The 60948-nt window shown below is 41.0% G+C and overlaps 3 protein-coding genes across 12 annotated transcripts; 1 reads left to right on the top strand and 2 right to left on the bottom strand.

Annotated features, from left to right (window-relative positions):
* Positions 1 to 9497: 9497 nt before the first annotated feature.
* LOC137255383 (repetitive organellar protein-like) lies at positions 9498 to 10124 on the top strand. Its single transcript, XM_067792826.1, has one exon. It carries the CDS (start codon positions 9498 to 9500, stop codon positions 10122 to 10124), a length of 627 nt encoding a protein of 208 aa, XP_067648927.1.
* Positions 10125 to 17024: 6900 nt separating this feature from the next.
* LOC137256223 (calpain-A-like) lies at positions 17025 to 38597 on the bottom strand. 8 transcript variants are annotated; one of them, XR_010954554.1, is made up of 13 exons: positions 38380 to 38597; positions 34173 to 34448; positions 33082 to 33213; positions 30558 to 30754; positions 29470 to 29653; positions 28743 to 28808; positions 28128 to 28216; positions 24450 to 24613; positions 23459 to 23572; positions 22783 to 22868; positions 19319 to 19530; positions 17564 to 18342; positions 17025 to 17518 (listed from the first exon to the last, which is right to left on the bottom strand). XR_010954554.1 is itself a non-coding variant. In XM_067793946.1 (12 exons), exons 2-12 carry the CDS (start codon positions 34428 to 34430, stop codon positions 18291 to 18293), a joined length of 1554 nt encoding a protein of 517 aa, XP_067650047.1. In that variant the 5' UTR covers positions 34431 to 34448; positions 38380 to 38507; the 3' UTR covers positions 17025 to 18290. The 8 variants fall into 8 exon arrangements, 4 of the variants coding, with proteins under 4 accessions (XP_067650047.1, XP_067650046.1, XP_067650049.1 ...); XR_010954553.1 differs by lacking the exon at positions 38380 to 38597 and adding an exon at positions 36325 to 36461; XR_010954556.1 differs by lacking the exon at positions 38380 to 38597 and adding an exon at positions 34666 to 34723.
* Positions 38598 to 40898: 2301 nt separating this feature from the next.
* On the bottom strand, positions 40899 to 54556 carry LOC137256542 (calpain-A-like). 3 transcript variants are annotated; one of them, XM_067794399.1, is made up of 12 exons: positions 54489 to 54556; positions 51079 to 51369; positions 49159 to 49290; positions 48345 to 48541; positions 47150 to 47333; positions 46387 to 46452; positions 45728 to 45816; positions 44391 to 44554; positions 43981 to 44094; positions 43110 to 43204; positions 41688 to 41899; positions 40899 to 41410 (listed from the first exon to the last, which is right to left on the bottom strand). In XM_067794399.1, the coding sequence occupies exons 2-12, from the start codon at positions 51349 to 51351 to the stop codon at positions 41362 to 41364; spliced, it is 1575 nt and encodes a 524-aa protein (XP_067650500.1). In that variant the 5' UTR covers positions 51352 to 51369; positions 54489 to 54556; the 3' UTR covers positions 40899 to 41361. The 3 variants fall into 3 exon arrangements, with proteins under 3 accessions (XP_067650500.1, XP_067650499.1, XP_067650501.1); XM_067794398.1 differs by lacking the exon at positions 54489 to 54556 and adding an exon at positions 52965 to 53074; XM_067794400.1 differs by lacking the exons at positions 40899 to 41410; positions 41688 to 41899; positions 54489 to 54556 and adding exons at positions 41907 to 42119; positions 52965 to 53074.
* Between the last annotated feature and the right edge of the window lie 6392 nt (positions 54557 to 60948).

The following is a 60948-nucleotide window of genomic DNA, read 5'->3' as shown; positions in this document are numbered from 1 at the left end:
TGAGGTACCACAGCCCTGTCAAGAACCTCCTGTTGGTAACGAACACCGTTAAGGTTGCCACGGATGGTAATGATATCCAACTTGCAGTTCATGGAAATGCACCCCCATACCATAACGGAACCTCCCCCAAAGGCCACAGTCTCCTGGATGTTCCGTGGAGCCATTGCTGTGTTCCTCTGCCTCCAGACCCGAGTACGACCGTCCACCATGTGCAGCAAGAACCGGCTCTCATCTGAGAAATGGACCTTCCTCCAAGAGGCAATGTTCCAGTGCAAACGGTCATTACACCAGGCCAGTCGGGCTGCCTTATGGGCTGGAGACAGTCTGGGTCGCTTGATTGGCCTCCTTGCCCGGTATCCTGCAGCTTTCAGACGATTCCGAACAGTCCTGTTCGAGATGGGTCTCCCTGGAAGCCACTCCTGTCTCAACCGAGAGCTCGAGTCGAAGGACCTGCGCCGTACAAGTCTCAGTAAAGCTCTGTCCTCCCGGACTGTGGTCTTCCTGGGTCTTCCTGGTCTAGGCAGGTCTTTAACTTCATTAGTGGCCCGGTATTTTTTCAAAAGTTTTGAAATTATGGAATGATGTCGTCCGATTTGAGTCCCGATTTGTCTTAGAGACATACCAGCATTCCTCATGCCGATTATTTGCCAACGAGTGGCCTCTGATAATTTCCTACGTGCCATGACATTGAAATGAATGAAAAACCGAATGCAATCGACAACCTGCGCTTGTAAACACCCCAGGGAAAAAGTGCATTTTTCGAAAGTTGAGGCTAAAGCAATGCACGTGCGCTGTGCAAGCTTCACGCGCGTCATATCAACCCATGAAAAGCTCATGCTGTATGTCAATACATCAAAATTGAATAATCAATCATCAAAATTACTTCGTTAAACTTTGTTAAGTTTTTATGTGTCTTTGAATTTGGTGTTGCTTAATTAATTTCCATATGTATATATTGTTATTATCAGTATATCAAGTCACTTGATCGACGACATTCTGAACAATCAAGCACATCATTTCTTGACCTATTCCCTTATGTCTATACCTAGATATGAATGTGTTCATAGTTGCAATTATTTCTTTATTCCTGAATAGACCAAAGGCCAGTTTTAGTCAAATAGTAGATAGAATACACAAGTACAAATCTACCTGCAGTTTAGATTTAGACGAACGATGTTTAATGGCTGTTTTCCCTGGTCACAGTAAATGTCCCATTATATGGGCGGATCCACAGGAGGAGAAGTGGGAATGTTGAAGAGCACCTTAGAGTTTATTAAATGACAACTGTACATGGATGGAAATGAAGTGTGCACTCCCTCTTTCTCAAGTGTGTTCACCACAGAGCTGGATCCAGCTCTGCAATATTCCTTTGACAATTTGTTATTCATGTGTATTTGATCTGGTCACTCTCACACGATATTGTAAGAATCTAAAATATAATCTGATAAAGAACAACGTCATGGACATGCGATATGTTAATGAGGCATGTAAACCAACACCACAGATCACCACCCATTTATGTAATCCCTTAAGACATGTAGATTTGCCAACACGCAGTTTTACCGACAATAAGCGTTTACCAAAGACACAGCTGCAAGAGGTTGATTCCATTCTTAGATATCCGGAAAATAACGCTGCAATTTAAAAAATCAAGGTCAACTCCACCGCTCAGACACATTCAAACTCATTACTCAGTAAATTGAAGTTGTATATTCACAGATGCACCATGCCTCTGGATTCAAGCCCGAATATGTGAATCTTGTTCGTGTTGCTGAGACAGGAGAATGCTTCTTTGGGTATGCAGAAAGCATCTTGAAGGAAATGTCAGTGAATATTTGGCAATGGGTAGGGTTGCGGGCAAAGGGAAGAAGGTAAGTTTATATTACCTGCTCATAGAAGGGTCACTGTTATAGCTTCAGCAAACTCGAGTGGAGTGATGGCGAATCCCATGAGAGTGTTTCTCGACCCCTTTTCTAGTGTTACGATCCACAGACTAAACACATTTGTGAGTTATCTCCCTTCTTGAGTGACGATCCATGTATATCATACAAGTTGTTTATTCTTTTGTGGTGCTGAATTCAGAATGCACACGTTTGTGTTCTGTTCGTTCGCGGCGTTGAATTCCTTATCCATACAAATGCTTGCTGTTTGTCCTCTTGTGGTGTTAAATTCCGTATGCGTACAACTGTGGGTTGTTTACAATTTCCTTTTGTGGTGCTGAATTCCGTATCTATACATATGTGTGATTCTTAAAATATGTGTGTTTTGTCCGTTAGTGGGGCTGAAGTTCTTATGCATAAACGTTTGCGTTGTTTCCTTTTGTGGTGCTGAATTCCGTATGTATACATGTTTGTGTTGTGTGTTTTTTGCGATGTTGAAATCCGTATGCATACATATGTGTGTTTGTTGTCCTTCTGTGGTCTTGAATTCCATATCGATACATATGTGTGTTGTGTGAATTCAACATACCATACAAGTCTGTGTTGCTTGACATTGTCCTTTGTTGTTTTGAGTGCCTGCAAAAAATACATGTATGCAGCGTGTGGTCTTCTTTTTGTGTTATTTCCTGTAAATGTTAAACATATATTACATTTTGTGTTTACACTACACAGGCGAACATTTACCAAATAGTACATCATGAAGGCTACATAAAATACATCATTTATTGTATATCACCATATATATTTCAGTCACCCTTTGTCTGTCTTAAGTGCACATTAAAGCAAAGGTCACAACGTTAGGAAGAAGCATTCAAACCTAATAGACTTAGATTTTATACCACAGATTCACCGATTTTACGTGCTGCTAGATTCAATTCTGAATGGGAGGATGTAGCTCCTGAGGCTGGGGCCGGAGCTATTTTGACTCTACAGAAAGTGTCAGGATGCCATTGTTGCTTCAGGTTGGGTTTCAGGCATGGTTCTGCTCTGTCACTCCTGATCTGATTGATGATTGCAAACCAATAACAGTAAAACCTCGCGTAGAGTGAACGCCCTTCACGTCGAAATTGTAATATATTCCCTATTTAATGACACCAGTTAATGATTTCTCGCCACTTCTCGCCACTTTTTACTCGCTTGACTAAACACATTTTCTAGAAGTGTCAATCTGGCAAATGCTGACGTTGATAAGATCTTTGCTGATATAGCTGTGTGCGACGTTTAACTGCAACACACAAACAATATGAAACTATGAGGTTTTTTGCAAAGGAGATTTGGCTCTTCAACTCAGACAGAAAGGGATCTCATCCCCCACATCAAACTGCAATGTACTGAGAAACGTCCTTCAAACCTGTAGAAACTCCTTGCCCTTAATCCTGCCCACTAGCAGCATCTGTGTGAACAATCATCGGCACGAAAGAATGCAGTCATTGGAAAATCTATAGGAATCAGTTTGCAATAAATCCAAATTTGGAAGTTGGAAGATTCAGTTTCATTGGCTATTCTTTCGTTATAAATCTCACAGCACTTCTTTTCAAATGTCATTATATGGATCGATAATGGGGAGATAATGGGTAACATGCCATGGCACAGGCTCGCTCCTTGTTCCACTCGGTGCCAAATTCTTCAATAATGGACGAACACACTTTAGAGAGGAACAAATAATAGCCCAATAACAAAGCTAGGGTATTCATTTTCCCCAAAATGTGATAAGTATAAAGGAAACAGAAATTGGATCAATTTCGTCTAATCAGGAATTCAATCACAGGAATTATTCCCTGCTATCGGAACCCAAGATAATGGCAGGTCGATGGGATGGTACTTGTTGGGGAGTGCTAGATTATCCAAAGATCTAGGAAAATGGGGAGAATTCCATTTGTGTTGAGATGGAATAACAAACTTGCGTGACACTCTTGCCAAGTTTGGGTCTGTGATTACCGTTCCTGTCAAATCTACAACAGGTCTTATTCCAAAGATATAACGATGGGCGATATCGGTGGTCGACTTATATTTTCACAGGCATGCATGGGTGTGCATCTATCACATTTTAGACGTTTGTTTAATAGATATGTCAGATGAGACGAGTATTAATACGCAGTTCAACCCTTGTGTAAGTGTGTATGTAAGATTCATTGTAATTTCTTTGTCGGTTTTGTTGAAGTCAAATTCTTATCTGGATTCAGCTAAAAGTCATAGGCTTAAACGCTTATGCCAAAGAGTTCGAGATTCATTGTTATTTCATATCTCGCCAGCAACTGTGGAAGATGTTTCTTGGAAGTTTTTTGTATCTTTATGACAAGCCAAGTGTAGGATCCAGCGTGGAACGCGTTGTTTTCTTTTGTCAATGCACAAAGGGAATACGTTTATTTTCCACATATTAGATTTTACACAAAGTAATCAGTAATGCTACTGTGTGTTATTCTGGAAGACAAAAAAAAAAAATGAAAATTCAGCATAACAATAATAGCATCCTCCTACCAGATAAAAAAACAAACAAAACATTATCAAGGCTTTCTAGTGAGAACTTGTCCCTGAAATTTCATTGTAGAAAAATAAAATACTAGGAAGAAGAGCCCGGAGACCTTCTTCATTTTCATTTTCATTTTTCTGAAGCTGTGGAAATCACATGTCACATTTTCTAGACGTGCGAGGGCATTATTGGATACATTAATTTTGCTTCAGGGACTGTATGACAGATTAGGATCAGGGACTGTATGACAGACTAGGATCAGGGACTGTATGACAGACTAGGATCAGGGACTGTATGACAGACTATGTTCTGTATGACAGACTAGGCTCAGGGACTGTATGACAGACTAGGATCAGGGACTGTATGACAGACTAGGATCAGGGACTGTATGACAGACTAGGTTCTGCATGACAGGCTAGGTTCAGGGTCTGTATGACAGACTAGGATCAGGGACTGTATGACAGACTAGGTTCTGTATGACAGACTAGGCTCAGGGCTTGTATGACAGACTGGGCTCAGGGTCTGTACGACAGACTAGGTTCAGGGTCTGTATGACAGACTAGGTTCTGTATGACACTCTAGGCTCAGGGCCTGTATGACAGACTTGGTTCAGGGACTGTGAGACAGACTATGAACTGAGTTGCCCCACCCTTGATATCATAATGGAGATCCGCATCCTGCATACCGAAAGGGGGTTAATACCCTCATTATTGACAGTCAATCTTTCAGCGACTTGATTCAATTTATATGATACCCACCTAGCACCCAGTTAATCACCGTGTGACTGCAACGATGAAAAAACGTTTTGGGGTTCTTTTCAGAATTAAGTGGTCTCTCCGTGATATATGAACCACCATGTTGATGGTGCGCTGTATCTTCACCATCTGCGTCCCATGGCCGCCCTCGACCCTGTGTCGTGGTACACAACACCCTACCTATCACTCAGCGTCCTTGGTTTATTTTTTCAAGACAATATGTTTCTTTTAAGATGTACCCATCGACCCAAGTTAAAATAACTTTTTCGGAATTGTGATAAGCTGGTGCCTTTCTGGACAACTGAAGTCTGTTCAGCTGTGGTGTAATGTTACTGAATTTGGAGTTAAGACACATGACACGTTTTTGTAACACTTCATTTGGCAATCCCCAGGTGTTTCTTGTTATGGTTTTTCATATTAATTCTGTTAAAAGAAGATAAGGCGAAATTCACTCTTAAATCACAGCCACACCCATTGAAGTTTCAGAAAAAATGCATGCTTGGTGTTTCGTTCCTAAATAGGATGCATGGGCCCAATTTTCATTCCCGTGGGCACCCAATATTTAGTCGTCTTGTGCAGCTGGGAATGCGGTTGCATTGAAAATGCATTCACAGCTTCTCAGTGCGTGAGCTGACTTTGATTCACTTTTTTAAAAAAGACACATTTCACACATCAAGTTAGGAACCCTGAAGAATGTATTCATTATAATTATCCAAGCGTTTGTATACCATAATTATATTGGTTAAATATGAGTGAGTGAGTGAGTTTAGTTTTACACTGCACTCAGCAATATTCCAGCTATATGGCGGCGGTCTGTAAATAATCGACACTCCAGTGATCAACATCATGAGCATCGATCTACCTAGCAAGGGTATGATGACCTGTGTCAGCCAAGTCAGCGAGTCTGACCACTCGATCCCGCTAGCCGCCTCTTACGAAAAGCATGGATTCCTGAAGATCAGTTCTAACACAGATCTTCACGGGTTGTATTGGGCCCGGAATATCGTATCATGTGAGTGACAGTGAGTCCATGTCTTGTCTTCTTGGGGATAATGTTTCGATCCATGTTTTGTCTGGTAAATGACAGTGAGTCCATGTTTTTATCATACCAGCTGTAATATAAACGAATGGATGCCTCCTCTTGTTAGTGACAAGCATGCAGTGTAGTGTTTTTCTGTTGAAGTGACATGACGCTTTGTGTTTCATGAAACAATATATGCGTGGTTTAACGGATTAGTAATGATACGTAAATGTTGCGAGTGACAAAGTTTGTACGCATTATCAAAATAATGAAAGTAAGGAAACAAGTTTCAGCATGGGACTAACAGGCTGTATGAGAGATACCTATCTCCACCGTTCCACATGCAAACCTTCCCCACGTTATGATCATAACAGAAGCGACTCCAAAAGGTACTGAGGTCTGAGGTACGAAAACAACCAAGGGCCCTACGCCACGTTCTACATAGTTGTTTGATGGCAGTTACAACATACAGACCTACGTAAAACTTCGCAAAGTTCACAGTTACATGGGCCAGAGACAGACATCATCTATGTTGCAACTTAAATATCTTACCGTGATTTCTTCAGAAGAGCAAGGCGGCGGTCGGGTAGCCTTGTGGTTAAAGCGTTCGCTCGGGCATGGGGCAAAGTCTGAAACCCATTTCTGGTGTCCCCGCCGTGATATTAAAGAAATCTTGCTAAAAGCGGCGTAAACTCATGCTCACTCTGTCAGATGGGCACCGTCGGCCCTTACATGTATCTGTGACGGATGCAATTTGTGGAACGGAATCACAATGCCGCAAACGCCAGCCATTTGATCGTAGTTCATAAAAAATAAAAGAATGAAGTTCAGTTAATTTTAGTAATTAATCTGCTTACGAAAAGAGTTTTGACGTTTATTTTTTGTGAAGTGAGTGACAGTGAGCGAGTGTGTAATACAATGAGTGACAATCAGGACGTGTTCATGTAATTCGTGCGTGTTACAAAATCAGGTTAAAATCTCATCGCATTTGTACAGTTGACAGTTTTAACAAACACGTAGAAAATAAAAAACAAAACCTTCAGCATAGGAATGATATTAAGTCATTCATTGTCAGAACTGAAAAAATTAACCAGTCCAATTCAAACTAAAAACAACCCCTCGTGTTGTATGATTGATGCAGGAGAGAGAAAAAACAAACAAGCAAACTGAAATCACATTTTGTTTCACTCATACAAACTGAGTTACAGGAAACTGTCTCATGTGCGGGGCAGCGTCCTTTCAGCGTCCAAGTTACAGGTAACTAACTCTTAGGCCGTGTGGCTAAGTGCGGGGTTGAGCTCTTTCGGAGTCCATGTTACAGGTAACTGACTCTTAGGCGGAGAGGCTCATGTGTAGGAATGCGTCCTTTCGGAGTACAAGAATCCTATATCCGTGGTTCGAATCCCGTGTTGACATTGCTCCGCCCAGGCGAGATGGGAGGAAATCTAGGCTTGCTTCTTGTAGGGGTTACGTATTGCAAGCAGGGATACGCAGAAGAAATAATGTGGTACTTGAACTGTGAGTGAGTGAGCCTTTTGCAATATTCCAGCAATATCACGGCGGTGGACACCAGAAATGGACTTCACACATTGCACCCATGTGGGGAATCGAAAAGTGGTTTATCTAGACACAAGGCCGTCCGCCCACCGCCCCCATGGATTGTGAGACAGACTTCACCATGACCCGCTTAATCGAAGGGTTAAGCCTCTAAGATCTACATCTCTCGTTGCTTTCATCCTACAGCAGGGTAACAGACAATGAAATGACTCTGTACAAGGCGGCGTTAAACCAACATTACTTACTCTTCGATCCCTATGCTGGCAGTTTACACGAGGTGCGTGCGCGTCTCTTACAGCGTACTCTGGACTGAGCGACATCAACAACAACATGTCATGTGAGTGAGTGGGTGAGTGGGTGAGTGGGTGAGTGGGTGAGTGAGTGGGTGAGTGGGTGATTGGGTGAGTGGGTGAGTGGGTGAGTGAGTGATTGAGTGAGTGGGTGAGTGGGTGAGTGGGTGAGTGGGTGAGTGAGTGAATAAGTGAGTGGGTGAGTGAGTGAGTGGGTGAGTGAGTGAGTGAGTGAGTAGACACTATTAAAATACAAGTCAGGCTGTCATTCAGATAATGATCAGTCTTGCTTCAGAGCTGTAACAGCTAATGTATCCACGTACATATGGTATTTGTGGCCTAATAAAAAGAATCTAGAAAAAATGGATAGGATAAGGACGCCGGTCGATCCTTTATATTGACAACTGTTATTCTTATCAGTGTCATCTGCAAACTGTAACTGATTTGAACGGCATTTTAGAAGTACTGAAGAACAACACTGAACACGCTTTATGGATAATAACTTCTTTTCAGATGACAATTTCATCAGTGCGACGTTCAGAGTACAGATTCTTTTGCTGTTGTCAGATTTGTCATTCCTGCTTGACAATATTCCTGAATTCTCGTTGTTGTTTGACAACGTTGCATGAATCTGTATCGAAACGTTGCCCTCACAAAATAAAAGAAGTTGTTATCCAGTGTGATCAATCCTCAAATTATGACTGAAAAACATTAAATATTGCCACAGTAATTTGTTCAAGTCTACTGCTTGACATGAAGTGAAAGTAACACTATTCAATCATTCAGACGTGGCTTGGCAGGATGATCTTTGCTAGCAACAGCTGAAAGTATCGCTGTATATTGTTGGGTCTGGCAGTATTAACCTCGTACAGCATCCAGCATATGGCCTCCCTGTTGTGTATCTTCCTCAATAGACGGTTTCGCTACGAAATTATTGTATTCGTTAAAGAGTGACGTGTAACGACCTAAAAAACTGCAGGTATGTCATGATGTTTTGATAGATATCACAGACGCTTCAGTCAGTTGGTTCTTTTACTCACTAGGCGGAGTGTCTCGGATGTGTTCACAAGGTGATATTCCCCACATTACAGGCTATATTTACATCACAGCGTACATCAGAGAAGTAACACGCAACACCATGACGTAGATCACAGAATTAACATAGAACGCCATGACGTACATCATAGAACTAAAATGGACCACCACGATGAACATCACAGAATTTAACCTTAACACAACGAAACAGATTATAAAATTAACATAAATCACCACAGTGTGGAACATAGAATTAAAATGGGACACCGTGCAGTAGATCGTAAACTCAACACAGACAACAATGATGCAAATCCTAGAATTAACACAGAGCACAATGGAAAAGTACTAAGACAGAATTCACATAGAGCTTCACAGAACAGATCGCAGAATAAACATAGACTAGAGGGATGTAGGTCAGAGAAGTAACACATGCACCACGATACAGATAAGAGAATTAACACAGAACAGCACGGTATAGACAAGAGAATTAACACAGATCAGCACGGTATAGACAAGAGAATTAACACAGAACAGCACGGTATAGACAAGAGAATTAACACAGAACAGCACGGTATAGACAAGAGAATTAACACAGAACAGCACGGTATAGACAAGAGAATTAACACAGAACAGCACGGTATAGACAAGAGAATTAACACAGAACAGCACGGTATAGACAAGAGAATTAACACAGAACAGCACGGTATAGACAAGAGAATTAACACAGAACAGCACGGTATAGACAAGAGAATTAACACAGAACAGCACGGTATAGACAAGAGAATTAACACAGAACAGCACGGTATAGACAAGAGAATTAACACAGAACAGCACGGTATAGACAAGAGAATTAACACAGAACAGCACGGTATAGACAAGAGAATTAACACAGAACAGCACGGTATAGACAAGAGAATTAACACAGAACAGCACGGTATAGACAAGAGAATTAACACAGAACAGCACGGTATAGACAAGAGAATTAACACAGAAAACAGTTATGAAGGTCATAGAATTACCCAAGACTCCAAGAAACAGATCACAGAATTAACATAGATCACAGTGAACATAGAACACCATGAAATAGATCACAGAATCAACTTAGAACCATAACTTTGATTTCGGAAGTCATGCAGAAATACCAAGGTGACACAGAACTCCATAGTGTAGAATACAGAATTTTCTCAGAAAACCTTGATTTATGTAGATGGCAGAGTTGCCATAGGCGTGGCACTAAAGGGTTCATAGTTAACATAGAACACAATGTCGAACGTTACATAACTAAACTTATCATTGAACACGTGGATGAAGGTTACACATTCAACACTAAATAACACAATGAAGTTTACCAAGTTAAAATAGCATTCTGTCATCAAAGTTCTTGTAAAACTTCATGTCAAATCTCGTGAATGGTTTCGTACGGTCATATTCAAATGAGATGCCAATTAATTTGAAATGCAAAAAGTTTATTTCATTTGAACCCTTGCTTCAAGATACGGATCGCGATAGCACGGTCCTCTTACGTTTCGTCAGGTAAATGAACATTGAAAAAAGAAACGTGTTTAAATTCACACAGGTGTTTGATACATCAGTTCAAGGAACGTTCCTTTCTTATCACACCACTCACACAGTTTTTAATACAAATGTTTGTGTTGCATGTTACTTTATCAAAATGGCACCGTTTTGTTATGAATACGAAAGATTGAACGAACTCTTAACAGATACAACGATAAATTATCAGCTGTGTTCTCTTGTTAGGAAAAAACCACACACCTAATTATGATAGAACGGACGTGCATAATCCTCCGTGTGAATTCCCCAGACATGTGAAGGTTAAAAGGTTGTGAGAGAATGACGAGAGCTGACAACATCCCCTGGTATCGCTTACCCACCCTACCTCGATGTTTGTGGTAGACCGTTTGTAGATGCAAAAAGTTCCAATAAAAATACTGTTTTCAAATCATGGTGTCAAGAGATTGATGCTGTTCTGGCAGAGAATTCCAAATTCTTTGCAAACGATGTGCAAATGCGCACAGAAGAAAGTAAAAAGTATGGCGTACATAGATTTATGTGTCAGGTACTCTATAACTCAGAGTTAGCGTCAGAGTTAGTGCCAATCCGCTAGTGTCGAGGATAGTGAATGTATTTGTATTTTAAAACAGATCTGTAGTTCTGGAATACGATTTAATCACTTGTAACTCGTTGTCAGGAAAAACGAAATGCTGTTGTTAGATTTTACACTGAGTTGTGGAAAGGTACAACGAGTTCTTGTAACGTACGAACAACGTCATGGGCAGAGCTGTCACCTTTCTGTCTCTGACCATGAGCTGGTACCGGTTTTATCCACGATGGCTTTAATGGTCAACCAATATCTAATGTCCGTGGTCAGTTGTAAGCCCCATCCTACTTTACCCGCCTGGGGCACCTTTCACGAAGCAACCTTTACGGTTAACCTTAACTTCCATTCTTTCACATGGCACCAAGGTTACCTTAGTGACTTACGATCACCTTAGTGTTTTGTCAAACGAGGTACTGATACATGAACCATGACGCAACCAACTCATTGAATGTGTGATACTAAGAGTATTTGTAAGTCATATTGGTACATCAATGAATGTTGTTCATCGGCGCATCTTCATATATACTTACAATATCAATATCGAGCCAGCAAACACGTATCTGAAAGCATGAGCACCTATCCACGCCTTCAGGGCATGAAGGCAGGCAAATCACGCCAGTCATCACGGTCACAAAGTACGACCACTGATCAATTTTAGTTGACTGTTAGGACAAGCTGGCTGGGAGCAAATGCTAGTCTACCTTTCTGCCTTTTAGGAAGCGCTGATACATTAAAATAGGTATTGTAGATGAAGTCAATCACTGAATGTCAATAACGGATAAAACAGTCTCTTATATTCGTGGATAGCTGAAAATCAAAGATGACACAGGGTATCTACATCTACGGGAAACACCTAGGACTTACACAATTTGGATAAATTATTTTGTTTACTGGTTACTATACGCCACATACAGCAATACTCCATCTATATAGCGACAGCCTGAAAATAATACAGTCGATCAAATGAGCAACATTATGAGCATCGGTCTACACAGTGGGAATATGAATAAAATTGACGTGTTTGTTGCACGACGTGATAAATGAAGTCATGTCTAAATAAATTTCGGTTTACCAATTTTTATTGTGGTCGTTGTAATTTTAGGGGATTGGATGGGGTGGGGTGGGGGTGGGGGTGGTACGGGGGATGGGGTCAATTTCTCCGGAACGACAGTGTGTGCACGATGTTGCAGCAGCTGCTATGTATGACGACATTGTTATATATAAAGCCACGAGAAGAACATGCGTTAGACATGCTTCTGACGGAATGTGCTAAGTTTAGCTCGTGGGAAGGTTTCATTTTTGTCGCCAATAAACATACTCTTTGCCAATATACACAGTTTCTAGTACCTTATCGCAAGCGAACCCAGTCATGACGCGATGTACGTGGGGAGCTATCACCAACTCACAGTAAAACATTCCCAACAGGTGGGAAAGGTATCAATCTGACGGTTTACTGCACTCTCACGAGATAAGGTGTAAGATGTTGGGTAGTGATTCACAAAGGTGTCTGGGGTTAATGTACGAACAAACTCCTAACAGAGGGTGTGTGTACGTCAGCGGGTATAAGGTAACCAAATTTTCTGCTGGATTACATATTAATTAAGCTATTTGTTGACAGAGCACATGCCTTACTTGTGAACCAAAATAGCATAAAATTGTCAACATAATGTAAGTTGGGTTTGTTATCTCAGCCAGATTTGGACTATCTCTGAAACATATCACCAAATACCTTAGATCACGAAGATCTGGTTGTTATTGGATACGGATAAGGTGAACTTGAATGTAATGATGTTTCTTGTTTCTTCGTTGTTTAACGTCACACTATTCAAATATTCCAACCCTGTGGTGGCGGTCTGCAAATAATTGAATCTGGATCAAACTATCTAGTGATCAAAAGCATGAGCGTCGATCATTTGCGATAGGCTGACGTGTCTCATCTAAACTGACAGGCAAAAGAAAGTATACCAAGATTTAGCATGTCTCTAGTTTTAAACTAGAAATAATTTTAGGTGAATTATGCACTGAAACATGTCGCCCCAACGTATTAATTTGACACCTTCAGTGAAAATCACGTGCACGTCGTGAATATAACGTCGGAGTGGTCAGTTGTATCAACCATGATTTTCAGTTTCACATGCATTTAGGGTGTAAAAGGTAGTGTGCGGACAGGTTACACATGCAGATTGAAAAAGTTCGCCACAGTTATACCACGACTATCATCAGTTGAACGTGAGAGGGCCACAGGTGTGCTCAATATGGGGTCGACACACGCCAACGTTGCAAGAACCGTCAACTCTACTCATGTAGTCGACACTAGACTGCTGCAACGTTACAGGCAGACGGAACAGTCACAGGAAAGACCAAGAAGTGTGAGACCGCGAGTAACAACACCAGTTGAAGACCGACATTTGAGGACGATATTCATAAGAAACCTTTTCCTGACGGTAGCGTCATTAGCGGCAAATTCCCTTCAACGTCGCGTCAGTTGATACACAGTGGCTAGATGTCTTCGGGCAGCAGAGTTGTTCGTCGTTGGCAGCGAAGAGAGGAACATCGTGGCCAGTACGTCCTCCAGACATAACCCCGATTGAGCTCATATGGAATACACTAGACAGACGCGTGTGGAAATGCCCGAATCCACCACAGAATAGACAGCAACTTACGCAAGCCCTCCAGGACGAATGGCGTCACATACCACGTGACCTTGTCCGACGTCTGACGTCTTCGGTGAGAAAGAGGCTACGTGCCTGTATTGATATAGGGGGTGGACATACAGGATACTAAAGTAATGGTAGTCAACATTAATTGTGTGTACCTCCGTTCCTGTTCATCTTTTGTATGGCAGAAAGCTGGTTTTCAGTGCCCCTAGTGAATTTACGCAGGTCTAGATCTGACGCAACGTGTGTCTGTAGTATGCGTGTGATGTTTAGCTGAGGTTGAGTAAAGGTGAGTAATGAGTAACACCACTGCATTATGTTTGCATGTCTGGGTTGTCTGACTCAATGATAATGACCTCTTGAAATCCTTGTATACTTTCTTTTGCCGGTCAGTTTATTTTCAGCCAGGCTAACCTAGTCTGCCTGAAAGCAAATAAATCAAAGACAGTCCACACATGTGTAAAATGTGGCAAGTCTAGATGAACGAACTTTATATAGATTCTGCTTGCATAGATACCCTGGACCAGTTCGGTTTGAAAGTGACGCCCCGTTTTCTTCATCGCACTGTTCAGGCGCATTTGTGCCGCAAGCTGAAAGTAACAACACACTTTTTACGTGTGTCATATCAAACTGATTATCTTGAGTATTGTTGTCCGGAGGTATCGTAGAATAATATTAGACTATGTCTTATCTTGTGTAGATTCCAAGTGTAATATACTAGTTGATACACTTCATTAGTTGTGTCATATACATAAACGGAAGCATCAAAACGCTAGCAGTATCGTGTTCCTATATGAGAGTATCATACGTTGTCATGATCAACATATTTGTTATGCTGGTTCTAATACGCCTCCATATATACATGATAGAGTTACCGTTTTCGTAACAGTAATGTTCTATAGTTTGGCATGAAATGCATGTGGACCCGCTTTTTTTGTAAATAACTTTTCATCCAGTGATCCAATCGATCTTATACTTTGCAAGTGGATGTTTGTCAACGTAGGTCGGGTTTACAGGTTTGCAGAGATGTCACAGGTTCATTTCAAGCGAATGGCATCTCTGATGATCCCTGATGTCAAAAGAATCTAACTTTGGATGCCTACATTTGTGTACAAGTGTTTGTTTATTAGTTGTTTGGTTTATTTCCCACAATTTTAGCACGATGTTCTTTTTCATGTCAAGAGCAAAAGTGTTACGTTTCATGTAATCCGACAGCTTATAAATCGGTTTGCTACGTTGGTTCCATTTTCTTTTCTTTGAAAAAAAATAAATAAATAAACACCTTTCTAATTAAACGTTTAGCATCATCTGAGTAAGCTTTCATGATGACAGCTAGAAGTAGTCAGTGTGAATGATAAAAACGGTCTATCACTGTGCAGTGAACAAGTAACCATCATGAACCGCACATGCATTTACCTGACCGCTGTTACAGGTCACTGGTTCCCTCCCTCTGCAAGCTGTCAGGGTTCTGCTGTTTGTTTTGTTGACAGTTACATAGATAGATTCTTTCATTCAAATGCATAAAATGTGTGATTTACAGTGTGGTTAGGTCGTCTGACAAAACATCCACTTACAACGTTTGAGATCGATTGGATCACTGGATGAAGAGTTATTTACAAAAACCCGGGTCCACATACATTTCATGCCAAACTATAGAATAATATGTATTGTCGTGCTTTTCGAATGCGGCTAAACCATGCGCTGGGTTAGCGAATAGATCCATGTTTAATTCACTATCGAAATAAGTGATGCTAGATCACTGAAGGAACGAGTAAGTGAGTATGGTTTTACGCCGTTTTTAGAAATGCTCCTCCTGAGAACGGGTCTCGCACAATGTTCTCATGAGGGGAATCGAACCGGTCCTTCAACTGCGAACGCTTTAGCAACTAGGCTACCCCACCGCCCGAGATATCAAAACATCGATAAGGAGAATATGTGCAAATGTATGTGTGTACACAGCAACTATTTTTCTCCCCAAAGAGATAGTATGACCAGAAATATATAAATATACATACACTGTAAGGGAGACCTAAGACTTTCTGGAATGACTAGCGAAAGAGTTTGTTAGACACTGGTGTAAGCGTCATAACTTGCGCAGAACTCACGTGGTGGTTTGTCTTGAATGTAATACAGACGGTTAATGCACAAATCACTGAGTGAAAATATCTGTGCACGGGTTGACGACAACCCATTCAGTTGAAACCCAATGTTTTCGAAGCTGCAGTATGTCAGATGAGCGGTATTTTACAGCCGCTTCACGCGCTGTCTGTCACGGACAAGGCATTTGGGACACTGTATTTTCATTACAACTTACGACTGCAATTGGTCACTCCCTTCCCTTCACCAATATAAAGCTCGAGTCCTGCTCACAGAACCCTTGCCAACATTTGTTTTGTTCAACACAGAACATAGCAAACTTTGACTTACTGGTTTTACTCAGCCGATTCTCCATCTGAATGCTGGATGGTCTTTAAATATTCAAACATTTAACCCTGACGTTTTTAGAAGAAAAGATTGGGACTTAATTAAGGATCGCCTGAAGGGATGTAGAATCTGATATAAAAATGGACTATGAATAATACATAAGATTCGAACCCACGATCAAAGGCTGCTGCAAGTCTTAAACGCCGGTTTTTGCATTGTGAATTGCGGCGAATTTGACGACTGGTTTGCACCCTTTCTGACGGAAAAGAGTTTCATCGTCTTAACTTTATACATTCGAAAAAGGAATGGAGATGATAAACCAAATAATCGTCATTAATGTCCAGTCCAACACATGTGGAAATGTTTCATCCTTAGAAAACATCCCCAAAACGACTTTGAGTGAGGTCCGAAAGACTAAAACTCCAAGAAAAATAGAATTCCTTTGTGAAATGTACCACGATTGCACAATGACACGTGTATGTTGTTTTATGCCGCATTTGCACTATTTCACTACAATACGCTCACCTGTCTAAATCCACTCTCACAACCCGACCCCATTCATGTTTAGAAATTATCCTAAGAAACCTATCCTGGTCGTGTTTTAGCAGTTGCTTATTGATATAATCATAGCTTTGTCACACTTTGGCTCCTATATTTACAGACGTTTGTCATATAAGTGGAATATTTCTGCATTCTGCATTAAAAAGAAAACAGGTTTACATGTTCTCCTGTGAAATAGAATAATCATGTCTGTACTAGGTGAACCAGTGGTTTAATGCCAAATGGTTAGTTTGTGATGGTTAAACATCTACAAATCTCGAGGAACATTGTAGCCACATACTCTTAACGTGGAACTGTAAAAATGCACAGCCCATATATGTTTTTATAGTGTACGCTAATCATTGCACGCGAGCACCTGCGGGACATTCAGCAGTTGATATCCGTCGGTCTCGTGAGATCTCGTATGTGGCCATGATGAAGTAAAGTCAGTAGGCATCAGAACAGCTTCTTTGGCGGCTGAGTATATTTACTCGGAAATGGCAGTCTCTATTACAAATAAAATACCATCCTCGTACACGATGTATTCTTGCTGTTCTTTCTCGGAGTCCGTTTTTCTCTTTGTCAGTATAATCTCATTCTCCTACATGAAGTTGTAATTTTTGTGTTTCTTTCGCTGCGTTTTTCTTTTAGCCAACACAATCTCATAATCACCCAAGAAGTTGTTTTCGTGAATCTGTTTTTCTGTGTCTCTTTGCCGCTCAACATCCTTGACCTTTAATGGACTCCTGCCTTACTTTAGTTAGCTTCAGAACACAGTTACTCCCCTCATGTTGACCATGACCCGGATGAAAAATAGAATACAGTGCCCCGTTAAACTACAGTGAAACATGTCTAAACCGGCACCCCGTGGGACCGAAATAAAATGCTGATTTAAACAGGGTGACGAATTAGTCAGCGACGATCATTTTCCAGCCCCAACAAAATAGCGGCCAGTGACTAATACTAGACATGCTGGACTTGAATGTTACTGCAGATGACAAAGAAGGAAAACAATGTCTTTCTCTGCTATACCAGGTAAACATGAAAAGACAACTTCAAGTACACATCTTCACATTTGACATTTTCCTCCCTTGATATATTCCGTCAACACGACAATTTGATATTCACCCCCAGGTAACTGAAACCACATAAACCTCACTGAAACCTCACCAACTGCCTCTCCTGTTATACTCAACCTACAGAAGTCTTCTAGTTTGACAGTTTTCTTCCTTGGTATGCTGAATCCAGCATGCCTTCTTCACTAATTACCTCCTTTGTCATACTCAACCAACAGACGTTTTCTAGTTTTACAGTTATCTCCCCAGGAATGCTGAATGGACATAAACAAGTGTCTTCTTCTTCATAAGTTACCTCCCTGTCGACCAAAAGAAGTCTTCTAATTTGGCAGTTATCTGCCTTGGTAGGCTGAATCCACAATAACTCTGTCTTTTTCGTCACAGTTACTTCCCCTACCATACCCGCTCAACACATACACATGCCTTCTTGTTTGACCGTCACCTCCCCAGGTATCGTCCTGTAACGTAAAGAAAATGTACAGAAAGCGCAATAACAATTCCTACTGTTCTAAATTTTAGATAAGAGACGACTGGTTGCGAACCAATTAGATGTTTTCAGATCAAGTGTTAATGGGGTTTGAGGAAATCAGCTATGATAAATATTTAATATGAGTGGAACTAGCAACCAGGCGGGTATTATTAGATAACGCCGAGCTAGACCATCAATGGTATTAGTTATTGTGTTTAGTCCATGATAACTGTCAAATACATACGTCATCAGTAAACGGACAACAATTCCATGACACCCGGATAACTGTCAAGTACATTTCACTTGTTTCATGAATGGAATAGTTCAGGCGAATACAACGCACACACCAAAGCACTGGAAACCTCTAATTTCAAATTCCTGCCACACTTTACCGAAATTTAATACAAGTATATAACTTGAAATTACACCGACCATGGACATATATTTTCCATTTGAGTGTAAAAAACACTGAAAGTTCTCGTCAGAAGAAAAGTTTGGACAGTTAACTTTTACGGTTTGTATACGACATCAACGTTTTGAACTGGCCACTAAACAACATATCGTTCAGTTTCATATCCGTGTCTGCCATTGTTTTATTTTGAGGGTGAATTTGATTGAGTAGAACTCCACTGATAAATTCTGTATAAGATATTAGACATGGAGATGCTACCTTCTGTTTCTAGATAACATTGTTTCTTCCATTACGCTGCACTCAGCAATATTCCACCTATATTGCAGCGGTCTGTTAATAATCGAGCGTGGATCAGAAAAGCAGTGATCAATATCATGAGCATTGGAATCACGATGTGTCAAACAAGTCAACGACCCTGACAAGGCTTTTCCTTTGGTCGCTTTTTAAGTCAAGTCTGGCGCTGAATACCAATTCCATACCGGAATTTTCCATAATATAAATAGTACATTCAATAATCTTGGATGTGTTCATCATCCTAAAAATGTGTCATTACCCGCAGTTGTACAAAGGACACGGAGTATACACCCGAATGAGGAACTCTCTCTCCACGCCGCTGTGGTAGGTGGACGGAATGACGATGTAGCGACCAGGACTTAGCTTGTAGCGGGATGACCACTGCAGACTGCTCTCGTAGAGTCTGAAGGGATTTGCGCCTGGGAGGTCATCGACGTATATTGTTCCGGACTTTTCGTCCCCTCTGACTACCTGCAACACCAGTAAGTGAGTGAATAGTATTTTACACCACAGTAACAATACTCAAACTACACGAGACATTATACGAGGGGATGTCAATACGTTTTGAGCTTTGCATAGAAAAACACAAAATATTGGTATGAACCACATTTATTTTTCAACATAGTCCCCTTGTGAGTCAAGACACTTGTTCCATCTTATCTCCCAGTCGCTGATGCCATCTCTGTAGAAGGCGCCATTTTGGTCCTCAAACCAAGCCTCAGTAGCAGCAATAAGATCTTTATAAGCCTGAAATCTACGACCACGCAAGTGTTTCCTAAGATTTGGGAACAGATGGTAATCAGGTCTGGAGAGTACGGGGGATGCGGCAAGATTTCGTACCCGCATTCCTGGACAGCAGCGGCTGCAACGCGAGAGGTGTGTACTGGAGCATTGTCTTGATGTAGAAGAATACCACGTCTGATCTTGCCCCGGCGCTTCTCCTTGATTGACTGTCGCACTTGCCTCAAAAAGTTAGCGTAATATTCCCCATTCATTGTTCTTCCTTTTAGTAAGTAATCTATGTGGATGACGCCTTTGCTGTACCAGAAGACTGTCGCAATTACCTTCTGCACTGATCTGGAGGCTTTGAACTTTTTGGTCCTGGGAGAAGCGACATGTTTCCATTCCATGGATTCTTGTTTGCTCTCAGGATCACAGTGGTGGATCCAGGTTTCATCACAGTTTACTAGTCTAAAGTGAAAATCTTCTGGATTCTTGTTGTATCTGGTTAACATGGAGTTGCTTATGGTGACCCTTGTTTGCTTCATTTCATCTGTAAGCATTCTTGGCACCCATCTTGCGCACACCTTAGACATGACGAGATGTTCATGAAGAATTGTCTCGATGGATCCGTGTGAAATGCCTGTGGTCTCCTCTAACTCGTGGAGTGTGATTCGACGATTTTCCAGCACAAGTCTATGCACTCTGTCAATGTTTTCCTGAGTAGTGCTTGTTGTTGGGCGACCTGGACGGGGGTCATCTTCAAGACTCTCTCTACCATGCTTAAATTCATTGACCCATCGTTTGATGGTAGCAGATGAAGGGGAAGACTTCCCATAAACTACTGAAAGTCTTTCTTCAATGTTCTTCGCCGAGTTTCCTTCAAGAACTAAAAACTTAATTACTGCTCTATACTCAATTTTATTCATTTTCACTGCCGTGAGGGTGGTCTCTTTCTGTCAATATGAGCTGTTCAATAACTTCTGAGAGTAGGATACCAAAACGTATATATCACATCAGCTACACCCCAAGGTTCAATGTTGTACCATAGGCTGTGACACCTGGGTATGAAAAATGCTCAAGGCTCAAAACTTATTGACATCCCCTCGTATATTAGTTTGTAGAGTATCTTTTTTGTATGTGCATGTATGTATCTGATTGTGCTTATATTTATACTCAAAATTTCAATTACGATTACAGTTGTCAAAGTGTAAAATGACCGTCCTTTTGCAATTTTAGACAAGGTTTCAGTTACTGTATTTGTAGATCGGAGTACATCACTGACAGAACTTTTAGATTGATTTCAAGCAATACCCTTCCTCCTTCCAGTGTTCTTTCAAAATGACACAAAGCTAGTGGGAAATTTTGACGTGTTATATTTGAGATTACACTCTCTTAGTAAAGCACATGTTCTAGCACGTTTGTTGGGTTGAATCAGGATTCTAAACTACACCATCAGAGACAGCCATCTAATAAAGCTCACGAAGTCAGATCCGCACCTCGCCTCACCCGATGTGTCCACTTTTGACTTTGCGTAGTAAAAGAACTGGAACAGGTACTTTACTAAGAAAGTGTAATCCCCACATGGGTACAATGTGTGAAGCCCATTTCTGGCGTCCCCATCGTCATATTGATCGGATGTTGCTAGAAGTGGCGTAAAACCACACTCACTCACAGAAAGTGAGTGAGCTTTCTTCTCGGTGGAGCAACAATACAAAGCAAAAGCAATTTGATATATGACACCCCCAGACCTGATGGTAGAATATTTGACTGACCACCACGTGGACGGAGGCACAGCTGACAACGTTCATTCAAGATTTACGCGTTTGGTATACACTCACGTGCAAAAGACACGTCCTCAATTATGTTATCCTCTCTCAAACAACAATGACAAACACAATACCTATGGTCATGGTTTCATATCAATAAGCGAATTATATTTTACAACACAGAGATCAGGGTTGATTCAACATATTTATGGGCAACGTTTACAACCGACGGTTGAAAGCACATTTCAACATACATATCACAGCATAAAAAAGTTCCAAAAAGACAGGAACACCTCTAGCAACGCGTGCATGAATTGACACGACGTCTCACAGAGTCGTCGTCTGCTCACATGATGTGGTGCCTGTCGCCATTTTCCCTGTAGGGCCGGAATCAACGCATTCGTGGTCAACAGAGGCGGTAACCGCATTCAGATGCGACTTTAGAGATGGTCCTACAGGTGCTCAGACACGTACCCGACAATCAGGTCTGTTAATTTAGAAGCTGCTTTCATTTATTAAAAAAAACCAAAACAAACACGACACCAATTTCGTTGCTTCCACTGACGAATTGGCTCATTCCAGTTTGCGACGTCGATGTCCACACGTCAACGTCATCCACTCGGATGTTCGGTGGGCAAGGACACCATGTGCATGGAGATGTCTGCTTACTGTCCATCTGCTGCCTTGATGCCCAAGACTTTGCGCCGCAGATGACGTCACAGTTACAACTCTGTGCCTCGGATGAAGCACCCGTGAATCGTGGTCCTCCTTGAGGGTGGTGACCTATGGTCTTCCGCTCCTGGGCCTGTCTGCTGTCCTGCCAGTTTGTCACAAGCGTGTGGCCCATCTTCCAACTGTTTTTTTCGCGAAGCCCATGATTCTTGCAACATGAGAGCACGTGGCTCCAAACCTCCAGCATACCAACTGATCGTTCTCTTTGCTCTGATATCAGCTCATGTTTTGTTGGTCATACGGGTGTAAGTGATGACAGAGAACAGTTCAATCCATGTTTATATACAAATTTCATACGGGCACTTTTCTTGGCGTTCTTAGTCATTTTTACCGCTTAAGGTATTAGCAGGTGCTCTTCCTTCACATACAATGTTAATGTCTGGAGATGCCCCTCAACCATAATTCATCTGTATGGCCACTTAGACGACAAATATAATAATTGTATTTTGGGGACGTTTCTTTTGCACGAGAGTGTAAGGGTCAGTCTACTTTCTTTACTCACTTTGAACATGTCACACCGTATAGCAGCATAGTCCATAAACCCCGCCCTCTGGATCAGCTGCACCACGACTGGTGTGAAGTCTTCACCTGATAAACAACAGGAGATAGAAATATCTTTTTACCATTTACCATGTTGTGAGTTCATCAGTGATGGATAGAGCTACATCATGGCATGTCAGCCATATTGAGAGAAACAGCCACGTGAGTTTGATCAGAGACGTTCATGAAACCAGCAAGTAAGCAGAAACAACAATCAGCTGGATTCTAACCCATGAATATGACTACCACCAAACGCTACAAATGACAAAGACTGTGCACCTCCATAAGGTGGGATGTTAGTTGTCATTTAATCACTAACTTTTTGAAAGAAATTGAATTGTTTGAAATGTTTCGATATTTTTTTTAGTAACTAGCTAAATAGCACAATTGCCACTGACTGAACCGATGATGTAAATCCAGTTGGCGTCCATGTAGGAAGCAAAAGTACCCTGTGAGGACTCAAACTGAACAACCCATGCTTGTTGTGGGAGGCGACCGCGTGGAATGTTGTTCCTAATATCAATCACTGAGTTTTCTGGTCAAGGCTCGATAAGATACAGACATATGCTTTATGCTGCTGTAATTTAAAACTGTACAAGCAAAAGTATCGTACTTGATTCCGCATGTAAAGCACACACCTGTCTTTGGAACTGTGAAGGTAATCCTGGGGTTACTGAGTTTCTGTCTTAACCAGCTTCCAGGGCCAACAGCAGATTTCCCTCGCCACTCGCTGAACACCCTCAGTACGTAATCTTTATTGTGCAGAAATAGAGATATAGTGTTATTGGTACGTTATTAAACAGTAATCGCTTCGTTTGAAATATTAATTGCACTTTCGTTTCAGATAATGAAAGACAAATCAACCATGTCGATATTTGAAATCGTTTCAGTGCTAAACATATGACTCCCATTTTCCAATTATGCTAACAAAAGTCACGCATTTTGTCTATTCGACGCATGTATTTCCTATATATACTGGCTACAGACGGTCTTCATCATACATACTGAAAGCCTTTAGAAGCGAACATAAAAAGACGTGTAATTACACGTTCGTGATTTTCTATGGTCTAACTTTGTCTGTTGTGCTTTATCTAAGTGAGAACTTCGTCAAAACATAGTAACAAATTAACACGCTGAAACAAAACAGGGATCAAACGTCATACACAAGTCATTACCTTTGAAACAAAATATTTAAGCTTTCTGTAAAACACATTTCAAAATAGCACGTAAAGGATGATTCTCCAACAACTCTATTTGCTATATTTATCTCTACCTTCAGATATTGTGGTGAGACGTGTATATGTAGAAGCGTTCGAGAGGAAATCCGACAGAGAATTTGTCTCCATCAGGCGACTGAAGGGATCGATTGACCATGACCCGACTCGACGACTTAGACTATTCCTTGTTGAAATACTGAGATTTTGGGCATTTTCAAAAGGCATTGTATAATTGTATTTAAGTTATATTTGTATTGGAGAATCCGGAACTGGTCTCAAACTAATCTGGCTGTAAATTACTCTGTTGATTCAGTGTTCCTTTGTCCTGAGTGTGTGGGACAATGCTCACGATATCAGTCATTGATTTGTCCATTTCTGCACTGGCGACATGAAAAGTGACAAATATACCTACTCAGTGAGTCCGATCGTCCATCTTTGTCAAAGTCGGGAGTGAGAGAGCAGATTGTGACATTTTTAAAATATCTCAGGAAGTCGCCGACATCAATCCAGAACTCTCCCTCGTTACTGTTCCTGTGAATGTGAGAGCCCTCCTCCAGGGTGTCCCACTCGCCACTCCTACAAACAAGCAACCATGGAAACACATCTTCATTAATGATAAACTAATTCCACGCATTCGCAGTTACCAAAACACATTCAGCTGACGACAGAGATGATAACCTGGAATGTTTGGGAACTTAACACATATACTACCGACAGAAAATAAGGGAACTAAGAAATTGAATGTAGATGACTTTGACTGTGACAGGGTCCGTTATCGTGGCGTATCTCCCAAACGCAACATCCAATGACAATGGAATTTCGCATAATGCATGCCCAGCACGTGCTACACGTGCATACCGAAGTTAACTCCTGTAAATATACTGGAGAAGTCGCAATCACTAATGCAATAGAGATTGACACTTACTGACAGAAATGCCTCCGAGGCAGTATCTCGATATCGGCAGTGATGTTGCAATGAGACCTGGGCGTGGTAGACCAAAATCAACGACACCACGACATTATCGTCTCATTACGTTAATCGCTCTACGCGATAGGCTTAAATCGGCCCCTGCCATCAATAGAGAATTCCGCACTCTCACTGGAAGACGCATTTCAACCTCAACCGTTAAAAACCGACTCCATCAAGCTCATCTGAAAGCAAGACGGCCTTTTAAGGGTGTCACCCTTTCAGCTCACCATAAGCGCCAAAGATTGGCATGGGCTAGGCAGCATCAGGGACGGGCTATGCGCCACTGGCGTTACACCATGTTCTCTGATGAGTCAAGGTTTTGCCTACGATTCACAGATGGCAGAAAACGTTGTTGGCGTCGGAGCGGGGAGCGATATGCCAGAGCAGCAATTCTTGACCATGATCGATATGGAGGTGGTAGTGTCATGGTTTGGGGTGTTATTACACATGACAGACGATCAGATTTGGTCATCATTAACGGAGCCATGACTGGTCAGCGATACGTTGACCAAATATTGCGTCCTGTTGTGGCTCCTTTGGCTAGAGTTATCGGCCGAAATTTTGTATTCCAAGATGATAATGCCAGACCACATCGGGCCTGAATTGTCTCCGCTTATCTCCGACAAGAAGGTATCCAGACATTGGACTGGCCCTCTAAGTCCCCAGACTTGTCCCCAATTGAACATCTCTGGGACGTTCTTGGTCGAAGGGTGTACGCCAGGGACCCAGGACCCGTCAACCTGGCCCAGCTTGGTGCAGCACTCCAAGAGGAATGGCGGCAATACCACGGACAACCATCCGGAAATTGATTAACAGCATGTCATCAAGGTGCCGTGAATGTGTTGCCCAACATGGTGGACACACCAGATATTGAACTTGACGCCTAAAATTGATTTAGTGGATATTTAAAGCAGTTTCAAATTCGCTATTATTTCATTAGTTCCCTTATTTCTTGTCGGTAGTATATTTACTTGATTTTCTCAAATGCCCTCGCCCCAATCAAACCGTGACAGTTCTTCTCAAGACGGCATCAGAATCTAACGGAAACTCAGATGATATCAGCTTCTGATCGTTCTAGGGGCGGTGGGCTAGCCCAGTGGTTAAAGTGTTCCCTCTCCACGCTGAAAACCCTCACATGGATACAATGTGTGAAGCCTGTTCCTGCTGTCCCCGCCGTGATATTGCTGGAATATTGCTAAAAGTTGCTTGAAACTAAACTATTAACGATTTTACTGGCGCTTGTGGATATTCGCGACGTTATTAGTCAAATGCATATTGGGGGCCACTGCAGGTTCATGAGGGTTAGTTCCACAAGTGTGAGTGATTGAGCTTAGCTTTACGTCGCACTCAGCAATATTCAAGCTATATGACAGTGGTCTGTAAGTAACCAAGTCTGGACCAGGCAATCCAGTCTTGAGCATCGACCTACGTAATTAGGATACGATGACATATTTCAACCAAGTCGGCGAGCCTGACCACCTCATCCTTTAGTCGCTTATCAAAAGCATAGTCGCCTTTTGTGGGAAGCATAATTTGTTGAAGACCTATTCTAGCCAGGATCTTCACGGGTTATGCACAAGGAGGGTGGTGTCTGAAAATAATGGAATTATGAAAAAATATGGAATTGTCTACTGATTTTTTTCCTTTGAAGTGTTCATCGTAGAGTTTAAATATAAGTCTTTGCCACTTAAATCATACGCGATTTAGATATGCATTCATGCATAACCATGGTCCCTAGTGTGTTGCTCCGGCTTCAGCTGCTGACGATATATAGCCAGTTTTTATATTGTATCTTCATGCATAGTTACCTGTTGTAGATTAAATAGTTTTAAATTAATACCTGTATTAATTTGGTTGTTTTGATGTCGTTCGATGACATATGTTTATGACTTATCTTTATATGCTATAAATCAATATTAACTTAGTTTAGCCATGATATGAAAAATTGCTGATGTGGCCATAGATTTTAACTCCTACCCTCTCTCATCCATGCAGAAATTAACAAGGCCGTTATCACCACCAAATGCATCGTACCTTCTGCTAAAACGTAAAATCTACAGCGCTGCTTGAATCATTGACTTCCAAAATGAATACAGTTATTCATGCTTTACGTTTACATTTGAAGAAACACGACAAAGACTGGCCCACTTTTTCTTCGTTTCTAAACATATATTGATCCTCTGTACTCGTAATGAGATATACATCCTATTTCTAAATACCATGTTAACATAAAGTCTGAGAGCTTGATCGGCAAAAGCCTGTTGTACAGACTGTATCTACTTGCTCCCTTAAGGACGATTGAGGCGTCACGAGTTGCGTCCCTTAGAATTTGACAGGCCAGAAACCTTCGCTAACACAGAAACGCATTGTACTGGTTACATCCCTAGGTGCTTTGCCTTGGTTATGCGCTTTTGGTTTATCAGCACCACACGCGCTTTCGTTGATATCACCAACCATTAACAGTGAGTAAATGAGTGAGTCGGTTTAGTTTTATGCCCCTCTTTTATTAACATTCCAGGAAAATCACGACAGGGGACACAAGAAAAAGGCTTCACACATTGTGCCAAAAATTAAGAAGGGCGGTTGGGTAGCCGAGTAGTTAAAGCGTTCACACGTCAAGACCCGAACTCTATTTCCGACATGGGTACAGTGTGTGAAACCCATTTCTGCTGGTGTGATATTGTTGGAATATTGCTAAACACGGGGTAAAGTTAAACTCGCTCACTCCTGAGACCCGTACAGTTCCTCTCAAGTTAACGTGACATATCGAGATTGTGAGTGAGGGTGGTTTTACGCCGCTTTTAGCAATATTCCAGAAATGAGCTCACACATTGTACCCATGTGGGGAATCGAACCAGGGCCTTCGGCGTGACGAGCGAACGACGTAACCAGTGAGCTACAGCAGCGACCCCATAGCGAGATATAGCTAAAATACTGATGAAAGTCGCGTTATGCCAAACGGATACTCCCAACAGCACTTGGCTGAGATATCATCACACTAACGGAGGTCGACATATACTACCTTGTGATGGATGGAACGCATCAAATACTAGAACAGCATTCTCGTTTTACACTCATTCGTTAATGCTATGAAGACAGCCTGCAGAACGTATCACTCACCCGTCACACCACCTCCCTGTCCACTCGCGTTTACCGTGGGGGTTACGTATCCTCAGAAGGGGCACCTTCACGCCGTCACGCCTCGTCACCTTCATCACACAAACAGACATCATCACTATACAACAACATGATCCTAAACATTTCAAAGAAACAATACATTACGTCAGTGACATCATTACCTCTAGAGCCATACAGAAATACGTCTGTATTACAAAGCATTGTTCTCACAGCAAGTTGATTGTTGGTACCGTTATTTTAGTCATCTACGTCTGTATTACAAAGTATTGTTCTCACAGCAAGTTGATTGTCGGGACTGTTATTTTAGTCTGCAATCCGTAACTGAGAGATTCCGGATTTTGGATACGTGTGAATAAATGTGAGTCAATTACCCTCCTAATCATTGAATGATTGTTCCAGGTTCGCTGTTCTCGAAACGTTCGTGGCCCTACGAACTTCTAACACATTGGCTACGATCAAACTTACGAATTCGAGAATAAGGACCCTGCTCTTTGTGGTAAAGTTTTTTCCCAAAATGACAGCGCTACAATGTTGTTGACAGCAGTGTAACATAATATTAATTCACTGGCATCACTGATGAAAGCCTTGAAATCTTACCACGTAACTTCCGCTGACTGAGTAGGCGTGTGGCCCCATCAGACCCATTCTACCATGATAACGTGCCTGAAAGCAACAACGTTTAATGGTTACAAACAAATGTATTGCTTCCTAAGGCTTACCTAGACACCTGGTGTCAAAGCTGAAAAGTCGCCTTTAATGAGCAACGTTATCTGAAATTATCCATTATATCTGTTACATGAACATACATGATGTACCCATACATAAGTCATTTTGAATAGAAATGTACTAGACAGTTGCTCGAGGAAGTTATTAATGTTAGCTATTACAGGTTTGAGGGTGAGGTTGGAATTGGGATATCCAGCAGTGGAACGGTGACTGGGGAATCGAACCCAGGTCTTCGGCTTGACAAGCGAACGCTTTGACGAATAGGCTACCCCTTCGCCAAGTCATTTGGTCTTGTCAGGATACTATGATCCTGATTTCGAAGCACTCAGGTGATTATGATTTTTGCTTCTGGATTTCACGAATCCGCGGCATTGGTCTGCAGTGTTCCAGGACACTGGGTCATCATGATTACGTGTGTGACGCTTTCCTGAAATCGACCCCAAATTCCATCACCACTCGTGGTAGTCCTTCCGTTACAGCTTGCGCTCTCACGCCGAAAGTCCGAGTTCAACTCCTAGTCCACAATGAGTAATATAAGTGATTTCTGTTGACACGTTTTAAAAGTGCATAAGACCACACTCACTAACTCAGTACTTACCGACACTGCACACGTGACAAGGGCATCCGAGTGGAGGGCGTTGCTGATTCGGCTGAATATATTGTAACTTGCAGCTCGAGATCGCCTGTTGTAGAAGTCGATCTTCTCAGCAATACCCCCCGTCAGCATCAGGTAGGCGTCACTTGTGTAACCCCCTTCCACGACGGTGTAAGACCCGTGGAACCTAAAGCACACGCATAGTAAAAGAGTGAGTGAGTGAGCTTAAGTTTACGCCGCACTCAGCAATATTCCAGCTATATGGCGGCGGTCTGTAAATAATCGAGTCTGGACCAGACAATCCAGTAATCAACAAGATGAGCATCGGTCTGCGCAACTGGGAATCGATGACATGTGTCAACCATGTCAGTGAGCCTGACCACCCGATCCCGTTAGTCGCCTCCTCCGACAATCATAGTCGCCTTTTATGGTAAGCATGGATTGCTGAAGGCCTGTTCAACCCCGGGACCTTCACGGGTCCAGAGTAAAAGAAGTTGATGAAAATGTCCTATTTTGACTAGTCGAAGTGGGAAAATAGAAAAGGACTTATTTTAATTAGTCATTAAGGTGAGAAATCGTGTAAACGTGTAAATTTTGAATTCTGTAAACATCTTTTTTGAAGTTGAATGGAAAAAGAACCGGTCAAACCCTCATCAATTATACAAATCAAATTAACGGATATCCCTTAAATTTTAATGTAAGAATTTATATATTGGGCATATACATATTGGGATATACATGTAACAAAACCCGACGTCAGTCAGTAAGAGGACCCGTGAAATTCCGCGTTACAGTTGTTCCACAGGGGCTTGTAACGCTGAAAACTGCCATCAAGGTATATTGTCCCGAATGGGGTATTACTACTATATACTACAATATATACCTTGATGGCAGTTTTCAGCGTTACAGTAGTAATACCCCATTCGGGACAATATATACCTTGATGGCAGTTTTCAGCGTTACAAGCCCCTGTGAGTTGTTCTACAGCAATGCTTGACACATGGCACAGCATCCGAAATGTTAGTGTTGCAGATCACTTGATTGTCTGGTCCTGCGGAGTTAAATACAAACAATCTTCAGTGGGAGAGTACCTTGCTAAAGCCTTCTCCATCAAAGGGACCCACATCTCGTTCCTTGCCGTCGCGGACGCCGCTCCATACAGGGTTCTGCCGTCAGGGAATACGGGGAGATGATCATCAATGTACACATCTTCCCACTCCCCGAAACTCCACAGTCGACAGTGACAGATCCCGTCCGTCCTCGGAGTGTACGATCTCTCGTTGATAACCTGAAAATATTGAGTATCCCAGCGTAATTCATCGTGTATCCCAATTGTGTAGGTAATAATCACTGGGTTGTCTTGTCCAGCTCCGATAATTTACAGACTGCCGCCATATAGCTGAAAAACCTTCTAGTGTGGCTTTAAACGACAACTAATCATCGTGTTACATGTAGCGGCCATTTTGTATTTACTCATACCGGAAGATGAAAAAGTGATGAAAGTGAGCGAGTTCAGTTTTACGCCGTTTTTAGCAAAAATCCAACAATAACACGTCGAGGGACACCACAAACGGGCATTACACACTGTACCCATGTGAGATTCGAAGCCGGAATTTCGACCAGTAGGCTACTCTATAGCCCCTTACGATGAAGCACGGGAGTCCATGTTAACATCTCTATCAAGGCATAACCCTTTACATTGACACAGTGAAACTGAGGTGGCACTTCAGCCAAATACAGACATTATACAGATGGTCTTAAAAGTATGAGGATGTTTTGATAGCCGCAGTAATATTCGCTCTGCTTCATAGCAGCCTATGCATATCATCTGACTAAATACCAGATGACTGAAACTGATTGACTGATTGATTGATTGATCAGTCGATCGACTGACTGACTGACTGACTGGATGGTTGGTTGGTTGGTTGGTTGGTTGGTTGATTGATTGATTGATTTTTACGTTGCATTTAGCGATATTACAGTTATACAGCTGCGGCCTGTTATTTATCGAACCTGAACCTGACAACCCAGTGATCAAGAGCATGATCATCAGTCTACGCAACTGGGATACCATGACATGTGTCAAGAAGTCAGCGAGCCTGACCACCCGATCCCGTTAGTCGCCTCTAACGATAAGAATGGGTTACTAAGGATCAGTTCTAACCTGGATCTTAACGGGTCTTGGGATTACCTCGTCAATGTTAAGACATTTGGCATTTTCGGTTGATTGACAATCATGCATTTATGTTGTCTTGTATTGTAAAATCCCCCTGGCTCATACTTGAACCGAAGTTTCGAGACCCACTATGAGCACTATATATCGTTGCATCCCTTACTTTAATGAAATTGCAATAGTTTGTCGGGTGACATAAACTCGATCGGTCCGTAGGTTCTAAGATGGAGTAGTAGCCAATTCGGTGCCAATTAACCTCCTTCGTAGTTTATAAGATGGCGTCAATTCACCTTCTACGTACTTTGTAAGATGGTGTAAAATTATTTACTTCTTAGTTTCTACGATTGCGTAGCAAAATTTAAAACAAGACTCGCAGACAACCTCTATGAAGACTGGCACTTCTCCCTGGAATCGTCCTCTAAATGTGAATTTTATCGTCAATATACGTCGTTACTCAACACTGATTCATATATAAGAAATAACATTCCACAGTATTCATAATGATATATATCAAAAATTCAGATGTAACAATTTTAGACAAAAATTTGAAGACACAACATTGTACCCCATGAAGTAAAAATCTGTGATTAGTGTTTAGAACAAAATATACAGACTGTGGAAAATGAATACCATGTACTGGTATACATGAAGTGTGAAAAGATCTAAGAAGTAAATTTCTACCAGCTCGCTTTACAGACAACCCAACATCAATTAACTTCATACACTTGATGGAATTTACTGACAATGATGTATCAGATGTAAAATTGGACTCGCCATCAAATCATCTCCAAACCCAAACTTAATGCACGGGGGAGAATATGTTTGTAATTTATTATGTATTATGTGCCTAGAGCCTATTCACAGAATAAATCTGTCTGTCTGTCTGCCTGTCCGATGGTGATATCACTGCCTGCACAGTGTTTACAATGGCGTAAATTGGTCTATTCTTTGTATATAAGATGGCGTAAACTCGCCTATTTCACAATTTCTGCGATGGCGTAAAGTCACTCACGTCTCAGTTTTGGAGACGATGTAAACCCACCCAGTTGATACAGGGGTAAACACACGCTAAAAGAAGCCAGATATTGACAGAAAGCTCATAAAGTTCCTTCGAAGTATCCACCATCCATCCATCACTTGCATCATACAAACCCATCCATCATCATCATCTACACCAAACATCCATCCATCCATCAGTCCGATCATACAAACCCATCCATCATCATCCACCCAGACCAAACATCCATCCATCCATCAGTCCGATCATACAAACCCATCCATCATCATCCACCCACACCAAACATCCATCCATCCATCAGTCCGATCATACAAACCCATCCATCATCCACCCACACCAAACATCCATCCATCCATCAGTCCTATCATACAAACCCATCCATCATCATCCTTCTACACCAAACATCCATCCATCCTGTACAAACCTGTTTACACAGATCCGGCTTGTCTGCAAGAGTTGAAAGCATTGCCAGGAACCAGCAGGTTCCAAAGTTCCTCTGCTGAATGTCTAGTCTAAACGTTCCATTTGAGAACAAGACTGGGTCAGAGACAAATTCCTGTAAATACATGACAATTGTTACCATGTTCAAACCGTTAAAGAAGCATCTGAAATACTCCAGACAACTTGAACGAACGATGACACTGTGCAAGAAATCATTAGTAGAATGCTACTGAATTTCCCAGCCGAAGATGTAACACGCCGATGCAGCTGGTGGCACTATTACATTACTATATTATTACATTACTATATTATTACATTACTATATGAATACATTACTATATGCATACATTACTATATAGATACATTACTATATACATACATTAGCATATGAATTGCTATGTGTTAAAGTGAAATCCACACATCATATGACAACCATTAAACTGTCCACATCGACAGTTTTCCGTCACGTCTTTCAATCCATGCTATGCGATTATATTATAGATACAGGTTCCATTGAAATTCAAGAACATGTGCACTAAAAATGCACGTGTAATAACACTGAAACCATATTGTCCTCATCGTACTGTTTGTCTAACAGTAAATTAAACTAACAACTCAAAAACCCTCTTCTCCTCGTGGCGTTTATCTATATGTAAATGTTCTCACCTGACGTATCTGTGGAAGATCTTTCCGAAGGTTTCATAGAACCGTCAAAATAGATTACTGTTTGAATCGAGTAAGTGCTGCATTCGTAACTACGAGTTATTCCGGTTGTCTGAGCTCAAACGGACACGAAGATGAAAATAGTCTAATAGTAGTCAATCAATGAATAATACAAGATGAAAGTCACTTTAAGTAGGTTTCTTATATGGTAAACAACTATCAGAAACAAGGTGACTTTATAATCACGGAAATAAAAATCGACAACCGCAAAGAAACGTTTTGACATCATTTCAAATGATTCTTGGCACAAATAACGTATTGCACAGGTATTGCACTTGGTCTCTTTGTAGACCATGAATGAAATGAAATGAGTTGAATGAAAGTGCTGGTTAGACTGCATATGCTACTCACCTGAGGTCTCATCCAGAGAAGATGTTTACTGGCATTATCTGTAATTGCGACCTGAAGTGGAAAGTCAGGATCCGTCCACATCTGACCCTCCCGGACACGAGGACGCTCTGTTCGACGAGTATCGCGTCTAATAAATGTCCGAGAGTCCTTTGTGCAGAGCTTCAATCCAGAGCCATCAGGGGCGTCCGTGTAGTCCGCACTGGAGGGCTCGTAGTCGCCAACTGTGTAGGCGTTCGGTTTAGACAAACAGCATCCCATAGTTCACGAACGTAGCACCTGATAAAAAAAATATTCATTAAATTTCAACATTGCATGAAAAGACGCAGTAAATCGAGTAATTCCACCTTGTCTGGTGGCCTTTTATACTTCTGGTACAGGTGTAAGCTCATAGTGATATCATTTGTGGAGAAGATACGTGGCCGGTATAACGAGCGTCTCTACGAAGCATTATCAATAACATCAGTTTTTTTTTCGATGTCCTTGACAACCACACCAACGCATTATCCTCAATCTTCAGTACATGTAATTTGTGCTGACGTTCCACAAAGTATGTTCATGAGTCACCGGCAACAGCTTTTAACATGACTCATACTTTTACAATGTTCCATTTCACAGGAAAACGTGCACAGTTTATGATAGCACCCCATTTGTCACGGCCATAGCTACCGGAGTCATCTTTATCTGTGTGGTATATAGAGTCATGCCTCATGGGTACCAAGGACCCATGAATCCCCAGAATTTGAGTGACTAATACATACTGAATATATATACCCTTTATAGGAGCTAAGCGCTGATCCGGCTGACTGACTACATAACGTCTGCGCTGGAGAACAATAAGTCTTAAATTACATACTTTCCATTGACCGTATATTCTAAAATTGTCATGAACATGATATAACTGGATCATTGTAAATGTGTCATGGCGTCAGCTGTTTGCTGAAAATGTTTTGGCTTCATGTCGTGTTCGACGTCCTGTTCTGCTCTACGTCTGGTAACGCCCTCAAAGTGGTGGAATTTTCAGTAGTTGGTGATCATCAGACCCCTTATTATTTTATTGTTCTAATCTGAGTTAGTTAATATTTAGCGTCACATCGGCAATATTTCAGCCATATCGTGTCGAGATCTAGTCTGAAGTAATATTTTAGCGATATATGCTAGTTATATGTCCTGATATTATGCTATTCTAGTCGGTTTTTATATTCTTCGATGATAAGTATTATAATTTACCATAAATTACTATGCATAACAATTACCTCTCCTCGTCACGACATTGCTGAAATATTGCCGATGTGACGATAACTTGTACCTCGCTCGTTCCACCGGTAACACTCACCACTTACACAGTTTTCATCAAATACATGTGTGTTTATTCGTAAATAGTTGCGTCCCTTGGATTTGTCAGGATCATAATTGGCTCGAATTGGAGGTGTACCTCCGGGTTGCCAGCTTACCGGTGCATGTGGGTTTCACCAAAGAGTTCATTGTCTAACACTTGTATTGCTTCAGGCTTTCTTTTTATTATTAAACTTCAAACGTGAATCACAGAGAAAACTCGTGAATACATGCCAGTTGAGACTGAGTCACAATACAGGGCGTATGTATGAGGTAAAGTGGTGACTGAGAGGTCCGCAATAATCTGGGTTAGAATTAGTTTTCAGCAACCGATGTTTGTCGTAAGAGGAGACTAACGGTATCGGATGGTCAAGCTTGGTGACACATGGCATGGTATCCTGATTTCGTAGATTGGTGGTCGTGATGTCAACCATTGGATTGTCTGGGCCAGAATCGCTTGGTTCCAGACCGACTCCATATTGATGGTGCGTGGTGTTTAACAAGCTAATACAGTATTGAAATGATCAAAGAAAATCAGTGACAGGGACAGAAACATGCCATAACTGAAAAACTGTTACAAATGGCAGCAAGGCCAAGTCATCAACTATCATATCACACACATAAACAATGATGTTTGATACGGAGGACACCTACACAGCCATTCTTGTGTCAAGACATCTCGAAGTTGAAAGACAAAGACGAAACTCTTTCAACATGTAACGTAACTGTCTGTAGGATTGTCTCTGCACTACATCTTGACCTTTCACGGGAATAACATGAAAAACGTTTCCGTCACGTTTTAGTTACTATCTACGCCTACCTGGTTACAAGATCCCGACGGCGGAGCGACCTTGCTGTGTCCTGGGTAACGCTCAGACTGAGAATGTCTTTGTACAATGTGACGGTGGCTCTGAGTCGTTGCGTTTAGACGATCATTGTGTCTACTGTGGCTCATGTAAAATACTTTTCAGAGCAGCAAACACGATATAAACAAACACCAACAAAAGACATTACAGCGAGTTAGATTACTAAATTCAGCCATGCGTGACCGATTAAGCATATACTTGTAGCAGATCTTGCTCGAGAACGTCATGACAAGTACAAGTAGTTCTGGGCGAGCCTACGTGCACACCTAACAATGCAACCCGAAAAAACATCGTACATACAGAAGGTCTTCTATGTTTTCTTGTTCAAACATTCGTTATATAATATATATGAATAATTTCTAATAACCGTGAATAGTTGAAGAGCGACATTGAAATCCGTAGGTAATATAGTGTCTAGAATTAGGTAAACCATGGCCCAGAATAAGCGCAGTTTTTATCAATATTCTATTGCACGCATGGACATGTAACTACCCGACTGTAATCATACCGAGGAAACTAAAAAAGAGAACACATAAAAGCACAAGCGTTTCTTTATACTTTTCCAGGTTTCTTCAGATGAATTGTAACGCACTGTGGGTGCCAGTCTAGGAATATGTAGAGGGGAAACTGTGATGAAGTAGTGTTGCATTATGTGGTTCCCTTAGAATATATCGTATGATAAGACATATCAGTATTTGTCTTTGTCTTTTAGAAACACTATCAGGTCAGCCTCTCAGCCTCTGAACCTCTCCTTATCCATTCAACCACACAACTACCACAAGACTACGACCCTTGCAGTCTTATGGACACATAGAAGTAGCAGAGCACGCCCCCAAGCACACATCCACACTCACAAATTTTTGTGGACGGCGGTTCAGAGGAAGGTGTGTGTGTGTGTGTGTGTGTGTGTGTGTGTGTGTGTGTGTGTGTGTGTGTGTGTGTGTGTCGGGGGGTGGGGGGTGGGGGGTGGATGGTAGTTTCCAGTGGCTCCGCCAAAACTAAAATTCTTCACAATGAGATCATAAGTCATTTTTAAGGCATTGGACCCCTCTCCCCATCTCTGGATCCGCCAGTGAAACCCCACATCTTATATGGACATACATGCGCACATCTCACATGGACATATACATTTACTTCTATGGACATACACATACTCCTCTCGTAAGGACACACAGGTGCATACACAATCACATATTCCACATGGAACACATATACAGATGCACACATATACACAATCACATCTCTTATGAATACACAAACACACACATTCCCCATGAACACACACATATACACAATCACATCTCTTATGAATACACAAACACACACATTCCCCATGAACACACACATATACACAATCACATCTCTTATGAATACACACTTTCCTCATGAACACACACACATATACACAATCACATCTCTTATGATCACACAGACATACACTTCACCTATGAACACACACACACATAATCACATCTATGGACTCTCACATACATACACATCTCCGATATACACACATCAACTATTCAGCTATGGGCGTAGACACCCTCGCCTCCTATGGACACATACACGCATGTACACAGACACATCACATACAGACAGTGTCACAACAGCCTAGGTCCCTACTTGAAGGTAATGAACTGGTCCTCTTATGGTCACGCTCCGTGCCTCCTCTCATCTACATCAACATACCTACGTTCACACAACCATGACAACCCCCGTTAACAGCGAATGAAGGCAAGACTCTCTCATATCAAGCCGCTTCACTTAAATTTTATTTCTTGAACACACAGTACATACACGAATGAATCAGCAAAGATGCCTTGCACAAAATACAGCATCATTTACTGGCTACACGCACCCACATGTACCCACTCCCAGCCTACAGCTTGGCTGTGTGAGAGAAACTGGCAGGTGCGATTACACACGAGCGGTGAGTAGCGGAAGTATCGCCACAAGTCATCAGCTCAGTTACAGTTTATGTATATGATTATGAAGAAAATTACATCTACCTTCAGTACTGTTACGGTCGAGCAATCCAACGCCTTTCACATTCTTAGGATCATAGCTCACCGGCGACCCTCACAGCCAACGTAGGATAGCCTTGCATGAATAGTCTTCAATGGCCAACCATTGAATGCCGAGTGCTGTGTTGCCGGAGTTATTTATATAGCAGACTTACACACTCTTATAACGGAGACCTGAGTTTGAAGCATATCGAATAGGAAACACACACATTTTCAAAATATATAACAGTCAGGAGAAATTAACGCATAGATAGGCTTGTAACTGGTGACAACCAGACTGTAGCATTAATAAATACAATATAGATATCGATATAACATGTATGTAGGCCCATCGATTGAAATATTGTAGGCAGGGTAACAGGGAGATGTTGCTGCAGGAAGCGTGAAATAAAGTTGTGTATGTTGTGTATAGTCTCCTTGTGTGACTATACGACTGTAACGACGCACTGTAGTCTATATTTACACAGAGTCTCGCTCTAACTGTTTACCGTCATACTCTTTCAAGAGTCTCTAAAGGTAAAGTGGGCGTTACCGTCTGCCATTTAATGTGGGTCATTTGTATTTGAGCTCTTCTGCCACGCCTTAAGATCCTTTCAGAGACTCGATAGTGGGCACAATGCAAAGGTACAAATATGAAATATTTTTACCGGTGCTGTAGACTGGAGTCGCTTGTGTATAACAATACTCGGTGTGCGTATATGCTTTTACTGAAAAAACACGACAGGTAGTTTTGAAAGATGGTATGTTTATCGACTGTAGGGTATAATGATTGTCACGACAGCCTACTCAATTAAGGTGGGATGGTGAAACTTACGTCCTGTTTGGCGACGGTTTTTGATCTGAACGTTTTGACGTCGTATTTCAGCACGTAAAACTGCGAAACCATAGATCATTATGCTTATTAATTTAATACTCGCATATAAATAACATGGTTTTATATCGAGCATCACTCATGGTGTTAAAATGCGCACGACGTTTGGGTTCCATATATATATATTTTTTTCATTTTATGTTTGATAGCCCTTATATTGTATATACGTGATACGTGGGTTTGACTGTAGGGACTCAGTTAACATTTCCAGAGACACATGTATAACGAGTCAGTAAGTGAGTGAGTATGGTTTAATGTCGTTTTCAGACACATTCATACACTATCATGTCGATGTTACAAGAAAGGAGTTTAGACTCTGTACCCACCTGGGAATCCGAACCCGCATCTTTGTCCTGAAGAGAGAACATTTGAACCACTAATGTATGCAACCCTCCTACAATCATCATATTTCGTATACTAGATATACACATTTGATCTAAATATTGACTTTCAATTGTAAGTTATGTAAAAATAACAAAAGCTCTTATGAGGGAATATGTAAAGGGAAGAGCACTACTGACATCGTTCTTCAATCCATTCTGCAACCCTTTACTCAATGTTATCAAAACAGATGGAAATCGTATCAGCTTTTTGATTTCGAGCAGAGAACAAAACGGGGGGCCATGCTTGGAATGTTCTAGAGGCAGCAGATAGATTGTAAAATTCTAAAATTGCATTTAGTATTATCACGTGAAATCATGGTAACGCGTTTTCATCTCAGTTCGGATGTCCATTCGGTATAAGACAGGGATATGCATTAAGCCCTGTATTATTTTCCATTCCGATTCAACGTTCCTGCTTAGTAATGACTTGAAAGTCTGGGTAGAACTGGTCCAACTTTACTCCCATACAGTTATTTTTCCTATGTTTTCTTCATTACAATGTGTTTGTTAAAAAAATAAATAAATAAGCTGGTCTACAACGCTGTCTTATGTCAAAATATTCGTTAACTGTCAGTCGACAGAAAGACAAATATCGTTAGGGAAAAGTGGAACGCAGTCTTAACATGAACACAAGAACATAAACCTCTGCCGTGATACAGTGAACGCCTTGAAAGGTTCTTTAATGTAACCGTAGACTGCAATTTTATATGAATAGAATTGCCGTCTTCTTGCCCAAGTTGCGATTACCAGCGGCATACAGAAGACTAAAACAAAGATTGAGTATACGGAACACAGACAAGAATATATTAGGCAAAAATACAAATGACAGACTGCATGTTTGAAGGAAGAATTTTTATACAATTTATTTGTAATACCTATATAAGTTATTATTACATTAGCGTATTGCTAACAGGAAACAAATTCGATCTCCTAATGTCATGTCATGGTGAAGACGAGAACAGCATTACAAATGATATATATCAAACAATCAATACATATGAAAGCAAAGCTTTATTTCCGTACCTCGGATGAGGGTATTGAAACCTGAGTCAATAGCTTACATGACGTGATGAGTAATATTTTAGCAGGCACTATGTATAATAACTCCTTTAAGAGCAACATAACACCTTTTTTATATTCTAATATGCCATATATATATATATACATATATATATATATATATATATATATATATATATATATATATGTATATATATATATATATATACGAATGAATATTTCCTAAAAGGTTAATAATGTTAATAAAAGATTATTAGACAGTAAAGGTTTTGAACAACAATAGGTACGGCCCTTTCGAGACTGGATTTCTTATTTGGAAAAGAAAGAAAAAAAGGAAGACAGGTATTTCAAACATGAGATGTCAGTCATAGATGCCAACAAATCCTACAGCACCCTTTGTAACAAAGTTCTAAAGAAATGCTCCGTAGACCCTGCACAGTAGCTTGTGGAGCAGCTGTTGATACACGGTGATCAGACGTGGACAAATGAAAACTCCAGTGTTCACACACAACGGAATCGGGTCCTCGAAACTGTATCCTGTTCTATCCCGTGTAATTACAGTTTTATAGTTGCTGGTGACAGTCACAGTCTTTTGGTGACTACTGTCCACGCAATGCAAAATCCTTGACTTGATGATGATGATGATGATGATGATGATGATAATGATGACGATGATAATGTCGACGAGTAGATTCATTCCCATTGATGACTTGGTATCAGAGTTACTTCACTTGGTATGCTTCTGTAAACAGATGTAGAAGTATCCTTGACTGCCTTTAAGGACATGATTTCTGGTGGAAAACATATTTCGTCGTGACTGCCTCAAGACATAATGTGTCTGATGCAATATATAGTCGTAGATTACTATTTAAAACATTTATATTTGGCATAGCAATGCTGAGATGTCCCTAACGTTAAATACATGTAAACAATTTATCCGGTGAGTAAACATTGATACAAATGCATTTTCCAGATTATTGTGGAACAAAATGGAATTAGAATCGTTGTCATGGTATTACCTGCACTTATGCAATGGGCCAGGTGAAAAGACTCGTATGAGGAACTCCTTCTGAACTCCCCGCTGGTAGGTAGAGGGAAGCACCAAGTACCGGCCCGGAGGGAGCATGTAGCGGAATGTAGCCTGCAGGTTGGGGAAGTAGCTGTTCCTGTACTCCGTGTCTTCCATCTGGTACACATAATACGTGCTGGACCCTTCATTAGCATACGTCATCTGTAGGAGGAGAAAACATATATCGTGCCATGGACCCTTCATTAGCATACGTCATCTGTAGGAGGAGAAAACATGTATCGTGTCATGGACTCTTCATTAGCGTACGTCATCTGTAGGAGGAGAAAACATGCATCGTGTCATGGACCCTTCATTAGCGTACGTCATCTGTAGGAGGAGAAAACATGTATCGTGTCATGGACTCTTCATTAGCATACGTCATCTGTAGGAGGGGAAAACATGTATCGTGTCATGGACTCTTCATTAGCGTAGGTCATCTGTAGTAGGAGGAAACATGTATCGTGTCATGGACCCTTCATTAGCGTACGTCATCTGTAGGAGAAGAAAACATGTATCGTGTTATGGACTCTTCATTAGCGTACGTCATCTGTAGGAGGGAAAAACATGTATCGTGTCATGGACCCTTCATTAGCGTACGTAATCTGTAGTAGGAGGAAACATGTATCGTGTCATGGACTCTTCATTAGCGTTGGTCATCTGTAGGAGGGGTAAACCTGTATCGTGTCATGGACTCTTCATTAGCGTTGGTCAGATGTACTTGGATAGAATATGTAGTACGAGTTGCACCCTTCAATAGCATATGTCATCTGTAAGAGGGAAATCATGTATCAAATGATGGACTAGACGAATAGAAAGCATCTAGTGCTTACTGGACCCATGAGTAACACATGTCATCCGTAACACGAGGATACACGGAATTACACGAAGTGTGTTTCACTGAACACAGGTGATGTCTACTTAAAAGCTTTTTTTTGAAAACGATACATGTTGTACACAAAAATATCAAACAAACCACGACGACAGAGCTATATCATTGGTGAACCGGAGTGAAAGTGAGATTTCTTGCATGTATTTTAAATAGTATGACATAGTATAGCTACATCTCATCCTGTTCATTTAGTGTGATGTGAAGACCAAAGGACAGGAATCCATAACGAATCTAAATAATTCGTGTATTTAATGTAATACTGAATTTAAATGTCTTATGCTCCTTTTGTATATATCTTTCTGTCCCTGTACGTACAGACTGTTTCACTTTTGGATGTTAGCACTGTAAATAGGATAGGGTTTCATTAAGCTGGAATAACTTCTACCCAATTCACCCCTTGAATAAAAATGTCTAAATCAACCAAAAACGAGAGGATTCTTGAATGGCAAAGAAAGAAAATGTAGCAACAGGCCTTATGATTACCTTGAATAGATCACATGATATTGCAGCATACTCCTTGAGGTTCGTCTTCTGTATGAGCTGTACTAGCACAGGAACATGTTCTTTGTCCCTGGAACCTGCAAACAAGGCGATTATGTATATCATGTTATTTGGGGTGGTGTGTGGGTGTGTGTGTGTGTGTGTGGGGGGGGGGGGGGGGGGGGAGACATTATACCCAGTGATCGCAAGATTAATTTCAAGTCTGTTGGGAACCGATAAGGCTAAAAATAGGAACTTTTATTTTTATTGCCATTTAAGAAATAATTTTGACTTGGCCGCGTACCCGTGATCCATTTCTCCATTATAAGAATATGTGTCTGTAAGAACGAGTGTGACTGAATCTACAACTCATTAACACATGTTAAACTTCCCAAGCTGTTTTGCTGAGAAAAAGAATGAAAAAGTGTTCCTACCTCGTCAATCTTTTTTCTCAAAAATTAAAAATACTGTCCTACCATCCTCGTCATTATTGAAAAAAATGTGCAAAAAGGAAGATTTAATTTTTAAGCAAACCAAGCTAACGATTGGTAATACTATATGTAGTGTAGGTATCCATGGGCGTTATACGATTCTGCAAATTTATCGGGTGGCTCAGTTCCTAGCGTTGTAATTTGCTCATAATATTAGCAGTCACTAACAACTCCATCTAAGTAGGCTAGTGTAGAAAATGTACCCATAATATTAGTAGTCACCTGAAATATTGACAACTCCATCTAAATAGGCTAGTGTAGAAAATGTAACCATAACAGATAGATAACAGGTGGGTAGATAACAGAACACATGAAAATTATATTGAAACAATCAAAAAAATAATGCTACTTTTTAAAAACCTTTTGCGAAATCATTTTCTTACCTTTCCGAGGAACTGTAAATGATAGTCTTGGATTGCGAAGGCGTTCCCTCAAAGTTCGTCCAGGACCAACAGCTGTCTTTCCGCGCCATTCTCCGAATATATTCAACACATACCCTAGTGAACAAGCGAAGAGTGCGTAGACATATGACGAATTAGAACGACTCGAACATACGATTATTGGATTCTGGCACGATTAGGGGAGACAAGTCAGCTTCAAATTACGAATGCAAATATTATATGCTATTTTCTTAATGCTACTTATATAAAGTAAAAGTAGCACTCAACGACATTTGTACTTTAAACAAAAAACTAGGTATGTATAACGACTGACTTATGGTTCGTGTAAAGTGTCTGACATGTGATACGTAGACAGATTCTCATTTCAAATGTGTAACTCATGTTGTACTTACTCAATGAATCAGGCTGCCCGTCCCTGTCAAAGTCCGGGAGTTGCGAGCAAATCGTCACCCGGTAGAAATATTCAAGGAAATCTTCTAAGCTTATCCAAAATTCTCCCTCGTTCCTGTTTGTCCTTATGTCCTTACCTTCTCTCAGGGTGTCCCATTCTGGATCTCTGAAACACCAAATAACATTCAGTTTCTCGAGATGTACAAATAGTTCCTCATAAACACACTCGAGGTTTTTAACGGTTTTTCCTGGAAACAAAACAAAGCTAATCAACTTAATGCAATTATGTTCTCGGAAATAGAATGTAGTTAATCAAATTGCGTGTCAAGCAAAGATATAGTTTCTCGGGAAAACAACAACAATTTGACTCACACTGTCATGATATAATTAGTCCCACGGAAACGAAACCGAGTTAATCTACATTGTGTGTCAAACTTCTTGGAGTGTGTAATCGGTTAATTATTGTGAGTCCCACAAAAAGGTACTTCACAGAACAGCAGTACACAGAGTAACATCGTTATCTAATGTGAAAACCGATTGGCAATTATCACTTGGTGCATTCAGGTAATTTTAATAACATTATTCTTTCATCATTAGGACACTTTCTTTACGTATCAGGCTTTCGTAACCAACACTGTTGTTTGTTGCTTGAAGGAGTGGCTTGAGGCTTCTTAAATACGGAAGGTCTCATGCTGGCTCATACAATAACAGACACGCTTTGTTCCTTAAAATCTCGTCAAATCACAAAATTATACCGACTCTATTGTGGGCTTATGTCAGCTAAACATTCACCTTTGAGAGCAAAATGCAAATATTTGGCTTAGGAATATGATTTTTGGACCTGAAAACATCAACAACATACACGGAAGAGCTTCTAAGAGCCCCAAATAGGTCCCATAGGAGAACCATAATCTCAGTGAATTGTAAATACCAAACAGACAAAATATATATGTCTCAGTTAACTTTTGTGAAGACATTTTGTAAGGGCGATCGTACCAATTTGATACTCTTGTCAACAAAATGTCGAATTTTGTTCTTCGTCACTGGCACAGTTACCAACAATCTGAAGATACAAACTGAGTAATTTCATGCAGTATTGCGAGGCAGCCCGTTAAAGGTGTTGCCCAGCAGCTGGTAAAAATAACAAGCACGTGGTGTGCTCACATTAATCCTTTTCCATAATTCAGTGGTCCTGTATTTTGTCTTTCAACGAATTCTGTGTCTCTCCCTTTTTAAAGCTTTATCAGAACCCAACTGTATGCTTGTACCTTTCACATTTTTATATCTGTAGTTATTTTTAAGATGTTTTAAAAATATTCATTATTTTCATTATACTTACTGATCGTTCCATTTTCCCGTCCACTCGTGCGTCCCATGTGGATTTCGAATTCTCAACAAATGTGCTTTTTCCCCGTTCTGCCTCGTTACCTTAGACAATGAAATAAGCATGCGTTGAACACGTCTGTCTTAATGAAAGTATTTACTCACCCACTTCCAGCTCATTCCCGAAGTCACGCATTTATGTTTAAGCATAATTTGGTTTCACTGTATTTTGCACAATAAACTTTTCCCTCAGCCCATGTGGGTCCAGCATTTTCCTGATCTACATAAACATCTTGACATATGTCACATCGATGCGCATATCAAGAATAGCCCTATTTGTGCGCATTAAGCAATGATTTGGTTTCTTAAAACTTTAATCAATCTGTAATGGCAAACAGTAGGAAGGTTCTTTATCCCGATGACCTATAACGAACGCTGAGTGACTGTTAAAGAACGGAGTAGTCACAATATTCTTACGACATCTTACGACGACCTGAATATATTCGCTACTGGTCCAAACACATCAGTGACCAACAGAAAGAGACGTGGTTCGGTCACTCAGTTTATACTTTATGGCTGATCACCATCTCGGTGTTTATTGGCTACTATGACCTTAGAAGCCAGAGTTCACCGCCGTAGTTATGGTGACAGTAATATATATTTGTGGCTACTTACCACAGAGGAGGCATTTAAGGAGTAAGAATGGGGCCCCATCAATCCTAGATGTCCGTTATTGTCTTTCTGAAATAAACGTAGAACTTCGTAACTGTGTCACGTTAAAATTCTGTTTTGCACGCGTTTGCAAATTTGACTTAAATATAATTCTGGAAACTAGAAACTACTCTCCGCACTGTGGCCAATTTCTGACAAAGGATGTGGCAGAATTCAGTGAGTGAGTGAGTGAGTTTGGTTTTACGCCGCTTTTAGCAATATTCCAGCAATATCACGGCGGGGACACCAGAGGCTACCCCACCGCCCCGACAGAATTCAACATGCAGTTATCATGAATGTATTATTGTGGATTTAAACCAATAGTGTCTATAAATTCGTTTAAGGACCTAAAACCTTTCACGGTTCCGGGTCTTTAGGTGCTACAGATTTACCGGGTTAAGGGCAAACATCGACAGTATGACATACAACCTGCCCTGTCACAGCGATTAAATATTTGATTTGTTGTATAACACGGCAATATTTCAGCTATATGGTGGCCGTCTGTACATAACCGAATCTGAACCAGAATATCCACTGATCAACAACGTGAGCATCAACACTGGGATTTGATGACAACCACGTCAGCGATCCAGCCAACTCGATCCCGCCTCTCACAACAAGCATGCTGACCAATTCTAACCCGGATCTTCACGGTACCTTAGAGTACTGAAGACAAGTTCCTCCCCAGCATCCCATCCTACGACAGGCGAAGAACGGGATTACGTACCGAGACTCCACATGTCAACAGACCCCCGTTGCTGAGTGATGTCTTGATTCGGCTGTACAATTCGGCAGGAGCAAGTCTGGAGTTGTTTCTCAAAAAGTCTATTCTCTCTGATATGCCTCCAGTCAACAACAGGTAAGCGTCACTGGAAAGGCCACCTCTGATCATCGTGTAGGACCCGTGGAATCTTATAAAACAATACAATATATTGTCAAATACATGAAAGAAATCTTTGAAATCTGTCCAGTTCCTCTCGGCGTAATTGACACCAAATTGGTTGAATAACACAATTAAAATATACCTGTTAAATGGAATAACTGGCATCACATTTAACATTAAGTAGGTCACATCTGCGCTAACATTGGTTAGATTACAGCATTGACTAATTGCTCCTGGCTACTATGCTAAGTAAATAAAATCATAAACGTTGCTATGTCGACTCTAGGGAGAATACTTCGTGAGCCCCACGAATTAAGCAATTTAAGAAACATGGACTAGGAAACGTAAAAAAACTGCGTATATGCATAATTCCTGAAAATTATTTAGAAATTCTCAGGGGTGAATACTGAGGGAGAAACAACTATTGAGGTAGCGATAGTCTGTTGTGAACAACTATTGAGATAGTGGTAGTCTGTTGTGAACATCTATTGAGATAGCGATAGTCTGTTGTGAACAACTATTGAGATTGCGGTAGTCTGTTGTGAACAACTATTGAGATATTATTGCAATATTTTTTCTCTCCTTGATTTGTCTTATTTGAGACAATTTCCCCAATGCATGTGTATTTTATGTGTATGAAATTAAAACAAGTCGAAGTAGTTTCTGTCTCTTCTAATAACTGACAAGAAACTTGAAACAAGCAAAACAAACGGTTCAAATGTAAACTCAACGAAGCTGCACATCTGCACACAACCATCTGCATATTTACCAACGGAAGTCACTTACTAAACCAACGATGGCTACACATATTATCGATGCATCGATGGCTTTTTCGTTTCTACCATCGAATTAATTGCTGTCGGAGACTCAACAACTGCAATCCATCGATAGTTCGATGCATCGTTACAGCTCTAGAAATCCCCTGATCTCGCATATTCCTGTAACATATAGGGGCATTACGTTGCGGTGAGCTTTTATACCTCGGTATACCCATTATACAATTAAGAGCATTACACCAGCTCAAGAGTTCAATAACTACCTTGCGAGGGCTTTTTCCATCAGAGGGACCCACATTTCGTTTATGTTCGTTCCCGATGCCGCGCCATACAAATGTCTTGAACCAGCAAATACAGGGAGATAGTCGTCGATGTAGACGTCCCTCCACTTCCCGAAATTCCAGAACCGACAGTGACAGATTCCGTCTGTCTCTGGTATGTACGAGGTTTCGTTGATAACCTTTCAATTGATAATATTCGTGTTAGGTATTGTCAGACGTGAATATTGAATTATGCACAGTTTTATTATATTACCAATTTTGTAACAAACAATATGTTGGAAAGGCCCTTGTGACCGTTTAGGAATTCCCAAACCTGCTTCTAAATTACGTTATGCGAACACATGACGTCATCAATATGTTTCGGCAATTCGATCATATAATGTACATATTTTTGACAGCATTTTTGTCTTAACATTAAAAGGGATTTGTTTGTGAGGGTAGCGAAGACCGATATTGTCTATATTCAGTTAACAAGGTGGCATAGCATACATCAGGTGTTTACCTCCTGCTTGGATTAGTACAAAAAATGACAATGCTTCATTTATTGCACTTACAGTTTTGTATCAGCGGAAAAAAAGAGGCAAGGTGGGCTACTGAACACATTGTCTTTCATCGGTCCTGACTGTACAATCCTCATTAACTGATAGATACAAGGGTGTCAGTGTCTACCTATGCATTGTGATTTTCACCTAAACATTTAATAACAATTCCAAACGAATAAATAAAAAAATCATTAGGATGACATCATAATTTACGTGAGGCTACTTAGGAGATCGAACTGTACAACGTTCCATACCCTTCTGCAGAGATCTTGGTTGTCCGCAAGACTTGATAACATGGACAGAAACCAACAAGTTCCGAAAGACCTCTGCTCAATGTCCAGTCTAAAGGGACCGTCAGCAAACAGTACAGGATCTTGGACGAATTCCTGGCAACAAATATTGTTCTGTAAACAGGCGAGTGAGTGAGTGAGTGAGTGAGTGAGTGAGTGAGATTTAATCACAGCAATATGTCAGTCATGTCGTAACTCCAAAGAGTCAGCTATAACCTGCATATGTAGTAGGACCGGGGGGTGATGGGGATGTAGAGTGGACGCAGGGACTCGGGATAACACGCAATTATGTACAAAGATAAAACAAGCGTAACCAAATAGCAGACACTTCGTTATAATAATCATAAATCGTTTACTATAAACTGTTCCCCGAATCTATGAGCAAATTCATCTGCCCCCCTTTCACGTCACATCTTGGGAATTTCATGAATATTTCATAATTGCAATTCATCTGCTCTTCTTTGAAACGTCACCCCAACTCACAAATGTTTCTTGACTCGTACTGAAAACTACGACAATCACCATGCATTTAGACATACGTTTAAGAAACGTGAGCCATTTACAAACAAGTATGTAGCAGGTTTACTGAATGCTCATGACTGTGAGTGACATGTTCTCAAAGTCAATGAAAACAAGGTGGGACTATATATGATTGTTTGTATATGGTGAGTCATATCTACAACCATCTATCGACGTGATTTCAAATCGTTTCCTGTTATGGAGGAAGGTGACTTTCCGAACACATCAAAGTGCATATTCGACATTTAATCAATTGCACTCACACATTCACTCATAAAATATGCGTTTCAGCAATTTCCGGGGTGGTGGGGTGGCCTAGTGGTTAATCCGTTCTCTCGTCAACCTGTAGATCTGTGTCATATTACCATCATGGGTACAATGTGTGAAGATCTTTTTCGGTGTTCCACGCCGTCATATTACTGGAATATTGCTAAGAGCGGTTTAAATCTATCCTCACTCCCTCCAGCAACCCCAACACTCACAACAGGTGCAATCGAACACGCTTATTCTGCTGATGGTGCAGACAATACAATCGTACTTTAATCAGGATTATAACATTAATACAACAGTAAATCTGTAACTGGTACACATGGACAACACGAGGACACTGAATAAATTGACACATCAGTGATGAACATGATTTTCCTTGCCATGTTGCCATGTGTTACCATGTGTTGCCATGTGTTGCCATGTGTGTGCTGGTGAAGACTTAAAGGACAAGGCAAATACAGTATATACAGTATACTGTTAGAATCAAAATCGAACAATGGGTATATATTTTCCGGTTCATCGAACATACGCTTGTCTAGTTTATGTACAGGCCGCTGTCGTTTAGCAGGAGTACTGCTGTGCACCTCGAATATGTTTCCATTGTAGGCAAATTGTGTGAATGGCAGGTGATGCCGATGGGGCAGGATCTGCTTACCCTTTTCGTGAACAACACTGATATTTAGTGATTTATTCATATCATTTTCACAGCTAATTTCTCCGTTTATACCGAGCAGAATTTGTTTCTGAGGGTTGTCATGACTGGGTATTATTTTGCACTGACGTAATATATTTAAGGCATACATGTGGAAGATCATATGATAGCACCTTAGGTGTAGATTTTCGAAGCTCTTTTAGCGCTAAGACAGTCACAAATGTCATACCTTAACATTAACTTTGGACTATCATTAACATTAAGCTTCGAATACCAAAGCCCTAGGTAGCTTAGTGGTCAAAGCGTTCGACCGTCACGCTCAAGATCCGGGTTCGATTCCCCATCTGGGTACAATGCCTGAAGACCCTTTCTGGTGTCTCCCGCTGTTGAAATTGATTAAAACGGTGTAAAACTAAACTCATTCACTCCTAGTTAAGTCTCACCTGCGGCCTCTTCCACTCCACGTCCACTCTGGACTCGTCAGTTATTGCAACCTCCAGTGGAAACTCTGGGTCGGTCCAATTCTCACCAATAGGGACCGTGGGTCGCGACATCCCTTCATCTGATCCCGGCGTGATCCTAAAGTCAACAGTGTACTGTTTTAGCCCAAGGCCCTGTGGGTTGTTGTGGTAAACGTCGGTGTACGGTTCCCTGTCGTCATCGCTGTCGTTGATGTTGTCGAAATCCTTAGCTTCTTTCGACGAAGAGCAACCCATCGTTCACATGTGATCAGCCTGTGTGACAGGACGTGAAGAGGAGTAAGGATATAATTATGTTTTGTTGTGAATGGGTGAGTGAGTGAGCGAGCAAGTGATTTAGTGAGTGAGTAAATGAATGAGTGTTTGAGTGAGTGAGAGAACGAGTAAATGATTTAGAGAATGAGTGATTTAGTGTGTGGGTGAGAGGATATTTTGTCCAGCAAAATGGACAATCTTGCGGCCCTTCCCGGCAACACATTATATAATACATATTTATTGTGTTTTCCTAAACTATAAATTTCAGTGTCGGAAAAACACGAAACAAGGCATTCCAACGGGAACGTAAAAAAGATTTATATCCATGACATTTATTCTCACAGAGAAAGGACTATATTTCGTTTTGTGACAAAATGAATGTTTGAATGTAGTTCCGGCAGCTACAACTCCACATGCATATTTATAAGAAATCCCCGTTTGGGTCAGAGTTCACAGTACGATTCACACCTTATCATAATCATGATTTTTGTGAATTACAATCATGACAGTATTTGTGAATACTGTATATTACATGATGTTAGCGTTCATAGCTAACCACCGCCACCACCGCCACCACCACCACCAATTTCCAGTCCCCATCTTCAGTTTTGTGGACAAGCGCGTCCGACAAACATTTAATCAGTCATTTGCATCCCACACATATAGATTATGCATAGAGGAGGGGGTTACGCGGAATTCCAGTAGACACACGAACACATGTTTTAGTCAGTTGACCAACAAAAACACGAGTAGTATATGGATGCATGTTTCAGAGAGTTACCCAAGTCATAACAATAGCAATGTGTAAGGAAATGCATAACACGGGCGCTCAACCATAACACAAGCGAAGTATGGAAGGCTGCACTTTATTGCACAGGCTTGTCCTAACCTCGATACACGTGAGGGGGAAATGCTTCAGATTACTACAAAAAACCCTAACACAAACACAGCAGAATGGCAGGCATATTACACTCGTGCCCTAACCGCGACTCAAGTGAGAGGAAAATGCCTCTGTCCAAAACATAACCCAATCACTGTATGAAGCAATTCGTCTCAAACGCGCGCTCTAGCCTCAATACCAATGCATCAGGTAGTTACTGTCCAAACCATAACACAATTAGTGAATGATGGAATGCATTTTGAACGTACCTTAACATCAATACAAATTCAACAGGTAACACTCCCAAACATAACACAATCACTGTTTGCTCGAATGCACTGCTAAGCTCATAATCTCAGTGCTGATAGAAGTAACTGCACAAATAACTGTGAAACAGCCAAATCACTGTTTGATGGAATGCATTGCAAAAGGTGTCCTAACCTCAGTACAAGCGTGAAGAAAAATGCATCAACTAATGCACCGTACAGCTGTCTCAACCATAACAGAAGCTCTCGACAGAGGACGACACGAGATGGCTGTCCCCGTCAAGGCACAGGTGTTGCAAGAACAGAGGAAAAGGGCGGTTGGATACCATCGCCATTGATCTTTGTCACGTAGCGCAATGCTTCATGTTAAAGGTTTCTCGATATATGCACTCGTTCAGCGTTGTCCGAAACATGAAAAAAAACCCAACTAACTAGAATAAATGCATTACCTCCAGTTACGATAATCTATCCCAACATCTGTTCTCATCTACCGGTACGCTGGCTACCCGCGTGCAGTCTCGGTACGCTTACAAAGTCGCGTTTGGGTATTTCTTTTCATTTATCCAGTGCAGTATCATTGACACGCTTCCCGCTTCAGTGAACGTGCCCGCGGCTGTCGGGGAAAGCCACAAAGTAGGGCAGTACTATACAGGATTCAGCTATTCAGCAAAGCTGTTCTTTATTAACCATTCATGCAGGTGATTCAGGTGGCATGTTGAAACCGTATACACATGTCATGTTGACATAATTAGACAATTCATGTATGGCAAGAGTGTTAGGTTGAAGGACGTACTATTTCCTGGGAACACCTTCAGTGAGAGTTCAATATTTAGCAGGCGTACTCAGATTTGAAAATGTCAACAATCTGAATAATTTATTAGAGTTCAATAACGGGCAAATTTGAATACGTCACTGGCAGGTGTGTACACAGTGCAAAACGGGACGAGTGTCAAATGACGATAAAGGGAGACAACTCTGTATCTTTTTGTTAAACAGTGACAAATTACTGTTAGCCAATCGCCATTGTGTCATCAACTCTCTCTCACAAAATTATTAAAATTATTATTGTGGCAAAGTCATATGATGGATGATTATTATGAAGTTAAAGATACCCCTATAAAACATACTTATCGAAGCACGGGTATTTTAGAGAGGATTCCAGTTGTGAAACATTTGGACCCAATTTTACAACATACGACTATCATGACACAGTGAAATCCTAGCTCACTGGTTAATAACATTGTAATTGTAATTATTACAAAACACCCTCAGGTTGGCTTGGACCTTTGTTTATTTAGGGTTATATCCATGAGAGCTATTGATTAATTTGAGATGTAGTTCAACAATATTTCAAGAATATGCCCAGACAATTCAGTGACAGACATCATGAGCACCGATTCACGCAGCTGGCTTACGGTGACATGCAATCGAGCAAACCTTGGAATTATGTGGCGTATTCCTCACTCGCTTGTGTAGGCAGGATAGTGTTTAGTTCACCCATTCATTCACGATGAAAAGCCTGTGAACATCCGGGTTAGAATTGGTCCTCAGCAACCCATGCTTGACGTAACAGGCAACTAACGGGATCTGGGGGTCAGGCTCGCTGAATTGGTTGACACATGCCATAGCATCCCAGTTGAGTAGATCGATGCTCATACTGTTGTTCATGTGTCTGTTCCAGATTCGATTATTTACAGGCCGCCGCCATATGGCTTGAAAATTGGTGAGAGCGGCCTTTACCAACCAACCAAGCAAACAACCAACCAAAAACCAATGTTAACATATGTGCTTAGATCAGCAAACACAGAACCCTGAATTCCTGAAAGCGTTGCAGGAACCTGTTTAAATAGGAAGGTTTGACCCAGAACCAGAATACTCTTTCCCTGCTCTCGCAATAATTTATACAGTTTGATTTGAGCAAGAGGGTCAAACATACGAGCAATATACATTCAGTAAGCTAAAACAATACTAACCTGAAATTGTGTCTCCATATTTCAGGAAGGTGTTTCATCACCTAGATGTGGCCATGTTAAACTGATATCAACGTTAATGCCGCCGAACCCGGCTGTCGCAAACAGTGAAATATCCCTATGCATATCGATTATTTGTTAGGTTGTTTGTATTCGGTTTAACGCCACCTCGCGTTATGACAATGCCCGGTAATTAGTGAGTGAGTGAGTTTAGTTTTACGCCGATTTAGCAATATTCCAGGATTATCTTGGCGAGGGATACTAGAAATGGGCTTCACACATTGTACCCAAGAGGCATCCAAACCCGGTCTTCAGAGTGAAGAGCGAATACCTAAACCACTAGGCTTCCCCATCGCCCCATTCCAATAATGAAATGTTTGAAACGGATTGGACTAGTGATTGATATCGTGATCATCCACTGTCAACAAAGTCAAAGTCGCCTAACAACAACAGTTTTTGGACATTTGGACAGCTTGATTATGTCATATAAAATGAAATGTCGTAGTTTTATCTCTTGTGTCAGTACCACATCCAGGCTCAATAAAATATGAATCGGACATTAATTACTGCAGACCCGGGATAGAATAGGCCTTCAGTAACCCATGCTTGCCATGAAAGTCGACTATGCTTGTCGCAAGAGGCGGGATCGGGTGGTCAGACTCGCTGACTTAGTGGACACATGTCATCGGTTCCCAAATGAGCAGATATATGCTCATGTTGTTGATTACTGGATAGTTTGGCTCAGACTCGATTATTTACAGACCGACGCCATACAGCTGGAATATTGCTGAGTGCGGCTTAAAACTTAACTCACTCACTTATTCACCTAAATTACTGCATCAGTGGTAAGAGATAGAGCAGTAAAATTAATCTAAATGTAGGGTCATTTTGTTGACTATTCGAGTCAAAGCAGGTGTAACCTTAAAGCAGGGAGACTGGCCGAATGTTAAATCGGAATGTTAGCACATGAGGCTAATTGTCATTTTCAAAAAGGAACGGTCAAACCTCATCATGGCACCATTCAGAAATGTCGCACATAACCGTCCCTTTCTATGTAACCGTGTGTGGGCCCGTTGGCAGAACAGAGGTATAGAGACTTATACTGACACTAATGTTTTGTGCGACTGAGAGTGGTAATATGAGACGCAGGACTATCAATATTAATGAGCAATATTGATTATAATAAACTGTATAAGGCATATTTATAGAATGTCGTGTATGCAATGTAGAATTGACGCCTCGTACACCTGCTGCCACTATTACAAATGTCTGCGATGATAATAACATGTACCACATGTCCACAGTGGACATCAATGAATAATGTAAAATATACTTGGTTCAGATATATTGCGATCGTTTAAGAATACGGTCCGTGAAATAACTGATCTGACATTGTATACAAAGAGTATGATGTGATGTTTCAATATGGAGACAAACGGGACTGATGGCCAGGCTGTCTAACTTACTTCACACATGAAACCATATCCATCGCCATATATATGGAATAGTGCTGAGTGTGGCGTAAAACTAAACTCACCCCAAACTGTAATCGTATCCTAATTGCGTAGTTCGATGCTTATGTTGTTGGTTACTGCACTGTCCGGTCCAGGCTCCATAATTTACAAACCGCCGCCATGTAGCTGGAATATTGCTGAGCGCAACGTAAAGCAACAGGCAAGCAATACAATATGTCAGCATTTTTCAGCAACATTTACATGATCCATACAGCGAGGACAAAATGTTCTGAAGCTGTTACATCACGCGGTTTCACATTTAATAACGATACGCTTTACCTTGATGACAGATCGTGGAGGACGTTTCACCATCTAGTGAAACCCGATAGTGAGGGTATGGTGGGTTTCACATAGCGGTTCACAGCAGCACGTCACATAACAGTCAATGACCAGAGAAGTCTGTACGATAACACTACAACTCAGTTGATACAGCATGGATGAGTCAGGGCTCTACAGGCCAGACCTGGGTCGGTTACAGAAATGTAAACGGAATACTACACAGCAGGTGTCATTATTTCACATGGCTGATGCAAGGTATGACATTTTCCTCATCTTACCTTATTTTACCTCATCAATGGAATCTATTACATATGTTCCGTACAGGAAACCCTTATATTTGGTTCGAATTTCGAAGAAGATGAAATTTAATAGATAGTGAAGGCAGTTTTTTTTGTTTCTCTGTGTGTTAATATCGCAGAAAAATGTTTTGTCTTCAAACTTTAATCATTCTGCTGTGTCCTGTCATCTGTAGTACGGACATTAGCCAGATGATGAGTGATTCTTATATACTGAACGGTGCAGTCAACAATATTCAAACGGTCTGACGACACCCTGCAGACAACTGTGGCTGTAAATAATAATAATCAGAATAACCCAGCTGTATGGTCTGTCAGTCCAGTGGTCAACATCATAAGCATCGATGTACGCAAATGGAATACGACTACGTGTGGCAGCGAACACAAGTCCTGTCCAAACCAGTCACCTCTTTCGACAGGAACGGGCTGCTGAAGGCTTCTTCTGACCGTGGATTTTCACGGATCGTAAAGGCAGGTACTCTAAATACAATGACATTGCCCTTTTGGTCGGGAATGTCTGTCCCGTATACATACATGGACATTTCAGACACTTTGTAAATATAGCAACTGGTGTTTTGCTATCGGATCAAGGATAAAGGTCAAGTCGGTGATGAAAAATATTGCTAGAGGCAGTCATAAAATCCTTGTTCATATTACCAAGTGTCGTGTGTTGCAAGTACATGCAAATCATGGTGAGATGTGTTGGGGTTTAACGTCACATTAGGGAATGTTTGCACATATATAGCGTATACACGTGGGTATGGGGTGAATGCCTTAGCGAGCATTTAAACTGACATATCCTGACACAGTAATACTCACCAACGGAAATACCATGTCCTAGTTATGTGAACAACTAACTCTATACATTCACCTGAGTCAACTATTCGTTACCTGTATCCTTGATAGCGAAAGACAGGTTTAGTTTTAACTATTCTTAACATCTCTTGGCCTGACCTAACTGAACCACCCATCTTGAGTTCTCGCGTCACACGCTTCATCCACTAGGCCAAAGAGTCGGTCGCCTTGCATATATGAATCAATATCAGGCTGAAGCTAGTTAACCTACTGCTAACAGGAGCTGGTCTGGTATGTTCATATCATCTAGCGATTAACATTTAATTGTAAACAAAATGCCACAGTGTTCTCGTTTATTTGGTTGAAATATATGATCGAATGGTATGCTGTTCCCGGAAATTGTTTGACTGTTCGCCGTGCATTGACACTTAGAAACATCATATACATGTATAATGTTGCGTCGTCAGCAGTTGTCATCGAGTGGTCATCGACTGGTCACTGAGTGGTCGGAAACGGACGTAAAGCGCCATGCTACCATGGGAACCACCTGAAACGGCCAGCTGACGACACTTCACTGCTGTTCCTGTACTCGATGTAGACGAGTGTAGATAGAAAACAGTAAAACCAACGTGGGTCACTTGGTTTACATTTGTGTTTACAATGTCGTCCGATTTCCGGGTGTTACTGGGTACTTGAAGCACGGGAACATTTAATTTCAAACCTCCGTCGGTTCCAAATAAATTCTCGTACTCATTAAAAATTACTCTAAAAAATTAGCCAACACATGATGTTTATCTCCTAATTCTGTCCTGTTGTAGCTGAATCGGTACCAGATTTTATTACTCTGAATGGACACTCTGAAAATCTCTCCGTAAGCTTTATAGTTGTTAAACTTGTAAACGCTCTGTCTGTTTCTTTCCACCTTTCCTCTATTTCTCACACATCTGATCGCCTGACACAGTGCTTGCACAGTAGTCCAAGTTGTATAGATGGACGTTCATGATGTTGGCCAATGGATAGTCTGACCCACACCGCCACCATATAGGTGGAATATTGACGAGAGAGGCATGATAAAACAAGTAAACAAAACAAAGTGTAATTCAATCTTGTAACTGAAATCTAACAACTCTTATATCAGTCAAATAAATTGGACATGGGACACTGAAGCGGCCGGGAAATATGTCCATTTGATATGGTTTGATCGATATGGCGTTATCACAACGTGGGACAGATGTAATCGATTTTACTCATCGTAGCAAACAGAGGCAGTCGAGATATTAATGAAAAGCAAGAAACATTTAACCGCTTCTCCATCTCAGATTAGAGGGTTGTCTGCGTGATATGTCTTGAATGTTCAACAGGGAGATTCTGTCATGTATGTACACTGTTCGGAAAGTATTTAATCATTGAGACATTGAATTATCCGACACTCTCTACAGTCCGACATTTTTTCCCGGTCCCGCACTGTATTTCATCTGTATGTATGTCATTGCTATATCAAGAACTTTGTTCAATGTTTCATTGCACATATTTTAGTAACTACGTAGAACAAAAAAGCAGCATACAGCACTGATTCTACTTCCTAGTTGAAAACTGAGATCATATATTTCTTAATTAGAAAGGCATTTATCGTTGTATAAATATGGCTTCGTTATCTCAAAATGGACCAAATCAAAAATGAATAGTACATTTTACAACAGACTCATGGCTACAAATGACAACCTAAATTAAAACATTTGACTTTATGTGGATGTATATTGAACAGTAAGGGTGTTGACAAAAAGGTCTTAACACTATGATATTATATTTTGAATGGGATTTATTGTATAATAAAGTAACAGATTAGGATTTGCATCAGTCGCAAATCATCATTTTGCCATAGATTTTGTTAGATATTTGGTCAAAATGCAATCATTTCATTTACCATGTGAACTCATTAGTATAGCAAGGATCTTTCGTTGTTCTCAAGGCAATCCCGTATACCAAAAATCAAACATCCAATGTCAGCTTCGTTCATTCCAACCCACTCTTCATGCAGGGCATCACCAAGTTACTTGACAACAGTCCAAGGACATCATAGTCGATGGGTGGCAAGTCAGGACTCTATGCTGACAATGGTAAGCTGTACGACCCGTGTGTGCTCATATGTTGTCACCCTAAAGCAGCAAAACCTTTATTGTGTCGTGTTATTTCAACGACACTATACATCGTGAATACTTGTTCACCATAACCATATCTGTTATGCATTTGAAGAGTTTCCTTGTTGCCTTCAATGTCTTAAAGTATGACATATTATATTCTAACATATTATGTGATTCTAGATTTGAGCTGTAGCTTCAAATATTGTGTGGCAATCCAAACATTCAGTTACTTGAAACAGCAGAAAGATTCTCCTATCATGTACGTTGGTACAATCGATGCAATCGCATAAATATTGTACCTAGGCTTGCGTTGGATCATGACCAGACGAATAGGTCATACATGCAACAACTGCGCCATGCATTTATCATCTGGACGTGGGGAACTGGTATCAGAACATCAGTGCCACTTTTGCAGCAGAGACCAAAGGCTTTCATTTGTTCACCAAATGGAATTGATTATTCAATGTCCTGTTTTGATTGTGACAGAGTAGATAATCAAGGGCATTGGAGAAAAGAAACGTTCAAATTTAGCTAAACCCGGCAAACATTACCCACGCGAATAGCGCTTACACAATCAAATGCATTCTGAGTCATGTTTTTGCATGTCAATTGGCTTTAAGGATATACTAGATATAATCACTGCTAGTTTTGTCCCGCTTACAATGGCTCAACGCAGAGCATGTACAGACCACTTTATCTTCCCAGTCCCCAATGATACCAATTTAAGGACACCAATTCATTTACCAAAGAACCTGCTGGGGTAGATGCATCCATTTACTGATATGCCACAGAGAAATTCGATCCATGTCAGCTTGCGTTTCGGACGGATTCTATTAAGACCCAGGAGGTTTCTTACAGTAAAATATAGGTTGTTGTCGATACTGTGTGTTGCACTTCTATTCTGTGTTGGTTCTAGTAGTTTCACCTACTCTTCTTGAAAGTCTGTTGACGCCAATGACCTGCACCACACCGGGCATTTCCTCTATGTTGAACTCTGATATTACTCATACAAGTTCATGATGGCGTTAAGTTTACCTTCCTACCAACTCTTAACACAGGTCGATGAGAGAGCCTTATGGTGAGAGCGTTCGCTTGTCACGCCGGAAATCCGGGTTAGGTTCACTCACTCACTCACTCACTCACTCACTCACTCAGCCAAAGTAACCATTTTTCTTTTATATGGTCAGCAATGTTAACAGAAGGAGTTAACGAGTTTGGACGAAACTGTACGCTTTTGATGGCCTAAATATTACCACCTTTATACTCCATTAAGCTCCATAGCTGAATGGAGTACTTACAGGCGTTAACAACAGTAGGTCGTTGCATCAAAACATAAATTTGTTACGAAGTGTTTGCGGGAGTAGCTAAGTGGGGACGCGAAGTAAGCATAAAGCTTGTTACTTGAACATCCATCGGGTAACAGCGTGGTTATTTAATA

This window comes from Haliotis asinina, chromosome 11 (genome assembly GCF_037392515.1).
Source record: "Haliotis asinina isolate JCU_RB_2024 chromosome 11, JCU_Hal_asi_v2, whole genome shotgun sequence".
Lineage (NCBI taxonomy): Eukaryota > Metazoa > Mollusca > Gastropoda > Lepetellida > Haliotidae > Haliotis > Haliotis asinina.
The sequence above is the reverse complement of the archived record's forward strand: the minus strand, read 5'-3'. Positions and strand labels throughout refer to the sequence as shown.

What these genes read in the sequence shown, in the direction of transcription:
- LOC137256223 (XM_067793946.1), bottom strand. Translation starts at nt 34,430, where the DNA reads ATGGGATGCTGTTTGTCTAAACCGAACGCCTACACAGTTGGCGACTAC. An exon ending in AGCCGGATCTGTGTAAACAG is followed by an intron (nt 30,755 to 33,081) that starts GTTTGTACAGGA and finishes CAATATTTTCAG; the next exon opens with GTTATCAACGAGAGATCGTA. An exon ending in CAGTCAGCGGAAGTTACGTG is followed by an intron (nt 28,217 to 28,742) that starts GTAAGATTTCAA and finishes TGTGTGATGAAG; the next exon opens with GTGACGAGGCGTGACGGCGT.
- LOC137256542 (XM_067794399.1), bottom strand. Translation starts at nt 51,351, where the DNA reads ATGGGTTGCTCTTCGTCGAAAGAAGCTAAGGATTTCGACAACATCAAC. An exon ending in TGGAGTGGAAGAGGCCGCAG is followed by an intron (nt 49,291 to 51,078) that starts GTGAGACTTAAC and finishes ATTTGTTGCCAG; the next exon opens with GAATTCGTCCAAGATCCTGT. An exon ending in ACGGGAAAATGGAACGATCA is followed by an intron (nt 44,555 to 45,727) that starts GTAAGTATAATG and finishes TTGGTGTTTCAG; the next exon opens with AGATCCAGAATGGGACACCC.
- LOC137255383 (XM_067792826.1), top strand. Translation starts at nt 9,498, where the DNA reads ATGCACCACGATACAGATAAGAGAATTAACACAGAACAGCACGGTATA.